We start from the raw sequence: 69,192 nt of genomic DNA, 5'->3' as shown, positions 1-69,192 counted from the left end.
TAATTAAAGAAGCGGTTGTCTACACTGCTTGTTTATGACCTTGCTACAAGCTACCCCCTTTTAGACAATTGAAAACATTAAGTCTGGCCTAATGTAGGATTCAAGTGCTCCAGACTTCCATCTCCCCGGATGAAGATGTATGCAAGCTATGCTGCACTGATTCCTTTTTAATCATTCGTCTTCTCTTTTCATCTTCACACTCTACTACGTTTGCATCGAACATTTTTGTCTTCACTGTAAAAATTACACCCTGTAATGCATCTTGTCATTTCATGTGTATGCTCTGTTACATTTTAATCCAACATTATAATGTTTGTTACTTTTTGTAACCACTTTACGAATTGTTGTCTTCACTGCCAATAATTACACCCTGTAACTTGAATAACCGGATCACTCTATCATTTTTAATCATGCGTCTTCTCATCTCATGTACATACTCTGTTAAGTCCCACATTACAATGTTTGTTACTTTTTGTAACGACCGAATTTTCGTCTTCACTGACAATAACTACACCATGTAACTTGAATAACCGGATCAACTGATAATTTTTAATCATGCGCCTTTGTTTTTCATATACGTAAGCTTTACGGTTTAGCCCGCCTCCATTGTTCGTTACATTTTGTACCGACATTTTTACGACACAACGTGTCATTGCCATGGAACATCAGTGCTGTGTTGACCGCCAGATACGAAAAACCAACCGATATTGGAAACGTACACCTGATCTATGCAAATCAACGCTTTCAGGTTCAAGCTAGTACTGACCTCCCTGCTAAGCTATGGTAGCTGCTACTGTTACCGATGATACTTAAACTATATAACGACTAAGAAAAGACTAAATTAACAAAACTAAGCCTTACCCCGGGTACCGCACCTAGTCCTATTCAATGTTCCCGCCGAACCATAGAACCGTGTAACTCTTTATACATAACAAGTATAAAGCAGATTTATTCTAATTCGCCCCAGGACCAAACCGAATAATTCAATATTTTGCAGACTGGCGGTAAAATACTAACCAGACTGCTCAGCACTGGAAGTGTAATGGAACATTTTGAATCTTGCCGAGGGTCCAAGCGTCTTCAATCCTCTTTCATCTTAGAAACAATGAAACTACCCGTGGGATCCTCCCAAGTGTGCAATTTATGAACATATGAAATATAACTGCAAGCATAGAGAATCACACTGGATTCACCAACTCAAGACAGTCAAGCCCTTTGCACTAAACATAAACACTGGTGTTAAATAACTTCCCGTTACCCCCACTTCACTTCTGCGTGAGAACTATAATGTTGTTTATATTCTGTAACTCAAGTATAAATTAATTTTTTTAAGTTGTCCTATATATTTGTTACTATAACTATCTCGTGTAAGTAACCCCCTTCTTTTTTCCACAGGTCCCTTATATCTATTTTTAATACCATCGTACCTTTGATCTTGCTTTTCTCTATTAATTGACCATTGTTAATTGCATCATGATGCAACTTGTTTTCTAACTCTACCCGTTCATGTTTCCCTGCATTGTTAACGAACAATGCATTTACCACTTTTATGGTCCAGTAATCCATCCTTTCATATGAAACCTCCTTTGTCCTCGCCACTTTACTCGTATTGGTTCATAGCCACCAAGTGTTTCTGAAATAGAAACTTTGATTGGCTGTTTTTCCCCGCTTCTTTCTTTCCCGCTTCTTTCTTCATTTAATCCATTACCCCTCTCTTTTTCTATGAATGGATATGTATTTGTTTGTACTTGTTTTATGCCTCTGAACTAGGTCCGGTTTGGATCGAAAGCTAAGGCCATCTATACCCTATTCATTAAACATATGAAATACCAGATACGTGTGTACCAATGGAAGAAGATGCAAAGGTCTTTAATTTTAATATTATGCAATAGGCTACCCCTTGATTTATGGAAGCTGGCCATTTAGTGCCTAATAATGATCAATCATTCCGAAAGGTCATAATGAAACTTGCTATTGCCCTTCTATTCTTTATGTACACTTTGTTCTAGAGCTTGATTAACACATGGTGCTGTGACGTGCAATGCCCATAATTCATCGTCAATTATGCCCATGATCTAACTGGTGTTAATTGCTGCCTCATTCTAAAAGTGCGCCATCCACACTTATTGGACGAGCTGCTGCTCTCAGTGCGTACGATCTGACAACATTTCAATAATTCTATGTGTTCTATGGAGATGAGCTCGCAAATACACTGCTACATAAGTCAAAAAATGTATAGAAGTAATTGGACGCCTGTGTTTATTATCTTTCCATATTATAAACCCCCCCCCCCTCGTTTACAGCCAGCGAGAATTATTGTGTCTTGCCCGCTATTTGTACTACTATAGGGTCACTCTGCTTTATAAGATCACAGCGAAATCCACAAACTCGCTATGAATAATCTTAAAACTTTTAAGGTTAGCGGTAGGCCCTCGCCCAATTCGCTACAAACCGATATCAATGGATTAAAGGGAGTTGATGGTTAATTCATATGCTGCATGTTATCCGCCATCGGTATGCTTCAAGAGCCCGCTGTGCAATCAATGGACCCCAACATGCTACTGCTCCCTACTGTACTTATTTTGCACCCTGCATTTGAAAGTTGGGTACCACCCAGTTCTATTGAAGATGATGTCCCTCCTAACCTACTACATGCCCCATCCCTGTTATGTATGGACTACCCTGAATATTGACTAGAGTTTGCCAAGTTTTACACTAAACTACTAGGCTTACTTATTCCTGATTGGCCTGACTGACACAAACTCTGACTAACTTTCATATTAAACGGCAAGCTGCCAGAAAAATTATGATTGTCCGTCCTTTCTTGTCCTTGTGTACCTGTACTCGTGCTTTGAGAACGTTGGCCCGTTATACCCAGAGTTACGTGTAAAGGCCGTGAAATATCCTGACTATTAATCTGTGGGATGTTCGCAATTATTGGCCCTTTATACATACTAGATGTTTGAAACCTTTCCGTATTCACGGTACTCGTGTTACCTACTAGCGTTACTGTTGGGGCTGTACTTGCCCCAGCATTAGGTCTGAAAATGTAGCGACTCACCCGATTGGCTCGGCTAGTAAGCCATCGGCTTCACCACTCTCTGTAGCCGCCCATCTTCGCCCTCCTCATCAGGTATCACTTGGATTTCTTCAATGCGGTTCCCACTTCCAGCGAGTTGCCAAGAAGGTACCGAATTTTGCGAAACTATACAATCTATCTTAACTCCTCGGTGGCAGAATATTCAATGACGGTTCCCAGAAATACAAGCACCCTTTCCCCAAATGCATTGCTTTGGTTGGTTGAAAAGAACAATGGAACCACGTCTGAATGCGCCCTGACAATCCCAATCGCTATAATTATGCATACTTCCTGGTGTTAAACGGTTTACTGCGTTACGCATTAAACCCTACTAAACAATTACAAATACAAGCAGACAGTATGTCAAATAGATAATATAAGTACATGTACAAAAGCAAAGCAAGAAAAACAGTAAGGGCACAGGAAATTATAAAAACAACCCTAATGTGATGGCCAGGATCAACAGGTATTTTATTGAATATTCAGAAGCTAGTATATCGTGCAAAATAAATCAAAAATCTCATTCGATTATATTAAACAAATTAATTACAATTAAAGTCACGCCGTCGCGACGTGTCGGTCCCCCTCTCCCTTTCCCATTCCCAGAGAAATGGCGCAATGATTACCAAGTGCCAGACAAAGGCTGAATTTACGGCTCGGTGATTTTCGTTCCCGATTTTAACCTTGGTCAACTGTTGACGTCCTGTGTATGAGACTACATGTCTTATATATATGGGTGCACATGTCTTATATATATGAAACTACGTCCAATATAGAGGGAGCTGTTAAATATATTTGTGTTTGTCTTTTGTATTTGAGTTTTTGATCCTTTATATTTATTTTTGCATCGATTATATATTTGCCGTTGATCTTAATATATTTTTTCGGTTGTCTTTTATATAAATTGTTTGCTCCTATATATATATGGTTTTGCTCTTATATATATGGTTTTGCTCTTATATATATGGTTTTGCTGGTTTGTTCCTATATATATGGTTTTGCTCCTATATATATGGTTTTGCTCCTATATATATGGTTTTGCTCTTATATATATGGTTTTGCTCTTATATAATGAATAGGGTAGATTGGCCTTAGCTTTCGATCCAATCCGGACCTTCTTCAGAGGCATAAAACAAGTACAAACAAATACATATCCATTTATAGAAAAAGAGAGGGGGAAAGGGATTAAGGGAAGGATCAAGAAAGAAGCGGGAAAATAACAGCCAATAAAAGTTTTGCTCTTATATATATGGGTTTGCTCTTATATAATGGTTTTGCTCTTATATATGTGGGTTTGCTCATTTAGTCATAAACGGCCCCTCATAGTATTGGTAAAGCTCAGGGAAATTTCCTTTCTATGGTGGCCCTGAAGGGACATTGAACATATATATTTACGTGAATATTGACGTCAATGTTCATGGATTTTGCCCAAAATCGCAAATATTCACGTCAATATTCACGTAAATATTCACGATATATGCCCCAAATCGCAAATATTCACGTCAATGTTCACGTAAATATTCGCGATTGTGCCCGAAATCGTGAATTTTCGCGTTAAAATTTACGTGAATGTTCGCGATTTTTGTCCCAAATCGGAAATATTCACGTAAATATTTACGTGAATATTTACGATTTTTGCCCAATTCGCAAATATTGACATGAATATTGACGTGAATATTTGCGATTCGTGCCCCAAATCGCAAATATTCACGTCAATATTTGCGATTGGTGCCCCCAAAGCACAAATATTCACGTCAATATTTGCGATTTGGGCCTCAAATTCGTGAACCCACTGAACCGTGAATTTTTTTCCCAGCAACTTGAGGTGTCCTTAAACCCAAGTTTAGTCTGGCACCTAGACACGCTGATATCTAACGCTGGCGCGGCACAGTACACGACGGGTTGCGGTTCGAGAAATTCGCATGCTCGAACATGCCCCGTTCGCGAGTTGCTATTGTAAGCTGGTAATTTGGTTTTTACCCCAGACACTTCCCCCAATCTCACAAGCACCCATCCTAAATAAATATATGCACCACCCAGACACCAGACTGGTTGTCTGGACCATGTCTGGGACTTGACAAATTTACGACCTTTATGACCACCTAGTCTGTCCCCACAACTTAAGTGCAAAATGCCCCTATGTTCCATCTTTAGATTATTCTTCTCTATTCTGTAATTATAGACAGACCCTCCTGGTTAGCCCAGTGCAAAATCTCGCACTGTGGCCCGATCCAGTGTTTTCTTCCTTTCCTTCTACTTCTCGACTGGTAGGCCTACTCATCTTTGTAAAGCAATACAGTGATAATAAACCACTCTGTATCTACAGCCCAAAGAGGAGAATCTACACTTGAGTTTTGTTTATTTGTTCTACTGGCCATCAAACCGTAATACAAGTGACACCCATTTTAAGTGTTACACTATCAAAAGTTTCAATATGACGGCGATTTGTGCAGCAGTTATAGGCAAACAAAGTCAACAACCGCTAGATTGCGGCCGTGATTTCTCATGAAATATATTGATGCAGAGTTATGATTTTTGGTTTTAACATTACTCTTGTTCAATTTTCAAACACTATTTATATTTTTAATCATTGTAAGTTCAGACAAAAAGGCAAATTAGAGAAAACTTCAAGCTGCTGATTGATGCACTGTTAATTTGCTGTACACATGTTATTATAAGATTGCTTAAGCAATTGCTTATGTCAGGCAAAATTAAAGGTTACCAATCGTTTTTATTATTCAAAATTCCTGTATAGACAGCATTCAGGCAATTACAATAATTTCCATTTAGTTGTGAGAATTTTTTATTGTGTAAATTTTGAGTCAATTAAACTTTAAATTTAAAGTTGCAATTTTAGAGTAAAGAAACACCATGCACATAAATTAATGTTAGGCAAACATTCTGACTGGCACCCAAACAAAGATAACTAATGTTACTATACCTCATAAATATTCATAACCGAGAGTCGAGTTCTCAGTTCTCATTGGTCCATTCATCACCACCTGCCAGGTGTATAATTTTGCTAATTACCAAGCACACACGTGATTATTCACGCAAATGTAAATGCGCATGACAAGTAATAGCTAATGCTCCCCGGGAGCTATTCTACTTGTCATGTGCACTACCATTACTACCCTTGGGCGACGTCATCCCTAGGGGGCTGTTCTACTTGTCGTGCGCTTTACGATCGTGGTACTGTTTTGCATACACGCAACGAAAAGCGCTCTCTTAGCAACATCCAACACATGAACAAACTTATCATGTGCATTTTGTTTCACAGTATCACCTTCTCTTGCTCAAAACTCATGTGTCCGGTAACTGAATATGTATGAAGTATAGTAAAACAAATATAACATGGTTTTTCGTGTGACTAGTCGATGAGCTCCCCTCGGTATTAGAAGTTGACAAACTTGTTCCCGAGGCGAAGCCGAGGGAACTAGTTTGTCAACTTCCAATACCTCGGGGAGCTAATATCGTCTAGTCACCCTCAAACCATGTTATATTAGAAGTTGACAAACTTGTATCCGAGGCGAAGCCGAGGGAACTAGTTTGTCAACTTCCAATACCTCGGGGAGCTAATATCGTCTAGTCACCCTCAAACCATGTTATATTAGAAGTTGACAAACTTGTTCCCGAGGCGAAGCCGAGGGAACTAGTTTGTCAACTTCCAATACCTCGGGGAGCTAATATCGTCTAGTCACCCTCAAACCATGTTATATTAGAAGTTGACAAACTTGTTCCCGAGGCGAAGCCGAGGGAACTAGTTTGTCAACTTCCAATACCTCGGGGAGCTAATATCGTCTAGTCACCCTCAAACCATGTTATATTAGAAGTTGACAAACTTGTTCCCGAGGCGAAGCCGAGGGAACTAGTATGTCAACTTCCAATACCTCGGGGAGCTAATATCGTCTAGTCACCCTCAAACCATGTTATATTAGAAGTTGACAAACTTGTTCCCGAGGCGAAGCCGAGGGAACTAGTTTGTCAACTTCCAATACCTCGGGGAGCTAATATCGTCTAGTCACCCTCAAACCATGTTATATTAGAAGTTGACAAACTTGTTCCCGAGGCGAAGCCGAGGGAACTAGTTTGTCAACTTCAAATACCTCGGGGAGCTAATATCGTCTAGTCACCCTCAAACCATGTGATATTAGAAGTTGACAAACTTGTTCCCGAGGCGAAGCCGAGGGAACTAGTTTGTCAACTTCCAATACCTCGGGGAGCTAATATCGTCTAGTCACCCTCAAACCATGTTATATTAGAAGTTGACAAACTTGTTCCCGAGGCGAAGCCGAGGGAAGTAGTTTGTCAACTTCCAATACCTCGGGGAGCTAATATCGTCTAGTCACCCTCAAACCATGGTATATTTGTATAATAGGGGGACCACCAACATAATATGACTAGCTCACTTGGTAGAGTGGGGTCCGCTCGAGAGTCTGAAGGTCCGTTAGTCCGAAGGTTCAATAGTCCGAAGGTTTGATAGTCCGAACGCACAAATTTCCCATAACAGGGGGTTCATTAGTCCGAAAATGAAATAGGGCTCGTTAATCCGAACATTTGATGCGAAAGTCCGAAGGTTCATTAGTCCGAAGGTTCATTGATCCGAGGTTTACTGGTCCGAAGGTTCGGTAGTCCGAATTTAGAATAAGGTTAATTGGTCTGAAGGTTCGATAGTTCGAAACAAAAACGAGGTTCAACAGTCCGAGGGTTCATTATTCCGAATCGACGATAAGGTTCGATAGTCCGAATTGACAATAACGTTTGATAGTCCGAATCGATAATAAGGTTCGACAGTCAGAATCGGTAATAAGGTTTGATAGTCCGAATTGACAAAACAAGTTGTTTAAATAGTCTGACTCCATCATATTGGAAGGTGGAGCAGATGACATAAAGACACTTGACGCCCCCCACAAAATTGGTCAGAAAAAGAGCATCCTCTAAAATAAACAATCGTGAACCCTACCACACCCAACTTTTCAAATTTGCAGCACTTGCCTTGTTTTTTGTATTTATTTGTTTAAACTAATACGCATACTATTTGTACATTTAAACTCCCATAACCCTTATTAATTTATTGTTTGTTATTCTCATTCTGACTAGTAAAACTTTAATTTGGACTTTTCATGTCAAATCAGACTATATCGAACCTTATTGTCGATTCGGGCTATCGAACCTTATTGTCGATTCGGACTATCGAACCTTATTGTCAATTCGGACTATCGAACCTTATTGTCAATTCGGACCACCGAACCTTCGGAATATTTAACCTTATCCTATTTTCGGACTAACAGGCCCTTCGGACTATCGAACCTTCGGACTGTCGGACCCTCGGACTATTGAACCTTTGGACTAACGCACCTTCGGACTAAGGAACCTTCGGACTAACTAACCTTCAGACCATCGAACCTTCGGACTATCGAGCGGTAACCGGTAGAGTACCGGTATGCTACCGGTTCGGGTTAGAGCTCGATAGTCCAAAGGTTCAATAGTCCAAAGGTTTGATAGTCCGAAGGTTCGAAAGTCCGGATTGACAATAAGGTCTGATAGTTCGAATTGACAATAAGGTTCGATCGTCAATTCTGACTATCGGACCTTATCGTCGATTCGGACCACCGAACCTTCGGATCAATGAACCTTCGGACTAATGAACCTTTGAACTATCGCATCAAATGTTCCGATTAACAAACCCTATTTCATTTTCGGACTAATGAACCCCTGTTTAGGGAAATTTGTGCGTTCCGACTTTTGAACCTTCGGACTAACGGACTTTCGGACTATCGGGTGGACACCCAGGTACGAGGGTTCACGTCCCACTCCAGTCATTTTTGCTTTGTTCAAGCCCAAATTATTAAAACTTTACCAAGTCATTGTTTTACTTGAATTTAAATTTTAATATAAACCACAAGGGAAACTGACTGGGTAAATTTGTTAATGATATTTGGGGTTGAACGAAGAATTGACTAGAGTGGGATTCGAACCAACGACCTCCGGATTAACGTGCCGGCGCTCTACCAACTGAGTTATCTAGCCCTTTATTGGCGGTGTCCCTATTTTGTCAATATCTTTGTTCGGGGGTGCCAGTCAGAAGCCATACAGCCGTTAACTGCCGTGTAGCCAGGGATCACACCCAAATTACGATACAACCTGGGAAGCGGCAGCTAGGGGATCACCTTATACCATTACCTTTAACAATAAATAAATGGATGAATTAATTAACTCACAGGAAATCCATTACTTACCTGAATAACGTTTCTCGTAGAAAACCGAATAGTACGGAATTGTGTAAAAATTAGGAAATAAAAAATTAATAATAAAACAACATTAACAAAAAGACGAAAAAACTTTATTAACCAGCACCAACCAACCATGGACTAGGTGGCTGCTCAGCATTAATTTGTACTTCAAAGTTCAAGGTAACCATGTAAAACTTTAATTATAATTTTTTATAAATAGAACTGCTTTTTAACACTTTTGTTTTTCCTTATCAGCCCGAAAGCTAGTGATTTATGACGAGGTTTATTGATCATGCCAGTTCAAGAACTTTTTCTGAATTGCAGTCAAAGTCACGGAAAAAGAAAATTATAGATAAATCCTATTTTCATATTTTGGTTGTGTAAAAATACAATGTGTGTTTTGCAAGTGGTGGCGAGGCCCAACCACGCATCCATGACAACGTATAGGTAGGTCAGGCAAAGCACTGCACAGCAAGGCCCAAATTCATCCAAGGTTGTTAAAGAAAGTTAAACCATGGTTAAACAGGACCCCCTAAATCCAAACCAAGTAACTGGGGCGCTGTTACTCTTTTTTTTCGATTTAGACATTTTTCTGTCGTCGACAGCAAATGTCAAAATCGAAAAGAGGAGTAACAGCGCCCAGTTACTTGGTCTGCCTCAATCCCACTGTACACATCATTTGGGGTTATTTTGGTGGAAAAAAAAATCTGAAATAAGAAACACGATACTTACCGGGGTTTCCTTCGCCATGATGTAAATAACTTCCCAAACTGTCTTCTCAATAAGAGCAAGCCGAGCGTGCATACTCACTCGAAGATCGTACGGAAACACTGCACCCTAAGGCCGTGTCCGAAACGGCGACTTTGGCTACCGTTCTTCAACACTGGTAGACGATCTGATCTAGACGTAGCTGTAGCCGAAGTCGTCGTTTCGGACACGGCGTAAGTGTATGTTCTACACGGGGTGCTGAATAACCGGGTCGGGGTGCCTGTTTGAATTGCGAACTTGCCTACCTAGGTTACTAACAAAACACAAATATTCACGGATGACTGGGTTTGCGATTTGGGCATAAGCCACAAATCCAGAAATATTTACGTGAATATTCACGTAAATATTTGCGATCGGGGGCAAAAATCGTGAATATTTACGTGAATATTGACGTGAATATTCACGTCAATATTTGCGTTTTGTGCCCCAAATCGCAAATATTCACGTAAATGTTTACGTGAATATTCACGATTTCGGGCACAATCGCGGATATTTACGTGAATATTGACGTGAATATTTGCGTTTGGTCACAAATCGCAAATATTCACGTGAATATTGACGTGAATATTTGCGATTTGGGGCAAAATCCATGAATATTGACGTCAATATTCACGTATGTTCTATGTCCCTTCAGGGCGACCATACCTTTCTTTCTCTCCTGCTTTGTAACACGTTCCAGTTGACTGCGTCTGCACGTGGTGTGTCTTTTGTTGTGGCGTAAGGTCGTGCACGTTTTGCACGTCGTTACAAATATAACGGTTAATATGGGCCCTTTTCGAATACACGGCTTCGGCTTTGGGTTCAGCTTCAGGCTCCATCCATTCTCTCTTCTGAAGCCCTGAGCACGTACGCAAAGCACGCGCAATATTATCGAAACATGATCACGGGTCAAAGCTAGCCCGACGCCGAGGTTTCGAAAAGGCCCGCAAAAATAATGCTCTTCCTTACTGACTCCGCTCTAACTCACCCCTAGACCAATGACATATCTGGGTGCACCACATGTACCTAAGGCTTAGAGTGCTAAGCATACACCCCCCAAATAAAAGTCTAAAATATGTTTACAGTCTAGAGAAAACTGACCATTGACTCATTGTCATGCAGCCGATTTCACGAAACGCTTTGATTAATCCTATATCTCGAGTTAAGATAAATCCAAGTTAGAAAGAGTTTGGTGAAATCGACGGTTAAACTGTTATCCCCTGCTCAGTTTGATATGGGGAATTCTAAAGGCCTGATGACGAGTTGTTCCATCCAAATAAAACACCCCATTTAAAAGTGTAAAGGGCTGTGACAGGTTGGGTATATACAAATTCACCATTCAATGAATATCCATATAAATCGATATGAGGTCAATACTTTGAGCTACACACAATGTATTGCCATTAGACAGTCTGGTGGTTACCCGGGGACTTTGGAAGTTTGCTTCGTGGTCGATTGTTCTCGGTAATGTGCGCATGCCCAGAACTACGTAAACAATGGAAATTTACCTGGTAAGTCTGCTGCCATCTAGCGCCTCAAAGTCTCCCATTATAGTTGTGTATCCTTATTATGTCTGCATGGATAGACAAATCCAGGCGCGCAACGGGTGAGGCGTGGGGTCCGGGCCCACTCAAGAGCTCGGGGAAGTTTTGCATCTGGATGCTCTGGCAATCTTAAGCCAGTAACAGGCGCAATCTTAAGCCATTAACAGGCATAATGAATGAAACAAAACATAAAGACTTTAAAATGTGAGCAGCAGTAGAACCTTTTTGAGGATGTTTATATGACACAAATTTTAGGGGGCAAAACTGTCAAAGAGTGAGTATGCGAGTGAGTTAAGCCTTTACGGCGTTGGTCCGGGCCAGTATGGAGATGACACGTACGTACGTGCCCTTATAAGACACACGAGTTAACAAAAATCCCCCAACTCCCTCCGGATTGATGCTAATAATGGGAAACATGGTTTGGTTTCCTTTAACACAATGCAAAAGTTGAGCCTCATGATAAAGATGGTCAAAAACATGAAGGAACATTTGATATTGTGTCCCCGACCCTTCAAAAAGTGGTCCCCGTCCCCTGACTACCGAGGCTCAGTACGTGGGACAAATGGTTTAGTCTTTTACACAGTGCAATATTTGAGTTTCATGATAAAGACGGTCAGACACATGGGTGACATTTGATATTGTGTCCCCCACCTTGAAGGGGAAGTGCAAATTAGTCAACGACGGAGCAGTTGGGTGTTAAGCTTTACGGCGTGGGGTCTGGGCCCGAAGGGCCCAGGAATTTTTATTTATTTTAGATGCTTTGTGGTGCAATCTTAAGCCAATTTTGAGGGGGACACTTGATATAGTGTCCCCCACCCTTTAGAAAGTTGTGTCACCCGTCTCCCCCAGGACTGATAGTTGAGCAGGTCAAATCATGTGGGGGGGGACATTTGATATTGTGTTCCCCACCCACCAAAAGTTCGAAAGTTGGGTGGAGGCAATGTCCCCCTGCCCCCCCCCCCCCCCCACTACCACCCAACCCCATCCCCCACCTGATTGACGCCCACGACGGGGATAATATCACCCAACAAATACACATCACACACCAGAGAATTTTTTTAGACCGAAAGTGTAACATGAGAATTGTAATTTTTAATAAAATAGCTGAGGTCTAGCGCCAAATTCAAGGCATCTGAAAGCAAACAACTTGGGGTGTTGTTTCTTTCATTATTCCCTCGCAACTTCGACGACCAATTGAGTACATTTTCACAGGTTTGTTTTATGTTGAGATACACCACGAGAGAAGACTGGTCTTTGACAATTTGTGTCCAGGGGTGGATTTCACAAAGAGTTAGGACTAGTCAGATCTCGAGTTAGGACCAATTACTCGTCCTAACTTAGGATTATCCATGCAATTTGTATGTCTTCTATTAGTGTTCATGCGTTTTGCACGTACGTACAACGTTCATTAAGCTCCTGGCCAATAAAAAGGTCTGCTTTGAAGACTCCATCCCAAGCCCCTCCCTCTACGACTGTCCACATCCTTATAAATCCCACAACGAGCCCCGGTTTTTCATTGTTCGTTTCTTTCACCCGCTTGGTTCGTAAGGAATGCCGTCGAGAATACAATGCTAACACTATACTCTTATACTAAAGGAGTATTCCAATCCCAAACCCACATCCCCAGTCGTTACGACTCTAATTCAGCCACCAGCAGTGGTGCAAAGTATTTAAACCCCGTTGGAGAACCCGTTGAATGGCTGCATTATACATGTATATATAAAGTATACTTGTTTAACACGTTTCTGGTTTATTTTCAAGACAATCCATTATCTTGATCATCTATAGAAGACACATCTCTAATTGTTCTGATATAGTGTTATTCTAAACAATGGGAAGGTTAAGCGAAAATAGTAGTTGTTCTTTTTGGGGGAGGGGTCGGTTAATTAGGAGTCCGATCCCAAAACATGATATTGTGATCCATATTGCTTGTAGGTCTTCCTCCATGCGGTGTCCAGAGTGTTGTTGGTGAAAACCAGTAACAGTTCCCTTACAGACAACATTATCATTGCAAACTAGTGTCTCCCAATCCTTTAGTTACATCTTTTATGTTACATTTTAATAGACAAGGTATCGTTTGAAAAGACACCTAAATCCTTTAGGTACATCATTTATATCTCATATATGTACAGACAAGGTATCGTTTGAAAGTTACCTAAATCCTTTAGGTACATCATTTATATCTCATGTATGTACAGACAAGGTATCGTTTGAAAAGACACCTAAATCCTTAGGTACATCTTTTATATCTCATATGTACAGAAAAGGTATCGTTTGAAAAGACACCTAAATCCTTTAGGTACATCATTTATATCTCATATATGTACAGACAAGGTATCGTTTGAAAAGACACCTAAATCCTTTAGGTACATCATTTATATCTCATATATGTACAGACAAGGTATCGTTTGAAAAGACACCTAAATCCTTAGGTACATCTTTTATATCTCATATGTACAGAAAAGGTATCGTTTGAAAAGACAACTAAATCCTTTAGGTACATCATTTATATCTCATATATGTACAGACAAGGTATCGTTTGAAAAGACACCTAAATCCTTTAGGTACATCTTTTGTATACATTTGACAGACAAGGTATCGTTTGAAAAGACACCTAAATCCTTTAGGTACATCTTTTATGTTACATTTTCACAGACAAGGTATCGTTTGAAAAGACACCTAAATCCTTTAGGTAAATCTTTTATATCTCATATGTACAGAAAAGGTATCGTTTGAAAAGACACCTAAATCCTTGAGGTACATCTTTTATGCAAAAAATAGTTAATGGCCTGACGTTTCGACCCTAGCAGAGTCTTTCTCGAAGGCTAAATGACAACACAACAAACATGAACAGGTAACTAAGTGAAACATAAGCAGTGAAGTGGAAATACATGAATGGGGTTAGAAAGCATACATAAAAAAGCAGGGGGTAAACAATGAATAGGGGGACAAAAAAAGGGGGGTTGAAGGGAAGGGACTGGCTTGACCACAAGCAAGAGGATGGAAACACAAAGGACAACATCAAGGGTAGTGAGGTTGGGTAAACAGTAATTTATTAGTGAATGAGGCTCAGGCTAAAAGGCTATGGGGAAAAAAGGAGATGGCAAAACAAAAGGTTTATTAGTCGTTTCCTTCTTGGATGTTCAGACCATGGGGTTGAATGGTCTGGAGGCGTCTAATCCAGAGTTTCTCCCTACTCAAACGCACAGTCTCTCTGTGGTTGCCTAGTGCCTCTATGCCCTGTAAGATCATGTCAGAAATTGAGTGATTAGGAAGATTGAAGTGATGACCTACAGGTGTATCTAGCTTTTGGGTCTTGACTGTAGATCTGTGGCCGTAGAAACGCCTCTTGAGTGAAGTTCTTGTTTCACCTATATATTGAACACCACAGACTCTGCAAGATATGAGATAAATGAGATTAGTGGTGGTGCAGGTGACATGACCCCTTGTCTTATGGGTGGTACCGCCGGTGTTACTGGTGAAGGAGTCCGATTCCCTGATGTGTTGTCTACAGACGATGCATTTGGAGATGTTGGAACACCTAAAAGTTCCCTGTGGTAGAGGGGGATTAACATCATCATTAATGGGAGGGACTTCTGCTCGGACAATGAGGTCCCTGAGACTTGGTGGGCGTCTGTAGGCAACTATGGGTTCTTCCTGTACAGCACGTTGAAGTCGATCTGATGTGTGAAGAATATGATGGTTAGAACTGGTTGTTTTACGAATGGGAGGAAGTGAGGGGTGGAAAGTGACAACACAAGGAACTTTCCCCGTAGGACTCTGTTGTTTCTTGGGTCCTTTGGAAAGTACTGACTCCCTAGAACGAGCCTTGACTTTCTGGATAGCTCGATGGACTGCTAGAGAGCTATGACCCCTGGAAACAAGGTGTTTCTTAAGTTCCTGTGAGTGGTGGATATTCAGAATCATTAGAACAGATTCGAAGGAGTCTGAGGGCCTGACTGTAGGCTATGCTGGTTTTGCAGTGTCGGGGGTGACAGCTAGTGGAATGTAGGTATTGGTGTTTATCTGTGGGTTTAACAGAGATCTGTGGTTAAGCCTTCATCCGTCTTGAGAACCTTGACATCCAGAAAGTGTGTATCCTTGGTTGAGTATTCGCTCGTGAATTTGATGGTCCTGTGGAAGGAATTTATGTGATTAATGAAAGCTTTGAGGCTTGCTTCATCGCTTGTCCAGATGAAAAAGATGTCATCGATATAGCGCCACCAGACCCAGGGACGGCAAGGGGCTGATGCCAACATGCGCTGTTCAAGATGGCTCATGAAAAGGCACGCCATTGATGGTGCCATACGTGTGCCCATTGCAGTGCCCTGTACCTGTAGGAAATTCTTACCCGTGAAAGAAAAGTTGTTTTTTGTTAGAACATGTTGCATGAGGGATACAATGTCTGAAATGGTCGGTGATGTGTGACCACTCTTAGCCAGAGCTGAAGAGCAGGCAGCAATCCCTTCATCTTGGGGAATGTTGGTGTATAGAGAGGTTACATCAAAAGTACCGATGATGGCTGTGTTAGGGACCTGCTTCTGAATACCTGCGATTTTGCGGAGGAAATCTGGAGTGTCATGAATGTATGATGGAATCTGCGGCATTAACGGCTTGAGAAAACTGTCAACAAAAAGAGAAGTGTCTCAGTGGGGGAACCATTGCCAGATATGATGGGTCTTCCTGGGTTGTCTGGTTTATGTACCTTTGGAAGGAGGTAAAACCTGGCTGTTCTACAGTCGACCGGGGAAAGAAACTTGTGAGCTTTCTTGGAGAGGTTGTCACGGTCATGCATTTCGTCCAGTGTTTGTTGAATCTCCTTTGAGAAGGTGCCTGTTGGATCAGTGTCAAGTGGTTTATAATTAGTTTGGTTGTTCAGTTGTCTCATGGCTTCATCGATGTATTGCTGGCGGCCCATGACAACAACAGCAGAGCCCTTGTCGGCTGGCTTGATGATGATGTCTTTCCGCCCTCGTAGAGTCTTAAGAGCCTCACGCTCTTCTCTAGGGAGGTTGTCATGAGTCCTGTGGGTAGAATGATCATTCGAGTTAATTTGTGAACTAACAACCTGCACGTAAGTTTCAAGGGAAGGAACACGGTTCTTAGGTGGTACCCATTTACTCTTACAGTAAAATGGCTCAGGATCCATGGGTGGTGAGTCGAGGAAGAATTCACGGAGTCGAATTCTACGGTAGTAGTCAGTAAGGTCCTGACTAAGCTCAGCCTGATTAACTGTGGGAGGAGTGGGGCAGAAGTTGAGTCCCTTGGAGAGAAGGTCATTTTCTGCATCTGAAAGGGTACATGATGAGAGGTTAATAACTGTGGATTGAGGGGCCGACGGTTCAGCTTCAGTGGGTACATTGCGTTTGAAACGTCTCCGTCTGTGATGCTGCTGTTTGGAGACAAGGCGACCAATCTTGCCATTTCTCCTAGAAATCAGAACAGATTCAAGTTTAGTTAAACCAGCATCGATCTCACTGGTGAATTGCTCAAAACGGGCACTTGAGCAGATGGACCTAAGTTCCGCTTCAAGATAGGATATATCTCGGTTAAAGCTGTTGAGACAAACATCACAGTGTTCTGTTAGAATACGAATGAGACTAAGTGAAGTACTATGGAGTGTGTTGTTCCACTGTCTGCGGAGTGGGGTACACAAAGACCCAGGAGCTGGGTCAAATTTCACCTGTAAACCTGTGGGAATGAAACGGGTTAGTGTGTAGAACCTGTAGTTGTCTCGATGATACGAATAACGTAGTGCTTTCTCTTTTAGTTTCCTAAGTTCCTGAAACAAGCGAACGCAACTTTGGTTAGACATGGTGAAAAAGAAAACAAACAGGAACAAATCTGTTGAGAAAAGCACTTAAAAAATGTTAATAAACTGAGGCTGGCGGTAACACCAAGGGATGATAATCTAAAGAGGAGTAGGGGTGGTTCTGAGAAGAACCTTTGGTTTCAATTGGAAAAGAATGTTAAGTTGACAAAGACATAAATAAACTGGGGGAAAGAAAACAACATTAATATACAAAAGGGAAGTGCACTAAAAAGGAAACAGATTTTAGTGAAAATGCAGGGTGTGTAGAGTAAACCTGCAGGGGGAGGAAAACTGTGGTTAATTATACACGGGGGAAGTACATCTTTTATATTACATTTGACAGACCAGGTATCGTTTGAAAAGACACCTAAATCCTTTAGGTACATCTTTTATATTAGTTGAACAATCAGCTACGTTACTTATTGTTAAACTCTATAGACGTCAATGGTCAAAGTGTGTTTGATCTTCCTGGATCTTTGGGCGGAGTCAGCAAAGCAGAGCTTTTTTATTGGCCAGGAGCTTAATGAACGTTGCACGTACGTGCAAAACACAATCACTACTAGGACGAGTCCTAAGTTAGGACTGGTCCTAACTCTTTGTGAAATCGACCCCTATGCCTAACTGTGCGAGAGTTTTTAATGCAATCGTGGAGGTCAGGATTCACACAGCCTCATCACACGCACAACACCACATCACCTTCATGACAAAGGACGCACTGACCTGGTTTAAAGTTTGGTTCAGTGACAATTGTTAAGCCTCATCACACGCACAGCACCACATCACCTTCATGACAAAGGACGCACTGACCTGGTTCAAAGTTTGGTTCAGTGACAATTGTTCCCAGACTATTTTCAGTTGAATGAACTTGTTGGCCGAATTGGTTGAGCATAACACTGGTCTCCGCACTGGTCTTTGTTACCCGTAGGAGCGCTGCATGATTTTACCACTTTACTTAAATATGGCTTAATTCGCTTAAAGGCAGTGGACACTATTGGTAATTACTCCAAATAATTATTAGTATAAAACATCACTCGGTAACGAGTAATGGGGAAAGGTTGGTAGTATAAAATATTGTAAGAAACGGCTCCCTCTGAAGTGACGTAGTGTTCGAGAAAGAAGTAATTTTCCACGAATTTGATTTCGAGACCTCAGATTTAGAGTTTGAGGTCACAAAGTCAAGCATCTCGTGTTTTTTCTTTCATTATTATCTCGCAACTTCGACGACCAATTGAGCTCAAATTTTCACAGGTTTGTTATTTTATGCATAATTTTCACAGGTTTGTTATTTTATGCATATGTTGAGACACATCAAATGAGAAGACTAGTCTTTGACAATTACCAATAGTGTCCACTGCCTTTAATACCCACAACACCGAACTCGTTCTCATACGTTCTGATAAATCCATTCGAAGGGGCTGCTAAACTGTATGTACACGGAGTGTGCGTTGTTGCAACCTTGTACGGTCTGTGTCTACGAAATGGACGGCCGCTCGGACAGGTTGGATCGGAATGGCGCTCCGGAACTTTGAGCCTGCTCAACTTCTTCGAGCAAACACGTCCTGCAATAGACGGAGTGGAAACGTACATTTAAAAACGAGGACGTACTGTACTGCGAAATGAACTGCCGTACTTGTATGGATCATACTGGACGTCTTAAACATGGCACATATGATCGTCATTTAGATGTTTGTGTGCACAGACCAGAACTCATTACCAGTATGTAAATGACCTTAGGGTGACATGAAGACGACATTTTTCGGCCAAAGTTCCAGCCATACTAAAACCCGTATCATAATTATGTTTTAGGACTGGCTCGGACGTTTTGAGACATGGCTTGATGCGGCCCAGCCTTTACAAAAAGAAAGAACACAATCCAGCTTCCCTATATTGGTGGTTTAGGAATATTATTCGTATTAAACGTATGTGTGCAGTGTTTCTGATGAGGTTCTTTGCCTTTTAGCATGGATAAGACTGAAGAACAAGACGGTGGTTGGCCTGGAAGGATAGCAGTCGTATCGGTCTGGACCAAGGGTTTCATTTGGGTTGCTATTTTGAAAGGACTTGGAATACTTCTGCCTACATTTCAAGAGGAGTTTCTGGTACAAACTTGGATTCTTGGATGGATGAGCTCCTTGCTTCTGGCTACGATTGGACTCATTGGTAATGAATTTGTGTTGTTTTATTTATCCTTCAGAGGCATGCGCTAAACGTATTTTATCCTTCAGAGGCATGCGCTAAAACGTCGCACGTTTGCTGTGTCGAACTCAAATTATTTGAATTGTTTTTTAGCGCAATCTTTTTATTTGAGTTCGCCACTGCATGCCGTGCAGCACAGCAAGCTCTGCCGTGCTACACGGTAGTTGCACGACGTGGTGACAAACGTTAGACGTTCGCCGTGTCGAATAGATTTAAATTCTCAATTGGGCGACGCTATTTTGGAAATCTTTTGAAACACGTTTTATGTGCAATATCTAATCAGTGAAGAGTATTCGGGATTGGATGGGATGCTAATTCTTATACGAACATTTTGTGAGAATTAAGTTGAATATCTTGTTCGAAACTCTTAAAAAACGACGATGAACGCCAGTCACCAGGCAGGGGTAACAATAAAGCCAGTACTTGAGGCGACAAAACAATTTTTATAAATGTGTCAATATTTCAGTGTCACAGCTCTAAATGCCACCTTGTGACTGCGCTGAACATCGCTCTTTTGCAGTGTCGAACTCAAAATGATTTTGGCACGACAAAATTGCATAGACATTGAACCCGTATAATGCTGAGCATCAACCGCTCATCTGTGTATACGGCTTTTCGCACCACGTGACGTACGTTCATGGCAAACTGATTAATTGCCATCTTGAATGAAAACATGAATGGCGACTGGGTACTATATCGATAAAAGTGGTCCACAGCGAAATCGCACGCACAATGAGGCACTCCCAGCGTCCTTCGGGATATATTTTATACAATTGCAATTGAACACATCGGGTTTCCGGAATAACTTGTGCATCATGGGTCAAGGTTAAACCCTATCATGATGGCCGTTCATAACTCAACGTCAGTTGTAAAACGTTTGCATCCGATCCCCACGTTGTATTATGATTTCATCATAGAAATGTGGATAACCTTTCAAGCCATGTCATTCTAAAGAACCACCAATCACATAGGCCACATCATTGAATGCTAACTCGCCCTTTTCTAATCACCCCCCCCCCCTAAAAAAAAAAAAACAGAAAAAAAAACCAGCAAAGTTGTATGGCATAAGACAATAAACACGAAAACACATGGAAAATACACATAATGCAAATTAAAAAAAAAAAATCATTTTGTTTGTATTTATTTTGTAAAACACTTTTAGCGGCAATTTAAATTTCCCCCACAGTCTACCGCAGGTCATCAAATTTCTTTTTTTCTTGTTTGTATTCCTGTGTGACCTCTGTGTGAATATATAATTAGTCCGAAGGGCTTCTGAAATTCAGTCTTTTTCGGCCTTATCTGAAAAGTATTGACATAAATAATGTAGCAGTACATTGAAATAAAGAGCATATTTGTCATTTTGTATGAAAACAAATCGGTGCAACTCAAATTTTAAAAAGAGAAATTTGTACGTAAAAAATTACCCTGGAGGAAGGAAGAGAAGGAGCTCGAACGAATGGACTTCAAAATTCGAACCCGTGGTACCGCGTCGTTTAACGACACCTCGTAATCACCCACTTACCTTACACAAACAATGGGCGACCTGGCGTTTGTGAATTTGCGCGTGCGCACTTGGTTCTTCGCCAAACTATGGCGTCGTATGTCGTATGGATATAAACAGAGGAAAAACTACTTTTTTGAGACGCGATAACATTTTTGGACGCTACTGTACACCTTAACGATTAACACAATTGAATACCAACCACCCTCGTGTGCCTATACCCAAATTTTGATCCACCGCTATTGACCAGAAAGTCACAAAAATGTAAAAAATATGCCACGATGTTTCAGCGAAACACCACAAACGGTAAAAGAAAACATGTATGTTCACAATTCTTATCTCAAATGATTCAACTTTACACGAAGGCAACGGTGCAGAGCGGCGGTACCGCACGTTCTGTACAAAGAGATCTAATCCTGCTTGTTAATCGGCCGTCCAGCTGGAGGTCTCCTATCTTTTTCCACTGGTCAGACAGGGGCATTGTCAGGGTATTCTTTTGTTACTCTGCGGTTTTGCGGGTTGTTCGAGCTCCTTCGATTCCTTTCTCCATGACTCAACTAGCTTCCGCCGGTATGTGACTCAAGCATAAAACGCACCTGTGCTTCTGCACATTTTAGGCTAGGGTTTACTCAACTAGCATCCACTGGTATATGACTCAAGCTTAAAATGCACCTGTGCTTCTGCACATTTTAGGCTAGGGTTCACTCAACTAGCATTCGCCAGTATGTGACTCAAGCATAAAATGCACCTGTGCTTCTGCACATTTTAGGCTAGGGTTCACTCAACTAGCATCCACTGGTATGTGACTCAAGCTTAAAACGCATCTGTGCTTCTGCACATTTTAGGCTAGGGTTCACTCAACTAGCATCCACTGGTATGTGACTCAAGCTTAAAACGCACCTGTGCTTCTGCACATTTTAGGCTAGGGTTCACTCAACTAGCTTCCGCCGGTATGTGACTCAAGCTTAAAACGCACCTGTGCTTCTGCACATTTTAGGCTAGGGTTTACTCAACTAGCTTCCGCTGGTATGTGACTCAAGCATGAAATTAACTTGTGCTTAGCACGTATACGATATTCTAGCATTACACCACCCAATGAAGAAACTGTTCAAGTTCAATGTTCAAAGATATAATTTGCAAGTCGACAGAAAATAAATGTGTCAGTTTTTGTGAGAGTCTTGACATGGGTAATATACCTTTAGACAACGTTGTTTAAAGGTTTTGGGTACTTTTTCAAAATGTCCACAGATTTACATTAAACTTACAGGGTTTAAAGATAATGCTAGTGGAAAGCTTCCCTTCAAATATTACTAACTAAGGTTGTGTAGTTTTTGAGAAATGAGTAAAGCAAGTCACCAAATAGTTATGGTCTCATGAGACCAAAATTATTTTAGCATGTAAAATCACCTTAACCAGTTTTGAAATTATACCAATACCATAATAGCATAACTCGTTAATACGTTTTTACATTCTAAAACTGAGACAAAAATGATTACTTTTACTCATTTCTCAAAAACTACAGCACCTCAGTAAGCAAAATTTCACGGGAAGCTTTCTATTATCATAATTTTCAAACTGTGTAAGTTTAATGTAAATCTGTGGACATTTTGTTTTTTGTTAGGAAAAAGTACATAGACTCTTTAAAAATAACATTTTTTCTGCTCTCAGTCTTAAAAAAAAATCCACCCATTGCAGAGAGACAAAGACAAATTTGTAAACAAATCAAAGCTGACATTATTTCCTTCTTTCCTTATTTCCTTATTTCCTTATTTCCACTTTTTTGAAACCCATAAGTCCATTAAGTAAAAATTGATCGTCCGACTACGCACCCTTGTTGTACACGCGTTTTAAGTTTAAAACTTAGTAATTCCAAGTGATTTGAAATAAATCACAAACTTGCTCTGGTGTCATATTTGCCAAAGCTGACAGCTCAGATTTGTTAACCACTGAGTGAACTATTATGTTCATCAACTTGTGGGAGTTGTTTACAGTGTCACGTTCATTGAACACGTACGGGAGGAAGTGCTATCTGCTCTACCAGCCAGGCGTTTAATGGATGTTACCCAAGCCTATGTAAGGAGATCAAGTAAAACCTGCTTTTCTGGTAACAGAAAAGTAGAAAATTCATTTTCACAAAACGTTCAATCTGCTTTTCAGGTAGCAGAAAAGTAGAAAAGTAAAAACATTCATAATTTTGTATAGCCCCAAAATTTCTTTTCTGCTATTCTGATACCAGGAAAGCAGTTGGGCACTTGTCCATACCTATGACTCTGTTTACATTATATCCAGGAAGCCGGATGATCCGGTTCAGACCCCGGCAATGTGAGGACTGTAAAGGGGGTTCCCCTGTTACAACACCAGAGTATGTGGCAACGGCCCCCTTGAAAAAAATAGTTGGTTTAGGAAGTGGCCTTTTGCCTTGTGTGTCTGGCGACTTGCTTAAAAAAAATCAAAAGAAATAAAAACACAGACAGCAAACAGATATTCATCATCGCTAGCTCTATGACATTTGGAGCTGAAGTAACAGCAAAAGTAATTTGTTAATAGTTACCAGCTGGTGTTTAAGAAAGCCTGCAAAAGGCTTATTTGGTTACTCTATGTTCAGAGTGTTATTCAAGGAAAAGCCAAGCGAGACCATAAACAATTTTTTTGTGCAGACATGTTAGAAATATCTGCTCGTCTTTTTTTCAGACTTGTTTTAATTTATATTTAAAAAAAAATGATAATAATTATAGCATGAAGAAGACGGGAATATAATGTGGGAATTGTTATGCAATCTCTGGACTGTCTGAAAGAAGTTTGGAATGTTTTGGATCCATTTATGTAGCAGTATATGCCGTGTGCATGCTATTACATAGTGGCATACAGTTGTTGACCGACACGATTAGTGGTAGCGTATCAAAATCGGTCACGCGTATTGCAGGGTTTTAAACACACATTCGTTACCCATAAAGTTTTTAATTCAACCGTTAAAAAATGAAGAAAAGAATCCCCACAGCAAAAATTTTACTAAATGATCGTTTCCTTGGGTCAGTTGCAATTGATTTCTTAGTACTACCCATTATAAGCACCTACAATCAATAATGTAGGTCGATCATTCTTTTAATTTACATTTTTATTTTATTTTCCAAAGGACCATTTGCTGGGTTAGCTGGCCGACATTTCGGCAGTGGTGTCGTCATTATGATAAGCGGTTCTCTGATTGGTGGTTCATTCATTGCAGGATCTCTTTGTACAAATGCTTTTCAACTAGCCGTTTGTCTCATGATAATGGCAGGTGAGCATTCAATAATCCTCAGTATCAGAACTCTTGACCTTTGTTTTTACCTGATGAGCCCTTTTCTTAAAGGAATATGTTGCCTTGGATCAGACGAGTTGGTCTATAAAAAAGCGTCTCTGTACCCGTTTTTTATAAAACGCATATGGTTGGAAAGATGTTTTAAAAGTAGAATACAATGATCCACACAAGCTTGCCTCGACATTGCATGGTTTTCCTTTTACTGTGCGAACAAACTCGGTCGGCCATTTATGGGAGTCAAAAATCTGACTCCCATAAATGGCCGACTGTGTTAGTCGACGAGGTAATTATGAAAGGAAAACCGTGCAATTTCAAAGCATGTTTGTGTGGATCATTGTACTCTACTTTTACAACATCTTTCTACCCATATGCATTTCATATAAAAACGGTTACAAACGCTTTTCAAAGACCAACTCGACCGATCCAAGGCAACGTGTTCCTTTAAATTTCGTTGATTAAAGTGCATTCATTTTTTTTTTTATGCCTACTCTACGGCGCTGGGTAGAAGCAACGACTGTTGGATGGGCGCTTTATGAAAGTAACGATTGATTAGCCAATTAATTGATTGATTGATTGATTGATTGATTGATTGATTGATTGATTGATTGATTGATTGATTGACTGATTGATTGCTTGGTAAACACATTCCTTACAAAGGGTCCAAGCATACATGTGAATATAGCCCCCACCCCCCCCCCCTAGAACCGAGAAAACTTCTTAAATCTATATATTATTCTTAAAATAACGCATACATCAATTATATATCCTACTATGTTGAATGTATGTATGTGCTGCGATTCAACCACCGTTATGTGGTGGTGCTGTTTTGTACAGTACGTGTAAGGTGTGTAATTAAAAATTGAAATCCCTTGTAACAGTTTAAATGTTCACTGTATCTCACTTCTATGGCCAATTCTCAACATGGACGGTTTTTAAAGTCAATTCATGCACGCCTTGACAGGTTGGTTGTGCCCTGTCCTTGCGAGAGGGGCTATATTCATCTTCTAAACTGCTCACAAAAAGTTAGAAAACGTTTTTTAATCAAGTGTATTTTTATTATCTATTACTTTCTTTGAACTATGTTATATATCAATGCAAAGTTAAAGTGTTCCTCTTTAAAATGATACCACATTTGCAATCATTACACGTTGCTGAGGTTGGCTACATGAATGGCAATGATGCAAAGTCACAAAGAAATCAAATGTGCAAAAAGTAACGTTATCTGTGCATAACAGTCAACACTTCCGCTTTTTATATGAATCACAACATAACACAAGAGGGTTGTCAATAATATAAATATACATAATGAAAACAAGTTTCCTAACTTCTTGTGAGCAGTAAACAAGTCAACTGTTTTGGTTTCAGTTTATGGATCACTGAATACCCTTACCAGACTTAGCTATTTTTCTTTGTTTCAAGTGGGATTGTTTGAATTTTGAATAACTTCTTTTTTTCAAAGTTGTGTAATAATTATAAGGGTTAGTACCCCTGCCCAGTGTTTTTCCTGATTAGGTCAATTACCACAAGGGATTTTATTTTATCTTTCGAGCTTAAAGACACTGGACACCTTTGATAATTATTGTCAAAGACTAGTCTTCTCACTTGGTCATCTCAACATAATTATGCACAAAATAACAAACCTATGGAAATTTGAGATCAATTGGTCATCGAAGTTGCGAGATAATAATGGAAGAAAAAACACCTTTGTTACAGCACACGAAGTTGTGTGCTTTCAGATGCTTGATTTCGAGACCTCAAAATCAAGTGTGGCGAAACCAAATTCAAATAATTTAGCGGAAAATTACTTCTTTCTCGAAAACTAAGTTACTTCAGAGGGAGCCGTTTCTCACAATGTTTAATACTTATCAACAGCTCACCATTTATCAGTAACAAGTAAGTTTTTATGCTAACAATTGTTTTGAGTAATTACCAATAGTGTCCAGGCCTTTAATCTATACACAAAAATGTACAGTGCGCTATAGAGATTGTGTAAATCCCAAGATTTTCCAGCGCGTCCAATCGCTTTTAAGTTTTTCAGACGTCGAACTGTTCAAATACTTAAAAGAAGTGGACACTATTGGTAATTACTCAAAACAATTATTAGCATAGAACCTTACTTGGTAACGAGTAATAGGGAGAGGTTGATAGTATGAAACATTGTGACAAACGGCTCCCTCTGAAGTAATGTAGTTTACGAGAAAGAAGTAATTTTACACAAATTAGTTTTCGAGACCTCAGATTTAGACTTTGAGGTCTCGAAATCAATCATCTGAAAGCACACAAGTTCGCGGAACAAGGGTGTTTTTTCCTCCATTATTATATCGCAACTTCGACGCCCGATTGAGCTCAAAGTTCACGGTTTGTTATGTTATGCATGTGTTGAGACACACAAAGTGAGAACACTTGTCTTTGACAATTACCAATGTCCAGTGTCTTTAACTCAATCATTTTGTCGGTTCTTCTCTGGAGGGAGCGCCTAATCTGAACGGGGTGTCACAGAGTCTCCCTACATGTTGCTAATAGTAGGTGCGTTCATGTAGCTTCCCTGGGTCGACCCCTGTGTGTGGCGGGTCTTTTTCCCAGGACGAACGTGGGTATTTATCTGCACACGTTCGTCCTCGTAAAAGAAAGTGCCACACACCGGGGTCGACCCGGGGAAGCTAATCGAACGCACCCAATAACTAAAGGACGCCATGTTATTTGTTCTCTTTATTACAGGTACCGGGTTTGGATTGGCTGGTGTGCTGGTACGTGATGCTCTTGGGCGTTGCTTCTCTAAAAACTACGCAACAGCCGTCGGTTTAGCAAGAACAGGGAACTCAATTGGAATGCTGACATTACCGCCCCTCATCCAGCTGCTCCTTGTAACGTACGGTTGGAGGGGTCAATGATGCTTATTGGAGCAATCTCATTGCATCTTGCCGTGTGCGGCGCCCTCATGTTTACTGTCGGCAAAAATATTTGTCAACTGAACGGCTACAAGAGACTTCATCCTCAAAATCATGCCGACCAATTAGAATCCAAGACAAGTTTTCTGTCACAATGCGCCACAATGGTGAAAACCACAGCGAAAAATCTTGATATGAATATTTTGAGTAACTGGCGTTACTGGGCAGTCGGTGTAATTATTATTATTAATAATTAAGTTCGCATTTGACATGTGGGTCATTTATTTTGTCTCACAAATCCAATCAAAGGGTTTCACAATAGAAGATGCAACATTTTTTGTAACTGTGGCAGGTGTTGGCGACTTAATAATTAAGATCCTTCAGGGTGTATGTGTTGATCGTGGTATCATATCTCACTGGCTTCTTATGACATCGGCTATCATCGTGGGATCCGTAACCTACTGCGCAACTCCTTGGTTGAATTCTTATTGGACGTTGATGTCAGCTGCGTTCTTGACATTGGTCAGTGATGGGTTACTGGCGTGTTTGACTGATGTAGTGACTAAGCAAGTACTTGGTGTGGAGTTACTGGCAGGGGCTTATGGATGGCTTGGACTGAAGACAACCATGCTCAGAATCTCAATGGGTTTTATTCCTGGTAATTTTGTGTTTTCTTTAATAGATGTTAAATTTGCATCGGGGATAAAGAATATTCATTTTTGTTTTACTCGTATTAGGATCCCTCCCAGATAAATAGTATGTAGGAGCATGACCGGAGTCATATACTTCCTACAAAATGAAGAGAAATGTCCACGGACAATAAAAAATGTGTTCTCTTTATATACAAGAGCTAAAATACGAAAGAGCGAGCCACTTAACTTACCAATGTAAACAGTAATTAAATTTGCCGATAGGGGATACAGAATATTCATGTTGTTTATACCCATACACCGATGTGTGTTAGCGCTGTACACTCAGTACTCTCCCGAGTTATGTGGGGAAAACATCACAGTCACATTACTGGGGTGGGATTTGAACCCACGACCTTTGCGATTCTAGAACAATGTCATACCAAACTAGACTGCCGATTATGTTTTCTCTTAGCAAATTAATATTGTACTTGTAACGCTCATCGGTCAACTCCCCGATGCATGTGGTTAGTTCTGTTTGCAACGTGGGTAAATAATATGATTTGATTTTCACTCAGTAGGCCTACTGAGTACACAGTGCTTACCGTATCGGTGTAAATTAAAGGGAATGCCAAAATATAAAAAGGGAATGAATTGTAATTACTGCATAGCATTATAATTAGTTTTTTTATTTATATTTGCAGGTTTGATTTACGACATCAGCGGAAGTTACGACGCATCCTTCATTTTCTTAGGATTACTTCGAGCCTTCCCGCTGTTACCACTGACCCTTGTAAGATATTTCCACAATAAAAATGAAACAAATCAATGATAATAATTAGTGTCATCTTATACGGTGCGCTAATTCGTAACTCGTTAGGGAGGTTTAGCTGCACGTTCCGCGTGAATGTGATCAACGTCAGAAAATAATGTCGTTAAAACTCACGTTTTTAGCATACGCGAAATTACCATCGTTTACGCGCAAACGTCATACGTGAGCATGCAATAAGCCCAAAGCGGCGACGTCACCCAGAAACAACACAAATTGTTGACGTTCACGTTTACGTATTTGATCGCGTTACGTACAGCTTAACCTCGCTAGTGTCGCTCAAGGCGCTTATACATACCGTATGTCGGCAAGGTATGTGGGACTACGTTTGAATTATAAGATCTACTCCAGTAAAAATAGCACCATTCTGGTTTACAAGGTGCTGTGACAAGGAACACCGGGAGGGACCCTTTTTTATTTGGTTAAAGTGCGCTGGGTTCTTTTACTTGCGTTACACAATACACGGGACCAATGGTTTTACAAGTGTCTTGTTTAAGGACGCAAGTGTCACGACTGGGATTCGAACACACACTCAGCTGATTGTGTCCGACCGGACACATTTGCATATGCAGTTCTGTCCGCCCCGTGCTAAACCGTCCTTGCAGTAAATTAAACGCCCTTGGTCGACGAAACACGTTCGCCATTTTTTTTTACAAGCTAAGTGCATGTCATGAATGACATGGGAAATAATCAGCAGTTGGGTATTTGCTGCAATCATAAAATAGGTGAATATGCTGCATATACTTAAGTTCAGTGCATGCACGCTCCCTTTCGCGCGCACATAAATTACATATCCAGTCATATACATGTCCACCGGACGGTTTTCGCTAGCCCAGGACACGATTGCATATGGAAAAGTGTCCGGAGCGGACAGTATTGCATGGCGGACACAATTGCATCTGACACCGGTTCTCACAATGTTTTATAATATCAACAGCTTCCCATTACTCGTTACCAAGTACGGTTATATGCTAATAATTATTTTGAGTAATAACCGATCGTGTACACTGCCTTTAATCCGTATTATACAACTGTTTTGGTGTGCAAGTGTGATATCAGATTTGTGATGGGGTTATCCGTAAGACAGAAAAACAGCACGACATCTTAAATTTACATGTATCTATTTCCATTAAAAATGCTGCATACAAAAAAATAGGGAGTCAAAATTTTCACAATGGAGTTGACTTCGAAAATGTTGGAAATGGTAGACGCACATTGAGCAAAGGCGCAATCTGTTTTTGTATTTGCATTAATTGAGGAACAGTGTACAACAAACATGTTGTCTTAATCGTGGGCGTGGTCAGTACACCCAAAGGGATTGGAGGCTAGACTACTCGAGTAAACAGTTAAATTTAACCTTATCCCCCGATCAGTTTTCATTGTGGTGAGCGCCAGGACAGGCACGCCCCGCGGTTTGGTCTCCGCAAATTCTCAGTTTTTTCATCTTTTGTGACTTTCTGTGGATTGCAAATACTACCAGCAGTCGTGTTTCGTACTCCTGATCAAACTGACGACCAGACTGATCAATTTGAGTTAAGAGAGAACTCACGATCATCGTATATCTTCTTGTAATTTTCGGACTTCACCATGAAGCCATGAAGTGACCACCATGTCATACACAGCGTGGTGCTACAGATTGCTTGCACTTACAGACATTGTACACTGTTCCCCGTGGTCAACCATGTGTAACCCAGTGCAGCATAAACTGCGCTACAGCAGCAGCAAACTGAAATCGATCGGAGTTCAAATGTCTCCTCAACAACTGACACTACCAATGGATGTGTTTAAATCCCTCAAACAAAACAGGATCGGCAATTGGAATCATGTTCATAGGGGATGCCGTGCTGGTAAGCAGAAAGTAAGATCTTCTACTACTACTGTATGCATCAAAGACCATATTAAAGATCATGACATTGACATTATGGCACTCACTGAAACCTGGTTCGTATCCGACAGTGACCAAAAAACCGCCAATGTGACCCCAAAAGGTTTTACCCTTATCCACGCCCACAGAAAAGGCAGAAGAGGAGGTGGAATTGGCCTTCTGTGTAAATCCGGGCTTGCTGCGTCAGTTTCCAGGCAACCACGTAGCAACCAGACGCAATCATACACTTCCTTCGAAGACATTGTTGTGGACATTAACCACAACAATCATCACTTACGGGTTATCGTCCTTTACCGACCGCCACCTTCACAAAGACACCGAATCCCATTCAGCATGTTCATTGAAGAGTTTACAGAGCTACTTGATCAGCAGGTGCTCTTCACTGGTACTCTAATAATCACCGGGGATTTCAACATTCACCTGGACAACAACACAGCTGAAACAAATCACTTCCAAAAACTCCTCCAACAATACGACATGCAACAAATGGTAGACTTTGCAACTCACACATCTGGCCATGTATCATCGATTTTGTGATCGCTCGCCGATCAGACAGCCTTATACAATCAGTGGTATCGTCTGAGTTTGTGTCCGACCACTGCGCCGTCCATTGTTCACTAAATCTACAGAAACCTAAATACATCAAAAGACTGATCTCCTACCGCAAAACTAGGTCGATAGACTTGGACAAATTTAGGAACGACGTCATTGCCTCGCCCATCACCACTCATCCCGCCATCGCACTCGATGCCCTAATTGATCAGTATAACTCTGTCCTTACTCAACTGGTGGATTCTCACGCTCCCATGAAAACTTGTCATGTTATTGATCGGCCAGCCGTCCCATGGTACACCATACAGATCACCCTCGCCAAGCAACGTCGCCGCCAATTGGAGAGAAAGTGGCGCAAGTCTAAGCTCAAGATTGACCATGATATTTTCAAATCCCAGCGGAATGTGGTAAAACACAAATTTGCTGAAGCAAAGTCCAACTACTACCATGATCAGATCAGAGACTGCCAAGGTGACCAACGAGCGCTCTTTCAAATAACCAATGGACTCATGCACAGAAAACCAGCCCAAAAACTCCCATCACATGTGTCCCGCAAAGAGCTTGCTGATAGGTTCTCCGTCTACTTCACCAGCAAAATCCAACGAATCAGAGATGATCTACGACCAAATGGCCCCGATCCTTCCATACCTGGTTCAGACACCGCGGATAATCTTCAGTTCTCGGTTACTTCATTTACCCCGTCATCAGAGCTTGAGATTGCCAAAATCATTCGGACCTCCCCTCCAAAATCCTGCCTGCTGGACCCCCTCCCCACATCCATGGTCAAGGCTAGCCTGGACGAACTTGTAGGACCCATCACACTGATCCCAAACATAGCACCGGATTTTGTTTTCCTGAGCGCTTCAAGACAGCCCTGGTTACACCAGTCATAAAAAAACAGACACTTAACCCTGATGATATGAGAAACTATCGCCCAATTTCGAACCTGTCTTTCGTGTCAAAGGTCAATGAGAAAGTCGTTGCGATCGACCATAAGATACTTCTCTGTAGATTAAGAAACTGTTTTGGTATTCAATGCACTGCTCTTAGATGGATTAAGTCTTACCTTAGTGATCGCCTCCAAGTTGATAGCATACTAGGGGAGTCTTCAATTCCAGCTAAGGTTCCGTATGGAGTACCACAGGGCTCTGTCCTCGGTCCAATTCTGTTCACACTATATACTTCACCCCTGGGTCACATAGCGCGCCAACATGGCTTACAATATCACTTCTATGCAGACGACACCTCATTCAGCCCCACTACCACAGGTGATAGCTCCAAGATGCTTGAGTCACTCGCCAACTGCCTGACCGATATCCAGAACTGGATGTCGGCCAATTTCCTCAAGTTGAATCCTGACAAAACCAAATTTCTTGTCATATCGTCTCCCCAGCTTAAAAACAAGATACACATCCAAGACTTGCAGGTTGACGATGCTATTGTCCCACCCAGCTCTGATGCCCGCAATCTTGGAGTGTCATTTGATCAATTCATGACTCTTGAGAAACATGTCTCTGACACCTGCCAGGTGTCCTATATGCACATTAGAAGGATTGCAGCAATCCGGCGCCTGCTTACAACGAATGCAGCAGAGCAGCTGATACATGCCTTCATTACCACCAGACTCGACTTCTGCAACAGTCTCCTTGCTGGACTGCCTCAAAATACACTGCTTCGATTACAATCAGTCCAAAATGCCGCTGCAAGATTACTTGTCATATCTCACCCATCCTACACAATCTTCACTGGCTTCCAATTAGTTTCAGAATTCAGTACAAAATCAACCTCCTGACATTCAAAACACTTCATGGTTCAGCCCCTCCCTACCTTGCGAGCGTGTTTCAGCACCGGCATGCCAGGCCAGGTCTGAGGTAATCAGGCAGCATGCTTCTTGTTTCCCGGACTCGCCTTGCCTCTTATGGTGATAGGGCATTCTCTAATCTTGCCCCCGCCCCTGGAACTCTCTGCCTCAAAGTCTAAGAGATACACATGACATTTCTAACTTCCAAAACTCCCTTAAAACACATCTTTTCAGACTGGCATTTGAACACATCTGAGATTTTCTTTTATTGACCTGGACCGGCGCCTTTGAATGTTTTTACAGAGTCAGTGCGCCTTACAAATGCTGTGTTTATTATTTTATATTATTATTATCCAATATCTACTATAAAAACTAAGCTAATTGGTAAACTATTCTATATCGTAAGGTTTGCGGTTACACCATGTGATGACCTGTAAGCAACGGCTCCCTCTGAAGTAATATTGTTTTCGAGAAAGAAGTAATTTTCCACGAATTTGATTTCGAGACCTCAGAATAAGATTTTGAGGTCTTGAAGCATTCTCTCGCAACTTCGACGAACAATTGAGTTCAAATGTTCACAGGTTTGTTATTTTGTACAAATTGTGAGATACACCAAGTGAGAAGGCTGGTCTTTAATAATTACCAAAAGTGTCCAGTATCTTTAAACTGTGCTACTAAACTAAACTCTGCTGTTGCGAGTAGCTGAGCCAGTTGATGATGCAACACCGAGACTATAACTCCTTGGCCTGGTAGACATCTCACCACGGAAAGCCTCCATCCATAACATTCGTACCCGTGGGTTACACGTGAAAGATAAAAATATCAGCAGGCCTTGGCAGGAATTCAGAACGATGAAGATATACCATAAGACGTTTACGTTACTTATGGCTGCAGCGAAACCAAAGATCCACGTGAAACCCAGTAATGTAGAGATCTATCATAGAAAGAGAGGAGTATTCAAAATTGTCATTATGGACTAGCGGTTTAAAACAATGTGTTGGTTTACCTACATGTGTTTTTGGTGTCCCTTGTCTTTTTCGTTGTGAGTCTTACAAGCAGTGTTAGTCTGTCAATAGGTTATGGAACAAAAGCCATGGCTTCACCCAATCCTAAGTTTTGCACTTCTGACTTATTAATAATGTTAGCTGCTGTTTAAAACGTCCACTGTTAATATAGGTTTTCTCGGTCAATTTAAGAAAATGAGCAGCCAATTTAACCACCAAGCTATTCTATTTCGCGCGAAATCGAATGCTACTCAAAAGGGTCTTTCGATTTCGTTTTGGGATTAGTCAAATGTAATGTTGCTTCATTCGATTTAACAAAATAATCATTCAATTTAACAATTCATCAAAGCAGCATTCAAATTCGCAGACGCTTCTTGAGGCGTGTGTGTCACGAAAAAGAATGACGATAAGCTATATTGAGCATAGTGCTAAAGGAATTTGACTCGACTCAAAACGAAATTGAACGGCCGAATTCTGAATTTGAAACGCAGTAACAACTGGAGAGGCAAAACAGACATTGGCTGCTCTTTTGCCGAATTTGACCGAGAAAACATGTATTATCAAACACAATGTATTATATTATGTGAGGGCATTACCGAAATAAATATTTATTGAATTGAATGTGGTAAAATGAATTGAATGTGTTAGGCGCGCCTGTCAACAAAATCTAACAACTTCCAATCATCCCAATTATTTTTGTCGTAGTCGAGAAAGTAACCATATAAGCATCTGTCCACCCATTGGTTAAATGGGTACCTGTGAGGGCAGAGATGGTTTATGTGGATGAGTAGCTTGGAGCGCGGTTACACGCAGCAGGTTTACGAAATTAAATAATGGCCCAGTGACCAGGGGTAATAATGTTGGAAGCGCTGTGATGAAGCGCTATATAAAAGTTGATTATAAAAGAACCCGTTTTTGAATCATGGTTGGTACTCACTTTAATATACACAAGAAGTTCTTGTCCCAGTCGCTTGGCTTTACTGATATCCCTTTTGATACATTTGGTATCCCTCTTCGTGCTTCTAATTCCACATACTGTCAAAACAAATAGGATGAAGTTGAAGATCAAGACAATGCCCAATGGTGCACCAAATACGATGAAGCTAGACGGGCCATTACCGATCCAACAGACTTCGCTGTCACCATACCACACTGGTAGGTCACTACAATCACACAGGTCTATCACGAGACACGGTACCACTATCAGGAGCCCACCGCCCCACGAGAACCAACAGTAGGTCCGAACAGTTGGTCTGCCACCGGTGATCTTACGGTTACTGCATGCGAAGGTTCTGTTTAGATCGTATGCGAGGATAGCAGTCCAGAAGATTGTGACCAACCAAAAGTAGTGTCCCATAAAAGCTATAATAGTACAGCCACCCGGATTGGATGTTGCTGATCCGGCGAGAAGAAGCAGAAGTTGACCCATGAAGAGAGAAGCTATCATATTCATAATGCAGCAGGTAGCGTGTGTTCGCAGACCCTCGAATACGAAATAAGTTAGAAAAGTCAGCGCAGCTGCAACCAGAGAGATGATGGTACCAACAAGACTCACTACTGACTGTGACTCGGAGTAATCAAAGAATTCCACTTGGTAACTCGTGTTGCGAGACCCATTATTCTCAAGAAAGGAGCATAGCTCTATTTCATCTTCCTGGTCGGCATATTCCCATTTTGAAAACACTTGACCAGTTGGGATATACACGATGGTCGCGTTCGAGTCTTTTCTGAACAGAAACAGAGTCCTGTTGAGACGAATCAACGGACATCGAAACAAAATATCTTCGCAAACTTCAACCCCAGTTAACCGTTTTGAATTCGGTCCGGTCATATTATCATAAGTAACCCAAAGCCTAGTTTCACTTAGTGGATATGAAGACTTTCCTGAGATCAAAGTAACCCAGGAAACATTTTCCCGCTTTGAGGTGGTGTAATCTCCGGTTGTCAGAGGCCGCCAGTTGCAACCGTGTTCACTTGGTGGATATACAATCATCGACCATGATCCAGCGTAAGGACACGTGGAGTTTATGTATGCATGGTACTCTAATGGGTGCTGCAAATGCTCCCAAATTGTATGGTAAATTGAGGAACTTAAAAGAAGACTGTAGCTGTAAGTGCATAGTCGGTTACTCTCTTGTTGTAGATTGTCTTCATGTTCTAGGTCAGACTTCTCTGTATTTACACCAAGCACACTCCTGATGCATATAACAGCGGTTTCCGGATCCAGATGGCAATTGTCTTGTGTTTCATTTGCTATCATTTGCGAAATAGTTACGACACCTACATTGGCATTTGTCGACCTTGTCTGCTTCTTCAAACACCTATTATGATCCAAGACGAACCCTCTTTGACAAAACAATCGTCGACACTTTGACATGAAAGGATCAAAGACATTTCCTGTCTTGCATGTGACTTCCTCATCGACAACAACGAGCTCTCGACGAACTATTTTTACGTGGTTGCTGCTTTTAAAGTCTAATAGAATCGAGATCGGAGGCACCGTCAGATGTGTTCGTTGCAGTAACCCTCGGTTAAAGTTCTTTAAATGGGTGGAAACTGTACCTTTTAAGTGTTCGCAGTGCTCAGTGTCTGATAAAATGCTGGAGTTCGTGGAAAGTTGACACATCATACATTGTGGATTCCTGTACAGTGTCGAGTCATTAAGGTGGATTGCAGTGTAGGACTTACATTCACCAGTCAAAGTATGCCCGGCTGGACAACTGCTGATGACGTCAAGAAAGCATTGTCGTATTGGTGGTATACTCGCTATGTTGTGGTTTAGATGGCCTACATTAATATCCGTACTGCAGTTGGAATTCTTCATAATATAATCGAGATTTCTCGTTAGGTTTTGTGGGAGTTCCTCCTTACATTGGACGTCAACAGGCCACGCAACAATGTCAGACATGGTAACGTTGTTGCAGATTGCGCAGTAGATGTTCCTGTAGGTCAACCCATTGGTCAAACTTGTCACGTGGGCGATGGAGAAAAAAGATGATTGGCTGAAATCCGCACATGCCTTGCCGATATATGTATTAGCGTATTCATCGCTGCATGCGGTAACCAGAAAGTAACCCCAGTGTTGACCTTTGACCTCTGCGCAGCTGAAGTGCTTCAACTGTTAAAAATAAAGTGAAAAGTGATCTTAGTGAAGAGGTAAATGCAAACGCGCAAGAGGTACAATTAAGAAGAACATTCTGTTCAATCTGCAACAAAAAGTTAAAGTGAATAAGAGGGACAGGGACCTCAAATTCTACTACAAAAGTTTTCTTTTGAGAAGTTGTTAGACTAAAGGTTTGAGCGAGCTCACGCGCTGTAGTATTTGCGTTGTGGGCGGCGTGAAGTAGGGAGACTATGCGAAATTGTCCGACTCTAACTGACATCTACCCCTTCTAATCAATAATTTGAGGGAGAAAATAAAGGAACTCGCAGCTTGTTCGGGATATTTTTATGCAGCAAAATCATTACAATGAGAGCAATGTAAAACCGCACTTTCCGTGCACAAGCACATGGCATCGTGTGAACATTCTCGTTGAATTTCCTAGTTGGTGGACTGTGTTTTACCCCGTACTTGCTTTGTTCAGCCCCGGGTAAGTTCTCATGATACAAACTCCAGAATTTTCATCAGTGATTTCGAGGGAAAAAAGCCTCGATTGAACAAACAAATACAACAATAATCATGTCTTTTTAACGCAGGGTGATAAGCAGTGGGCCGTGTTCGTTGATGTGCAATACCCATGGTCACGTGACGTTCGTAGCGCAATCGGTCTATTGTATTCAATAAAATTTGACAGATTTCATTTTTTTTTTTTTTTTTTTTTTATAAATCTTCGGACATAATTCTTTATTGGCAGGGGTCGTCCAGGGTAGGGCAACAGTTATAAAAACTGTCATCAAAGCGATGTGCCCTCCCAGACCCCTCCAACAAAAAACATACATGTTTGTAAAAACACAGGAAAATAACAAAGCATAAATAAAACGTACACGCTCTAATGATGATGAAATATCATTTGATGAGAAATAAATAAAACTAACTTCCCGTTTTGGGTTGATCACTAATATTGAGCGTTTTATTTGTCGAGGTCTCGCAAAATGTGTAATCGGTTCTTCACCATTTCCCCGTGACCCAGATGGCCGATCGATCTCAAACTTGTACAGATTTGTCAGTGTATGCATATGGTGGGTTACCTAAAGTGCTCACACTGCCAGCAACTGTTGTGTTAGCAAATAAATAAATAAAAACAATTATGTAATTATTCAATTCAATTTAATTCAAATTAATGTTCCTTTAAATATCACTACGCACACATTGTACTTTTAAATGGCTTCTCCGTTGCAGATATTCAGTGGCCACTGGCCCTATTTCATAGAGCTGCTTAGCGGCCAATTTTGTGCCTGCTGTGCCTTTTCTATTTAATATCGCTGCTAACCGTAATCACACGAAAAGGCATTCTAACCTACCAGGGCCCAAGTTCATAAAGCTGCTTAGCAGACAAAAATTGCTTCACATGAAATTAATTCCTTGATAAACACAGAGTTACCAACCAAATGTCCATTTGTTGCATATTGCTTGTTAATGGTATTCAGCTGTTGTTTGCTTATCCTGAAAGTTACGTGAAAATTTGGTTGGTAATTCTGTTTTTATCACGGAAGACATTTCATGCTAAGCAAATTGTTGTGCTTAGCAGCTCTATGAAATGGGGCCCTGTGCGTACTGCACGAAAATAAATGACGTCACAATGCAAATCCATAGTAAACGCGCAATGTGAGCACCTTCTTTTTCTGCTAACCTGTGGAAATACGTACGCTTGCACCTTAGCCGAATTTTTTTGCTACAGTAAGCACGGAAATGTGCTTACCGTTAAGCAGCGCTATGAAATTGTGCCGAGTTCTGAGAATCACTAAAATTAATAGATGTTTGCAACATTTAACAATTACCTTTAAATTCCATGTTGAACTATTGGTTGATGTGCCTTTTTCATTCATCACATTGCATACTTCAGTATAGTCGTTACAACAGTCGTCGAAGAAGGCACAATCTCTGTCGCACTGGCACAGTACTGGTTCAGTGTCATTACCAACCTTAAAATGACACCCACGGTAGCGACACGAATGAAGACTAGTACACAGTCCTGGTAATGTCGGGCCATCTGTTTACAATGAATGAAAACAAAAGCTTGAAGGAAAATGGTATATTGATGGGGTTAAAATTAGCAATTGTTTAGTCGTGACAATAATAACCAAACCTTGATTTGCTTTTTGTTTTATAATAATATGGGATTTTAAAACCGTTTGAGTGCAATGATCTCCTTTTTATATATAACTTAAAATGACACCCACGGTAGCGACACGAAAGAAGACTAGTACACAGTCCTAGTAATGTCGGGCCATCTGTTTACAATGAATGAAAACAAAAGCTTGAAGGAAAATGGCATATTGATGGGGTTAAAATTAGCAATTGTTTAGTCGTGACAATAATAACCAAATCTTGATTTGCTTTTTGTTTTATAATAATATGGGATTTTAAAAGCGTTTGAGTGCAATGATCTCCTTTTTATATATAATTTAGTTTTTATAAGTTAGATGCCACTGTTCGTACTTGTGTATAAACCTTGGCAGCCTCTGTCCGACTTGTAATCAATGTATATGTCTAAATATTGTTTTTACAATAATATAGAAACAGGGTAGGCTTTGTTCCATGATCGATTGCACGCTATCGCGGTTTTACCTGAACTTCAACCGTATGAAAATTGTATGCTAACTAAAGGTTTATGTACTTGTTGACAATGTCGCCATATTAACATTAAACCTACATAAAATGACAGTAGAAAGCTGTCCGTAAAATATTACTTGCTGGGGCTGTAGTTTTTGAGAAATGGGTAATGTGTACAATTTTTAAATAACAATGTCACGAGAAAAAAACAACCAAAAACAAATCTACTATCAATTTTGTTCCAAACCGTGCAGGAATAAAAACACATCAACAAAAGTAAGCCCCCCTCAAAAATTCGTCATAACTTCGTAAGGTAAAACATTTTACCAATACCACTAATAAAGAAATAATTCTATGACAGGTTTCCTAAGTGTTGTTGAAAAACGAAAGGTTTCCATGTTTAATCTGCATCGGCGATAACAAATATTTCACATTTTATTGAAGTGGAATACTGAGGGCGCAATTTGGTTCTCTACATTCACAATGCTTTTAAATGCAAGCCTTCGCCCCTTTGGAACAGCAACAACATAATTATTTGTAATGCCATTCGCGAACCATATGGGTTGCTATGTGCAAATTTCATATCGCGACTGTGTGCGCCTACGTATGCGATGTCGTAAAATGTCGGCAAATAATGTGTGCAGATGCATACGATGTCGTGAAAATAAAGACCGTTAGCAGACGTACGATGTCGTGAAATTATTCGCAAATAATTGTGTTTATACGAATATTATGTCGGGTAATTATTCTCACTTATATTATGAGTGCATACATACGTATGAAACCTTTAAAGGGACGTACGTTACAATCTCAAACATAGATTGCCTTCTGTTGAAGCTTTTGATTGAAGATTTGTTTAGTACCTGTGGCCCTTTTTGAAACCACGACTTCGGCTTCAGATTCGGCTCAAGGCCGGTTTATAGTCGGTCGCGCGATGGTCGCGCGATGGAAATCTTGCGCGCAATCCTAAGACTGAGGCCTAAAAACCGTGTCTTTTTATGATCGCGCGTCAAGATTTTTGCGACCAAGCGCGACCGACTATAACTCGGGCTTCATGCTAGCTTGGCCCCGCGGTTGTTTTAATTGTTGTGCGTGCTTTGCATACGCGCTCAGGGCTTCAGACGAGAGAGAACGCAGCCTGAAGTTCAAAGCCGAATCCGTGGATTCGTATACGATGTCGTGAAGTTGTTCAAAGACATTAATTTATCGATATAGGTATGCGATGTGGTGAAATTATTTGTAAACATGGGTGGGTACGCATGTGGTGTTGTGAAATTTTGAGTGTACGCGTAGGCCTATACCCTTTTATGTTGTGATATTACTGTACTATACTATCTACAAAGGTTTTTATCAAGCGCTCTTACAAAAAAAAGTATCACTGCAATGCTTTACACAAAAAGAAAAATAGAAAAACAAAAAATACATACAACAAGAGTAAGAGACATATAAGCGGGTTTTGACGTATATTGTAGGGTAATCGGTTCTATGCCCTGCAGCGGAGAAACCCCCGGTCACCAGACGAAGTAGTTTGGTATGAGGGATGATCAGAAGTCTGTTATCTTGGGCAGATCGTATACTCCTTTTGTAGACGGAACATCTGAATATATTAATCCCAAATAATGTGCGCATGAGGGATAATAAGAATGAGCAAATTTCAACATAATTACGACCTCGGTCGACTAGAGAGAGAGAGAGAGAGAGAGAGAGAGAGAGAGAGAGAGAGAGAGAGAGAGAGAGAGAGAGAGAGAGAGAGAGAGAGAGAGAGAGGGGGGGGTGTGCGCAATTATATAATGCAATGTCTTCAAATTGTGAGATCGCATAATATCACAATGCCGGGCGGTCAGTGCAAGATGAGGGCCCCACTCAAAAAGGGTTGTCGACCCAATTCAACTGTCACCAATTAGTCAAGGGGCACATTGCCACCTTACTCTTACAAGGCTGAAACAGGGTTACTCTCTTCACAGTCTGTATAAGGTGTAGACATTGATAGACTCTCTTCACAGTCTGTATAAGGTGTAGACATTGATAGATAGATATCTTTTTCTTAAACATTATTTTTACGAGAACGTCTTTGCGTAATGGCATTTCTAAAGTGAACGACATTAGTCCATTAATTTAGACTTTTGGTTCCATATGAAGCGCGCACTCCCCTACAAGATGGATGTATTGAACATTATTGCCAATGTATTAGTCTTCAGCTTCGCGTGAGATGAGTTTGTATATCCTGAGGGAATCAACCATGTCTAGAGTGGTTTGGCGATTGCAAAGATTTAGACACCACTACAGTCTTAATAAATGACTCCTTTATCCTCAAGGACCGGCATGACTGAGCATCCAATTTTGTAAGCAGTTCTTAACTCGCAATACTGCGAGGTAATCAATCTTCAGTTAATTACTTCCACACAAACCGACAGGTTAAAAGCAATTTAAAAGTCAACTTGAAAACAGATTTATTGCCAACATTACAGATGAGTCTGTCTGTCTGTCAGAAGTAACTGTTTATATCAAATTCATGAGGATGTTGTGATTTTTTTATATTTTTTTTTATGCATGTTTTTTTTTTTCTTCAGAGGCCGTTGCCACCCACTCCTGGGGCTGAAACAGGATTACCCCCCTTTACAGGCCATATGAATGTAGCCTCGGGTAACATCAATCTGAAGCATGGCTGGTAGAGCAGAAAGTTCTGTATACCTCCCCAATGTTATGTAGCAAGTACGACTCGAACCCACACTCTGCTGATCAGACACCAGGCCTTGAACCCGGTGCTCTTTACCGGTGCTCATTGACACGCAGCAAATGTATTGTGATGTAGTCATCAAACTAAAAGTCTGAAGAATGACGCCTCATTTTTAAACTAACGTATGAACGTGTGGGCCTACATCATCTTTATGTAGCCCTTAGCTTTTCACACTACAGAGCCATTTCCCGGGAAACAAACTCCCGGGAAAATCCTGGTAGTCTTTAACCCCACCGCCACCCCAGAAACCGTTCTCACTATCCCAATTTGGTAACTCCCGGGAGTACTATTTCCCATAAATAATTATGCGCGGTAGTCTCACTGAGTAAGTTATTTCCCGGGCTTTACTCCCTTAACCCTACCCCTTGGCTGAGCAGGGTTAACTATTTTCTGGGAATAAGTTATTTACCTTGAAAATACCTGTGAAAAGATTGACCAAAATGTCCATGGAAATTCCCGGGAAATAACTATAATAGTGTAAAAATTGCTAATGTGTGCTGCACAGTGTTATTTGATTCACAACATGCGTCTATATTTGGCCAACACGGCTGATATCACGTAAACATCGATGATTAACGACAATGTGTCGTGACGACCATAATCAAGAACCATTATCCATTAGGAACATGCCTTAGCATGAATCGAGTCTGACTTAAAGGCACTGGACACCTTTGGTCTTATCAAAGACCAGTCTTCTCACTTCCCAACTTTATGCATAAAAATAACAAACCTGGGATATGCAATTGTAGCATAATAACAACAAACTTTGCTGCATTACTTTGTGTGCTTTCAGATGCATAATAAATGGCTTCAGCTGAAGTCTTGCATTATTTGAGTCAGAAACCACCTCTTTATAAAAAAAATACGTAACTTCAGATGGAACCGTTTCACACAATGCTTCATACTGTCAACAGTTCTTCATTGCTCGGTCTGCAAGTAAATTTTTATGCTAACGATTATTTTGAGTGATGCCAATAGTGTCCAGGCAGTGCCTTTATTAAAGGCAGTGGACACTATTAGTAATTACTCAAAATAATTATCGCCATAAAACCTCACTTGGTAACGAGTAATGGGGAGCTGTTGATGATATAAAACACTGTGAGAAACGGCTCCCTCTGAAGTGACGTAGTTTTCGAGAAAGAAGTAATTTTCCACGAATTTGATTTCGAGACCTCAGATTTAGAATTTGAGGTCTCGAAATCAAGCATCTGAAAGCACACAACTTCGTGTGACAAGGGTGTTTTTTTCTTTCATAGTTATCTCGCAACTCCGACGACCAATCGAGCTCAAATTTTCACAGGTTTGGTATACAAATTTTGAGACACACCAATTGAGAAAATGGTCTTTGACAATTACCAATAGTGTCCATGTCTTTAAAGCTAGGTTTTTCCAAATAATTATAAAACAAGTCTTCATTGATCTCCTATCTTAAATTGTGTCTTTATGTGTCCCTGTAAAAGCACAACCCATAAGGTATTGGCTTAGGCACTTTGGCTGGACGTGGGCATTGGTTCAGTGCCTCAGTGGAAAGCTTCAGTGGAATGTATCTCTCTATAAGACACCGGCAGAAAGGGCTGCATTTACATTAAACCAAAATAGCACACAAGAGATATCATTTCTTGATTAGGGAATCAGATACTGCAGGGCGCTCCCATTGTTGACATGCAGCTTCTCAAAATAACTGTGTTCATACTGAGTTACAACATGATCGGCTATACACCCTAGGTTTTCTAATGTACCAAAAATATACCCGGATAAGGTGTTCCAATACAGCCTGCCTCCATGCTAATGCAGTAATTGAAACAACGGGTCGGACGGATACTATACATCAAAGCCTTCAGCAAAACAAACGTATAAATTGGTTTTGTATATAAACCCAAATGACTTTATTGAAGGTTATGAATACAGCTTGGAGTTGTAATACAATTACAGCGAAAGGCCAAAGGGAAGACTACGCATAATAATAGAAGGAGGAGTCAAGTCCAATACTCTAGGAACGTGTTGTTGATAAGTCCTAGCTTGAAGGAACGGAATTAAAAAGTATGTCAGAATCAGATTTTAGCTTAAAAAGCAAACTGAAAAGCATACTAAAAAGCAAACTGGTTTGAATTTGATACTAATAATAACGACTTGTGGAGCGCCCTCTATCTTTGACAAATTCTACTCCAACGCTGAAAAAAATGTTAGTAGCGAAATACATTATCTACAACGTATGACAAGGTAAACTGCAAAACCAACGGGGTTGTTAAAGGTGACAACATGGATGTTGTCACATATAGATACCGAAAACAAGAATCAAAATTAACACAATAAGCTGCTAAAATAACATCATTGTTATTGTGTTCGCATAAATAAAGTAAGTGTAATTTAAACACACTATGTTGTAAGTATTGATACTCTCTTCGGTATCTTTATGGTGTCGCTTTTAACACCTCGGTTTTTCAGTGTACGACGTATGTGGTACTCCTGTCATATTTCTGTGGTTTTGCCAAATACCACATAATTCAGGAAACATTATCGGTATGACAAAAGTACCACACAAATTCCTGTGGTTCATAACCACAGGAAACGCGTGTCATGTGGTATTACTGTGGTACTAAAGTATACCACATGGAGTATCACAAGAGTTTGAAACAGAATCTCCATATGACAGGATTACCACCCAAATTCCTGTGGTTCATAACCACATGAAACGCATGTCATGTGGTATTACTGTGGTACTACAATCTACCACATGGAGTATCACAAGAGTTTGAAACAGAATCTCCATATGACAGGATTACCACCCAAATTCCTGTGGTTCATAACCACAGGAAACGCATGTCATGTGGTATTACTGCGGTACTACAATCTACCACATGGAGTATCACAAGAATTTGAAACAGAATCTCCATATGACAGGATTACCACACAAATTACCACATGAAATGCATGCTTTGTGGTATTTTTAATATACCACATGAGTATCACAATAGTTTGAAACAGGTCTCGATATCACAGGAAAACCAAAACAATTCCTGTGGTAAGTTACCACAGGAAACACATGTCATGTGGTACACTGTGGTACTAAGTACAGGTACCACAGGATTTTACCACAAGGATGGCATATTACGACCAGTTGAGGGCGCTAGATCAGCACCCAGACTTCATGCATGCAAACTGAACAGCTATGGTTAGAGCCCTTGCTGTGATGAGTCAGCACAGTCACATAGATCACTGCATTCAATTCAGTTTGAAGTTGCTCTAAGGTTTGAATAACGGTTTTTCTGAATTCTGTAATAAATTTTGTACTTTTGTGATCTACTGCACAATAAAGTAACTGTTTTGCTGGTCGTTTTAAACACTTGCATTTGACATGAATCTACTCCACCCGTGATTCGCTGGTTGGCTGGATTTTTTTAGCGATAGAGGATGTGCATTTACGTGGCTTGGTCATTGGTGTATAGTGTGTATTAAAGTATACCAAACTATTATTATTTCAATCAATAACTGAATATTGTCAATCTTCTATATGTTATCTAGTATCAAAAAGTATAGCACAATGTGATATCAACTCCACGTGAGGCAATTTCAAATAATTAGTAATTGTTATGAGCTCTGAAAACATTGTGTTTCTTCTTTCACTGCTTTTAAATTTAGGTTAATACTAATAATACCAATAATTTTTAATGCACATTCTATGCTAGATGTATTTATTGTATTCTTTTAATTACTAAGTCAAACATGGGTTGTTAAAAGTGTTTTCTGGAGACAGATTTGATAAAAGCCGCCTTAATAAAAAATACTAAACATAAATTAATACACATTCAGTTATGCATTTAAAAGCCATCTGCATGACTATAGTAATATAGTAGATTATTGATTAAGGTATTTATGGATTTGATGAAGCTGGTGGGCGTAATTCAAACCGTGATTCAACGTACACCTTGTGCAAATTCTGAATTTTTTACTATTTGGTGAATTTTTATTCTCAAAACATTGGAGTTAACGTGCATGTTGAACCAAGGAAGAACACTGGACCAATCATCATTATATAAGTAGCTTTTTGTTATCAATAATCAAAGTCACCTGGAAGTGGTATTTTTTCAAAATAAAGCTTGTGTCACTAATATATGTGTTTGAATGAGTGGAATGTGAATAAACATTTAACTAAGGTTTTAAAAAATCAGTTCTTATGTTATTTACAAATTTAAGAGTAGACCCCGACCCGAGAGGGCGCTGTTCATGACGTCAATCGAGGCAGACTTTGCCTGTAATGCGTAGAGTAAACACAATTGCAAAGTACATGTACGGACCAAGTCGTGAGTTTGTACGTTTCAAAAAAAGATGTTTTTGTTTTTTTCCGGCAATGCCGACCAGGTGTATTGCTGCTGAATGCAGAAAAACCCTTTTTAAAACGTACCAACTCACAACTTGGACGTACATGTACTTTGCACGTGAGTTTACTATACGCATTGCATGCAAAGTCTGCCTCGATTGACGTCACAAAAGGGGTAGGCAGAGTCAGCCCCTCAAACAACTTTATATATTTTTTAAACATATAAATCGTGACAAACAATTACTAAAAAAATTGTTTTATTGTTCGTAAGAATATACTCTTATGTTTGAAAGAAAAAAACAAATTATTTCCAGGTGACTTTAAACAGGTCTATATTGCAGTCTTTGGCTTATTCAACGTTTTGTTATGTTTTGTATACAGTTTTAGTCAACCTATTTACAAAATTTGTCTCAATTAGCTTCATTTTTCAACAAGCCATTTTTACTTTGCGTTTCAAATGATATGCTAGTTTTCAACTGAATCAGAAGGAAGTGTTTATCTGGCATTGACCATAAAATATTTTGATAATTATCAATCCTATTCCACTTTTTTGAACCGTTTTAATTAAGGCCCTGACTGAATATTATTAACAAGTTTTAATAAAAACTTGAAAACTTTGATCATGCTTAGACACAAAATAATGTTAGATACATTTGTACGCACGTGTTTACACGTACCGTACACATAACTGTCTCTAGTACGGCTGTATGAAATGTATGGCAGTTAACTAATTAATGTTATTTTTAATTTACATTGCAGAACAGTGCAAGTGAGCTACACAGTTAGTTTGACAGGCAAGAAAACCAAAAAGAAAGGAAATCAGCAAAACACCAGCAGATCATGGTACCAGTGAACACAAGTCTTCGCCCTGCACTGCGGCTGACATTGGTGACAGTTGACAGACCAAAGATCTTCATAAACATACGAAAAAAGATGATTATTATGTTTGAGCATTCGAAATGGCTTGTGACATATATTGGATCAGTACCCCAATAGTGGATCAGGCAAAAACTTGAAGTTTTAGTAAAAGATAGTTGAACTACAGTTTGAACATTGTTTTACCGCACACAAAATGATGCTTCCATTAATTATTTGTTGTGTAATAAGTTACATGTACCACATTTAGATACTACAATTATTACAGGAGTATCTAATGTGAAAAACACAGAAAACTGGATTGCTGTTGCACTAATCATTTGGCACTATTTATAGGAGTGCCACAGGAAAAGAACTACACCTAATGTTGTTTTATTACAGGACTTGAACAAAGAAATAGTTCGTCAGGAACTGAAATGTTAACCAGGAAAACAACAAGATCAGTATTACCACAGTAATATTACCACACGAGTTGTACCACATAAACAATAACCACAGGAAAGTTACCACGGTAAAATTACCACAAGAATAGTACCACAGAAATTGCACCACACGAATAGTACCACAGGAGTTGTACCACAAAAATTGTACCACAGGAATTGTACCACAAGAATAGTACCACAGGAATTGTACCACAAAAACAGTACCACAGGAATGGTACCACAAGAATAGTTCCACGGGAGTTGTACCACAAAAATAGTACCACAGGAATAGTACCACAAGAATAGTACCATTTTACCAAAGAATAGTACCCCATGAATTTAGGTTCCTGTGGTTTTTTCGGACATTTTACCACACGATCATGTGGTAAAATTTCGGGAAAAACCACAGGAATCTTACCACAGGAATTTTACCACAGGAATGTACCACATAAATTCCTGTGGCAAATGTCCGAAAAAACAACGGAAATATTCTGTGGTAAAGTTAATGTGGTAGTTTCTGTGGTAAGTTCCTGTGATACATTTTCGTAAGGGGGGGGGTACACTGTAAAAACGGGGTTTTTAAAGTTGACACAATGTCGTCACGTAACATTCGATTCTTTGTTCGATATATCTACTTGACAACTACAGTGTAAATGTAAGTACCCAAGTTTGTGCAGTGTCGTTGTTGAGAGCAGCCCCCCCCCCCCCCCCCCCCACACACACACACACACCCACACACACACACGCATATTTATGGTGCAGACCGAGGACTTCTCCTTGTTCTCCCATTGTTTGGACATCCCATTTTCGACGTCCCCATTGGTTTTGTACACAAAATCTACCGAGGAGAGACAGTCCCCGGTGTGACTTTTTCCCTGATCCCTTTTGTTAGTCCTCAGTTATCAATAGTTGCCTTGCCCACGCACACACAAGTGTGTACACACCTGCAATCGTCAACAACCCTTTGCTGAACTATCCTTTGTTGAACTACTTGATAGCAACCATGGACCAAAATGCTTTCATTTGTGATAGCAACCGTGTACCTGTTGTCCCTTTGGTTAAAGGTCCCCGGTTTGAATGTGGATACCTACCCACCCTAACCCGATCATGATATTAACCAACAGATTGTGTGCAAACATTCGTTGGCACTGTCTTTCAATTAACCTGATTTTATAACGTTTTTAATTAGTTTCAATCAAAATACATTTTGACCTTGTTTTATTTTTAAACAAACAAAAAACATATTTGGACTCTGTGAGAAAATTAGTTTTCAAGAAAGATGTACCTTTAACTGAAATAATTGAATTGAATGAGAGACCTCGGCTGAGGTTTGGAATTCAGGGCATCTGAAAGCACACAATTTGTGCGACAATTTGGTGTTTTTCTTCCATTATTCTCTCGCAACTTCGACGACCAATTGAATCCAAATTTTCACTGGTTTGTTTTTTTATGCATTTTGGAGAAGCTTGGTCTTTTACAAATACCAAAGATGTCCAGTGCCTTCCAGATTTACTTGGAACCACTTAAAGTGGTTGGGAGAAGCATAACTGTGACAAATATAAAACATAACTCTTTTCTCATGTGGCTCACAGTTTGTAAGCAACACGTAAACAGAACATCATCATTCACTGCCTCAAACGATTTGGCACGGTAATTTTTTGATGGATTTAACATATCATACATATTGTTTGCATGTTTGACCTGGAAGCCACACGTCCATGAGTATTTTTTTAAAAAGGGCAACAATTATAACTACTCGTTGACTAACTTACACTTTGTCCATCCCTTTAAAATGCCCGACGCCAAACTGTCTTAAGTGCAATCAAGTTCGCTGTCTGCCTTTCTAGTTGTTTCCAGTGTATTAATTAGTTTAGCTAAGAGTTCTTGTCAACTTCAGGTAAAGTGTTTTCGTGATAAACGTCGCCAGGGATTGACATGCTGACTTCATTGACTTGTTTTCGATTGTTTGTTTTATCCTCAGAGAGAAGATAACATTCGAACCTCCGAAGAGACTCTTATTGACTTTAATTATCTTTCAGATTTAAAGGATGGGTACAATATTGGCCGAACACGCCATGATGAGTAATGTGTGTTTAAAGGAAAATTTCATAAGAAATTGAAATTGGTTGCTAAAGGCATTTGACACTATTAGTCATTTCTACAAAATAATTATTAGCAACTCACTTGGTAACAAGCAACGGAGAGCTGTTGTATAAAGCACTGTGAGAAACGATTACGAAATATTGTAGGTTTTGAAAAAGATGTGATTTATCACTGAAATGTTGAATCTGAGGAAGACTTCAGGCCAAAAGCGTTTTCTTTTAGGCATCTAAAAGCACACAAGTTTCTTGTTTCTTCTTTCATTTTTACTTGCAACAGCGATTGCCCACTGAGCCAAAATTTTCACAGATTTGTTATTTGATGCATTCGGGATACGCTAAGTGGGAATATTACCAAGATGAGAATAGTGTCAAGTGAGAATAGTGCCAAAATAAAAATTGTGTCAAGTGAGAATAGTGCCAAAATAAGAATAGTACCAAATGAGAATAGTGTCAAGTGAAAATAGTGCCAAATGATTAGAAACGTGCCAAGTGAGAATAGTGCCATGAATAGTGCCAAGTTAAAATTGTGCTAAGTGAGAATAGTGCCGTGTCCATGCCTTTAGAGTTAGAGTTAGAGTTAAGCGCACTCTGAAATCGTCACATTCTTAAAAGACCTTTGCAGCAATATCTTATTTCACATTGTTAGAAATATCGAGCTGTCTTGTTCACCTGTACTAATAATAGCACTTAAGAAGTGCCTTTCGAAATGTGGCATGACGAATGATGAAAAAAATATTATATGAAATAGCTCCCTATTGTGTGTGTTGAAGTTTATAATGTACTGAACTGCGGCAATATTCTTAGAGCACGATATTGATATAGATCAAATGACAGCAGTTGATGAAGTGAACACTGCTGTGTCTTAAAGGCACTGTGCACGTTTAGTAATTGTCAAAGACCAATGTTCTCACTTGGTGTATCCCATCATAAGCATAAAATAACAAGCCTGTGAAAACTTTGGCTCAATCGGTCATCGAAGTTGCGAGAAAATGATGAAAGAAAAAACACCCTTGCTGGACGAATATTTTTGCTTTCAGATAGGAATAAAAGACTTCTAGCTAGAAGTCTGTTAATATTTTACTTTAGTGAAAATTAACCTCTTTCCCAAAAACTACGTGACTTCAGAGAAAGTCGTTTCCCACAATGTTTATACTATCAACAGCTCTCCAATGCTCGTTACCAAGTCGGTTTTTAAGTTAATATATGTTTTGATTAATTACCAAACGTGTACCTTCCCTTTAAAGGATTTGGGTTCTTTTTGTAACACAATCTGTGGACATTAAAGTTGCCACAGATTTACATTAAACTTACGCCGTTTGAAGATACGGTAGAAGAAAGCATACATTAAAAAAACGGTTTCTTAGGTGCTGTAGTTTTTGAGAAATTAGTAAAGTAATGTCATAAAAATACGTTTTTACATGCTAAGACAGATTTTCGTCTTATGATCACTGAGACGAAAATTATGTTCATAACATTGTTTTACTCATCTCAAAAACTACAGCACCTCAGCAAGTATTTAAGGGAAACTTTCTACCAACATTATCTTCAAACTGTGTAAGTTTAATGTAAATCCGTGGACATTCTACAAAAAGTACGAAGACCCTTTATAGCGGGGTATACTTTAGGTAATCTCTTTTGAAAACAATGGCAAATAAAAAACACTTTCGAGAGTGTGAAGCGTCCTGAGAATCATTTTCACTTTGAAGTCAAGTGGTTTTGAAAAACAATTAATTTGTATGGCCCAAAATTTGAATCTGAGAAGCGTTACTGGCAGACACGTTTTCCAGATTGTGTATTCCAGTACGGACTGCTCTTCCTGTGTTGACGAACTATAAAGCTCTGTATTTTCGACATATTTCAAAACCTCGGCAATCTTTTGAAAAATGTTTTGTTAAAAAACGAGTATTTTTGTTACCATCGAGGAATTTTAGAAAACAAATCAAATTACTCCAAGTCGGCCTTTCATCGGATGCGTGATGGGGAGAACGTGTTCCGTTGCGCTCTTCCCTTCGTTCTTGATTTCCTTTTGAATTTTTAAATCAAATTTGCTCGGACCATAATGTTCATCGGAGTCACACACTCTCGACAGTCTCAGTGTTATACCTTTTAGCTGCTGATGAAAATTTATGCTTTCATCTAAAAGCCTTAAAGGGCCATGTTGCCTTGGATAGGGCGAGTTGGTCTATGAAGGGTTTTTGAAACCGTTTGTTATGAAATGCATATGATAAGAAAGATGTCTTAAAAGTAAGCATATATTGATTCACACAATATGCCTCGACATTGCTTGAATTTCCTTTGATTTTGCGATCTAGCACGGTCGCACATTTTGTAAGTCAACAATATGACTCACAAAATGGCGTGCCGTGTTAGTTCACGATGTGTAAGGGAAACAGTCCTATTTCGAACCATGTTTGTGTGGATCATTCGTTTAAAATAACTTCCTAACCATATATGCATTTTATAACAAACGGTTACAAACGCTTTTCAAAGACCAACTTGACCGATCCAAGGCAACGTCTCCCTTTAACGGGTGAGCAGCAGAAGTGTTAGTTCTGTCAGATGAAATGTAAAAGTATGTATCAGAACTCGTGTTTTTTTTTTGTTTTTTTGAGCAAAACTACTTTAGATTTGGCTTTCTATGGTGGCCTTAAAGGGGGTATCGCACATCTATAGAGAGACACATAATTTGCGTAAATATTAAAGAGACACATTGTCTTGTTATTATAGGCAATTTGGGCTCAAATACAATTTTTGTTATAGGCAGTGGACACTATTAGTTATTACTTAAAATGATTATTAGCATAAAACCTTACTTGGTAACGAGTAATGGGGAGAGGTTGATAGTATAAAACATTGTGAGAAACGGCTCCCTCTGAAGTGACGTAGTTTTCGAGAAAGAAGTAATTTCTTCATGAATTTGATTTCGAGACCTCAAGTTTAGAATTTGAGGTCTCGAAATCAAGCATCTGAAAGCACACAGCTTCGTGTGACAAGGGTGATTTTTCTTTTATCTCGCAACTTCGGCGACCGATTGAGCTCAAATGTTCACAGGTTTGTTATTTTATGTATTTGTTGAGATACACCAAGTTAGAAGATTCGTCTTTGACAATTACCAATAGTGTCCAGACCAGCAGGGATGTAATTTGTTTCACAAGAAACCGAGATGGTGAATTTGCAATAAGGTGAACACGTGACAGGAATGAACAGTTTATAGGGAAAGGGACTAATGCATCAGAAGGTCTCAGACAGCGACATTTCGGCTACACATCAATGAGGACGGGATTTAGATGAAAACGCCAGAAATACTGGATTTAGATGAAAACGCCAGAAATAGCAATTAAAACTAGGTCATACTTCACTCCCTACCTATTCCCTGAAAAAATCATAAAATCATAAAATGATGAGCAATCGCACAACATCAGTAAACAGTATTGTCCAAAGGCCCACACTCCGCGTATCACAGCTTATGTATATATAATAACAAACCTGTGAAAATTTAGGCCAATCGGTCATCGAAGTCGGGACAAAATAACGGGAAAACCCACCCTTGTTTCCGTACGTTTCGCCGTGTCATGACATGTGTTTCAAATAAATCCGTATTTATTCTCGATATAGACAATTGATAATTGTTTTAATGTTTTCTCAAAAAGTAAAGCATTTCGTTGAATAATATTTCAATGGAAGTCTTTCACCATTACCTTCGGTTAACCCTATAAGTTATTTGTAAATCTGTGAACTTTAAAGTTTTGTTATGTTCAGAAAGTGTCCAACGGCTTCAAAAGTGATACTAGCAGTCCCAGGCGATTTCCTACACCTTCCGCCCAGGTAGTAGTTAAACAGCAGGACAGTTCCTTTTTTCAGAACTGTGAAGTCTCCGAACAATCTACTCCGCGGTAGTAGAATATTGCAAGACAATTAATTCTCTAAAGAACAAAATCTTCCTGGCAAGAAGACACACACATCACCATGCGATGCCTCGACTCCCAAATGCTATAATGTTAATTGTTTTCCAATTTCCAACGTTTATGTGTAGCATTATACATTATTATAACTCAATATCTATGCATCGTTTTGACCGCTTTCTTATCATCGTAAAACAGCTCATGGCCTGTGAATAAATTAATACAAACATTGAACTAAAAAACTGACTAATATAAAATAACGCCCAGCTGTTGTCTTGTACGACAGACAACGATTGCTCAATTTATCTTAGTAAACTTCGTGAAATGTAGATAGTTTTGCTGGATGTAAATTTCCCTGTAAACAGCTTCCTAAGGAATACATGTATTCTTGACTTTCTATCTGCAAAAGTTGTCTGCATAGCTACACTTTAATCTTGAGCCATTGAACCAGGCTAGAAGGCTTGTGCAGATCGAGGCCAGATTGAAGCCACTAAATTCATCACTAAGTCCGTCGGGATTTGGTAACTTTGGTCGCTTTATTTGTTTACGCACATGTCCATGAATACTTCAGTCAATACAGTGAACCCTTATAGGCAAAAGTTAATGTCAAAGACCAGTCTTCTCACCTGGTGTATCCCTACATATATGCGAAAAATAACAAACCTGCGAATTTTGACTCAATTGATCGTCGACGTTGCGAGAGAATGATGTAGGAAAAAAACACTATATTGTCGCACAAGTTATGTGCGCAGATGCCTTCAATTCAAGACCTCAGCAGACGTCTCGAATTCAATTCAAACGTTTAGTGAGAAAATACCTCTTTCTCAAAACAACGTGTTTTCAGAGGCAACCGTTTCTCACAATGGTTTATACTACGAACAGCTCTCCATTGTCTGTTACCAATAATTGTTTATGCTAACAATTATTTTGAGTAGTCACCAATGCGGCCTTATTTTAGGAGTCATAAGGTATAATTCCCGGTACTTCAACAGTTCAATCTGAGCCTTTTTTTCAACTGACAAATATTAAGTTGTATAAACCATTTCGTTTACGTTACAGACAGAGGACACTATTGGTAATTGTCAAAGACCAATTTCCTCACTTGCTGTCTCAACATATGCATAAAATAACAAACCTGTGAAAATTTGAGCTTGATTGGTCGTCGGAGTTGCGAGATAACTATGAAAGAAAAACACACCCTTGTCACATGAAGTTGTGTGCTCTCAGATGCTTGATTTCGAGACCTCAAGTTCTAAACTTGAGGTCTCGAAATCAAATTCGTGGGACAAGTACTTCTTTCTGGAAAACTACGTCACTTCAGAGGGAGCCGTTTCTCACAATGTTTTATATTATATAACTGACATACAGATCCTTGTCATTTGATTGGTGGAACTTACTTCACGTGACATTCACTACATTCACTATCCGCACCGGTTATCAAAAAGACCTATTCGCCCATGGGGAACAACATTTCCCATTCAACAGCTAGGATCATCCTTGTTCCCAATGTTTCTGAGCAGTACAGCGCCGCCGCCCCGCTGCTAAAACAAAGGAGCACCTGTGCAAAAGGTTGTGATCCGATTTGTGCATCGTTGCGGCTCCGCGGCGCTTTATGATTTTTGGTTGTCAGTAGTTTGCGTGATTTTTCATAGTGTTATACTTTTAAAATACATCAAATGACAAGGATCTATATGTCAGTTATAAAAAAACAAATATTGAGTGGCTTTAATTCGTGGAATGGAAGGAATATTATTGCTCGGTAAAATTTGTACTGTTCCATTTCGCTCGGCTTCGCCTCGTGAAATGAAACAGTCCAAATTTTACCTCGCGATAATATTCCTCCCATTCCACTCTGAGCCACTCAATATTTGTATACTATCAACCTCTCCCCATTACTCGTTACCAAGTGAGGTTTTATGCTGATCATTATTTTGAGTAATTACCAATAGTGTCCACTGCCTTTAAGCGGAAAGTGTTAAGAGTATTTGCCAAACCTAAGTCTGACCCTGATGAAGCATATGCACAACACCATTTCTTCAAAATAGTCTTTCATTTATACTTAGTAATGGCATTCAATTTTGTCATCAGAATGACCGTATTAGTAAGCGTGGAAGAATTATTGTGTATTTTAAGACATGCGAAATCATACATCGTTTTTTACTACAGTTAATTGAACTGCAAAAAAACGGGGGTTGAAACCTTTAGAAGTGTGGTCTCGCTACAATTGCTCATCCATCAGATATGACAGCATAATTTTTTCAAATAACCTTCTGCAATTGTGTGGACGGGTCTTGTTCCATTTTCGATATGAAGCTTTCAATGGACAATCCAGAGTATTATTTGATTACAATTGTCTATACGGCCGAGTAAAAAAAACATGTTTGGCGTCCGGGTTTCTCAAAAAAAGAAAGGAGGAGGGGCTTTTTTTTTTTTTTTTTTTAAGATGGCCGCCATTCTTTTTAAAATGTCAAATATCCATTGTTTTTTTTTCTACTGCTCAAACACACAATGCATAAATGACACATTTTGGTCGAGACATTCAGACATGACGTTCAGATTGTTTTAGCTGAGATCGTTTAAAATAACCTTTTTATAAAAAATTTAAAAAAAATGTACATACACAAAATAAAATCAAAATAAAATAAAAAAGGAGGCGGCCTCTAAAGATGAAGCGGGCGGGGACGCTTAACATGTTTCTTGTTTAACTTGGCCTTGTATCCAAGGTTTTATATTTTCATCACCCACAAACCTCAACATGAGAAATCGCTGGGACCTAATTGTTTTAAAAAGGAAAACGACAGTCGAGGTTAAAATATATAGACTTAACGCTGTTTCAACCATGCCATATTTGTCTCTTAAAATGAACAAAAAATATGAATACCCCCAAATGGACAAGAAATTTAATTAAAGGCAGTGGACACTATTGGTATAGTTACTCAAAATAGTTATTGGCATAAAACCTTACTTGGTGACGATTAACGGGGAGCTGTTGATAATATAAAACATTGTGAGAAACAGCTCCCTCTAAAGTAACGTTAGTTTTCGCGAAAGAAGTAATTTTACACGAATTTGATTTCGAGACCTCAGATTTAGAACTTGAGGTCTCGAAATCAAGCATCTGAAAGCACACAACTTCGTGTGACAAGGATGTTTTTTTCTTTCAATATTATCTCGCAAGTTCGACGACCAATTGAGCTCAAATTTTCAACGGTGTGTTATTTTATGCATATGTTGAGATACACCAAGTGAGAAGACTGGTCTTTGGCAATTACCAATAATGTCCAGTGTCTTTTTTCTCTCCTTTTTTTATGCACTTTAATGGAGACTGAGAAAGCAGAAAAAGAATCACGAAATGTCTCGATGGGGGGTTTTAAAGACTGGTGTGCTTTGCAAGGATGATAGGAAAACAGATGTATCGATCCATATGTATGCAGACAATGTGTACTCGCAGATGTGTAAAAACGCAATGTAATGAAACAAAATGGCGTTGCCTATAGATGGAGGTGGGGGAAGGGGTTGGGACAGAGGTGGGGCAGGTCGGGGGTCCCCCTTTTGCAGACATTAATAAATCATTGCATTGTGTCAAATGCCACTAACTTTGTCTTTTGCCTCAAAATTGCCCCGACCCCAATATTGTAAATGTTTTTTTTAGGTCTGTAATCTTCACTGCTCCCTATAGCCGACTGAGAGCTCGCTATAGTCAAACAAACCCAAATCTCACCTCCTTTAATCATTCGCAAAGTTTTCCACTATTGTCTCGTGACCAGATGGCCGATCAAATTTAAACTTCCACAGGTTTGTCATTTTTGTATACGGCGGATTACATAAAGTGCTTAAACTGACAGCAACAATTTTGTTAAACAATTTCTGTAAAAACAATTTCTATATCGTTCCTTTAAGATTGCTGTTTCTTATTCCGTTTTAGCTAGATCCACAATTTTAAAGCAAATATTAAAAATATATTTTTTAGAAAAAAACAAAAAAAAAAACAGTGATTCTTACCACTGCTTATCTCTGGCGTAGTTGTCACTGGTTGACGCCGTGGTCTCAAATCTCCATTAGTGGCTCCAGGATCGGCCAATACTACTAAAAACATCAGCGTCTTCAGGCTTACCAGGCAGGGAAACATCGTCACAGCTTCAGAAATCAAATCGCAAGGTATTGCCAACTGACCGAATCTTCCTTACACGTTGCGAGACTTTTATATGTCACTCTGTGGCTCTGTGTCTCGAGTTACTCTGAACGTAGTTTGTACATCCATCCCTGTATCTAGGTATCACTTAATGATGTCACCTTAACCACGTGATTACAATGTGAGTTGTGCTGCACGTTTTATACGTTTGGTAACCAAAATAAATGGCAATACAAACAAGAAGCATACATCAGCGTTCGATAACATAAAGCCCATTGGACACTTTCGGAACAGAAAAAAATAAATAAAAATGCACAGATTTACAAATAACTTACAGGGTTTACAGAAGGTAGTGGCGAAAGACTTCCCTTGAAATATTATTCCATAAAATGCTTTACTGTTTGAGAAAACATTAAAACAATTATCAATTCTCGATATCGAAAACAACGGATTTATTTAAAACACACAGGCCTATGCCATGACACGGCGAAACGTGCGAAAACAAGGCTGGGTTTTCCCGTTATTTTCTTCCGACTCCGATGACCGATTAGGCCTAAATTTTCACAGGTTTGTTATTGTATATGTATTTTGTGATACACGAAGTGTGGGCCTTTGGCATTACTGTTGTCCGAAAGTGTCCAATGGCTTCAATGGTAATTTTACTTCAAAGTATTGTTGTCACGGAAAATCATATCTTTTGCTACCCTCCAAATCTAAATGTTCATTCCAATTACAAATTATTCTTTCTGTTTGGATTATGGATTTTTGGTGATATCTCCAAAACGTTATCACCTTTTGAAAACAATGTTCACATGTTGGTTTTTGCTATGTTTTCAGTTGGTTTTCGTAACGAAACTTTTGTCTATTGCTTTCAAATGTGTAATGTTTCTATTCTATACATATTTGCTGTATTATATATATTTTTTATTGTAAATCTGCATTCTAAATGCGACGAGCAGATTTGAACAAACTAGTAATAGTAAATGATTAATAGAGTTAAAACAACAGAACGGTTCCAAAAGCCAAAGACACCATGTTCCCTTAAAGGGTCTGGGTACTTTTTGCTGGACAACAAAACACAATGTCTACAGATTTACACTTAATTTACACAGTTTGAAGATAATGATAGTATAGAAAGTTTCCCAGAAAATGTTATATAGTGTTCTATAAAATGTTCTATAGTTTTTAAGAAATGAAAACGATATCATGAAAATAATCTTCGTCTCAGTGATCATGAGACGAACATTATTTTAGCATGTAAAAACGTATTTTCATGACATTGTTTTACTCATTTTTCTCAAAAACGACAGCACCTCAGCAACTAATATTTTAAGGTACGCTTTCTCCAAACGGTTTAAGTTGAATGTAATCTGTGGACATAGTGTTTTGTGTTACAAAAATTACCCAAATCCTTTAACAATCTTGGCATTTCGTCGTCTCTTTGAGAAACCACATCCATTCAGAGACGTTCGTTGCAACACTTCCTTGAAAAGATGGCCCTAACCTCAATAAATGAGAATTAGGTGACGATGTGATTGTAAGATATCTTATGTTTAGTCACTGATTGAGGGATGAATCGCCCTTGGTGCTATGGGGCTCTCTCTCTCTCTAGAGTGTAGTTTTATTGACCGTTGAAATCTCCGTGCATTATCACGCATCGATGTTCCTATTGAACTAGCATTGCTTTTAAAAGCACCGGCCACGTTTGGTTTTTGATCAAAATAATTATTAGCATAAACCACTTGGTAACGTGTAGTGGAGAGCTGTTGATAAAAACATTGTGAGAAACAGCAATTTCCCGCTAAAATATTCGGATTTACACGACTCTCCTGAAAACATTGTTCTGTGATGCTCACTTTTTGTCAACTTGACCCGGAAATAGGTGGTCAACGGGACTTGGAATCCGTTGTTAGAGTGTGTGGAGATGTGTAGACTGCTGGTACGACTACCCCTCATTTGCATGTAGCTTGTCTACTCCATAATGACAAGGTTAATTTGATTAAATTGCCTTCTTGTATTGTTAGCTTCAAATGGTCTTTTAAATAGGGGAAATTGATTAAGCAGTGCAGAGCAGAGCAGCCATGTGCCAGGATCTCACTCAAGTTGACTTTCATTTTGAACTAGCATCTTGATGTTACGTTCAGAAAAAAATGAACGATGTAATAAACAACAACTAGTGTAAGTGCGCTGTACCGCGTCGGCGCCAGTATAGTCATATTTCTCCATCAGGAACTTACTTAAAGGCACTGCACGCTATAGGTCATTGCTCATGATAACTGTTGGCATAAAACCTGTCTTGGCGACGAGTAGTCTGGTCCCCTGACCAAAGATTCATTGACGTCTCTTGTTAAAAATCGTAGGTCAGGTATCACCCATGGTTAAAAATAGAGCATGACGCAATTTGTCAGGGTCGGGGGTCATCTCCAGGGAAACCATGTCTGCACTAGTTGCGATAACGTAACCCTCCTCCCGACGGCCGCCAGGAGGCCGAAGGGTTACGAGATTCATTTGATCGGCAAGTGACAATCTGGTTCAACACGTATAATTTCGACAGCTAGTCACCAGATTTGCCCCATATTTACCACTTTAAAAATAATGACACTTAATCCTCAATGTTCAACTCTAATGAACACTCAAGTCAAAACACCATTCACTCAGCTCAGTCATACTGAGAAAATATTTTTGTTGAAAAAGGACAAAAACTTGCCAGATCCCGGAGCAATTTCCCAGGTTTATCTATTTTGAACTAGTCACATCGCTTTGCAAACGCTTTATTTAGGTAAAACGCCTGCATTGGCTTTAAATAACAATAGCTGGCATAAAAACTCCTGGATCTACGGCCGACAGGACTGATGATTCCATACCGACCACATCAACGATACTGTACGAATGTTGACGGCAACACGTTCGGAACATTTCGGATAACTTCGAAAAGGAGGAATTCCTCCTTTTTGGTCACGTGATTTTGGGTGATACCGGACCCTAAATTCGACAGAGCCTAGTCGGAGACTTTTGGGTCTGGGAACCAGACTAGGCGACGAGAAATGAGGAGAGGTTGATGGTATAGAAAAACGGCTCCCTCTGAAGTGCCATAGTTTTCGAGAAAGAAGTAATTTTCCACGAATTTGATTTCGAGACCTCAGATTTAGAACTTGAGGTCTCGAAATCAACCATCTAAACGCACACAACTTCGTGTGACTGGGTTTTTTTCTTCTTCATTTCATCATTATCTCGCAACTTCGATGACCGATTGAGCTCAAATTTTCACAGGTTTGTCTTTGACAATAACCAATAGTGTCCAATGTCTTTATTAAAGGTACTATACACGCTATTGGTAATTACTCATAATTTTATTTTTAGCATAAAACCTTACTTGGTAACGAGCAATTGAGATCTGCTGATTAGGAGAAACAGCTCCTCTGAAGTATTATTGAGTTTTTTTGAAAGAATGAATGTGTCACTAAAATATTTGAGTTGAATTCGAGACCTCAGCTAGTCACTAAAATATTTGAGTTGAATTCGAGACCTCAGCTGAGGTCTCGAATTTAAGCTTCTGAAAGCACACAATTTGTGCTTTAATTATGTTTTTTTCGTCCATTATTATCTCGCAACTTCGACGACCATTGAGTTCAAATCTGCACAGGTTTGTTATTTTATGTATATATGTTGAGATACACCAAATGGGAAGACTGGTCGTTGACAAAACCAAAGGTGTCCAGTGCCTTTAAACGAGGAAGCTTCATCGCTACCATAATTTTACATCAGACCCAGCTAAAAGCTAAAAGAAAGCCCACTCGACTTAAGTTGAAACACGCTCCATGTTGTTAAACAAACATATTTCAATAAACGTGAACATTGAATCTTCTGTGAGTGTTTCTGTTTAACACTACTGTGTAGGCCTACCACTATGTCTGAGTGATTGGTGGTTTGCGAAATGTGATTTTAAAGGAAACGTTGCCTTGGATCGGACGATTTGGTCTATAAAAAGCGTTTGTAACCGTTTTTTATAAAATGCATATGGTTGGAAAGATGTTTTAAAAGTAGAATACAATGATCCACACAAATTTGCCTCGAAATTGCGTGGTTTTCCTTTTACTGTGCGAACTAACACGGTCGGCCATTTATTTTTTGGCCGACCGTGTTTGTCGACGAGGTAAAGGAAAACCACGCAAATTGGAGTGATGCTTGTGTGGATCATTATATTCTACTTTTCAAATATTTTTCTAATCATATGCATTTTATAACAAACAGTTACAAACGCTTTTCAAAGACCAACTTGACCGATCCAAGGAAACGTGTTCCTTTAACATGCAGTTGCGTTTTGAATTATGCCCGTTTACATGCATTTACATGTGATTACATGCGACTACATGCGATTACATGCGATTGCATGCAGTTACATGCGATTACATGCGATTGCATGCAATTACATGCAATTACATGTGATTACATGCGATTACATGCGATTACATGCGATTACATGCAGTTAGGGGCCTACATGCGATTACATGCGAATACATGTGATTGCATGCGATTGCATGCAATTACATGAGATTACATGCGATTTCATGTGACTACATGCCTACATGCGATTACTTGTGATAACATGCGATTACATGTGATTACATGCGATTACATGAGATTTCATGTGACTACATGCCTACATGTGATTACATGTGATTACATGCGAGTGCACGTGATTACATGTGATTACATGCGATTTCTGTGTACACCATTAGGCTATTTATTATAATATAATGGTGTATACACAAATCGGCATTAACTTTGCACTGGGCTATCGCACAGTCGGCGACTGTCATGGTAAAAAAGAAAATAATAATTGTGCTTGCTCAGTAATGGTACGGTCAAAATCATGATTGGAACATTATGATCCCTTAACTTAACTTAACTTAAATGCATTTATAAAGCGTTTTAACACTGTTTCAAAGCGCTGTACAGTCAAGAAAAACATTAAAATGCATGGAATATAGCCAGATTACACTTTCTACTACCAGGAGAGTTAGCTTGGGGGTGAGCATCTTCGACCTATACAGTAACCATTGATTTCAAAGCCCCATAGAAATTAAACACGTTAATAATGACATAACATTGACGTTGACATTCAGTACACCCCCACGTTCTTAGATCTGAGCCGCAAGTTGAATTTTGGTAATTATTTGTTTGTAGAGATTGGGTACTCAATTGTTTTGATCTGTGGCGTCAGTTAACTTTAGAATGTATGTACACCATATTAGAGAAAAAATAATTGAGAGCAAGTTCGAGTGGGCATATTTAGTCGACCCGCGGTTGACTCGACTATGACCAGCAACGTATTATGCGCAGTGACGCACTCACTCGAACGACTCATTTTGGAAGTCTAGTCAACCTTCCACCTTTTCGTTTATGTCACTGGTTCCACTCTGCGCTTTTAGCATGTTATAACGGAATGTGCTGTTGGGACCAGTGAAGAAACAATGGGCTCTAGGCTGGTTCCAAATGGTCGACCACAGTAGTCAACCAATGATCGACCAGCCTGGATTCTAAAGTGCAATTGATCAACCTTAAGTTGACCATTGTGCACACTCGAACTTGCTCTTAATCAGTTTTACACGTAGTTTAAAGGGACACACCGGCCGAATTGGGCTATTTGGGCTACAAAATAGACTAAGAAATGTATTCAACGGGTTTCCAGGAATGAAGAAGAACAGTCCTTACAAAAAATCATCAAATTTGGCCGTTTTTGAGCATTTTAAAACAAGATATGCTTACGTACGAAAAGATCAGATTACGTTCTAAACTACACAGCTTCTCAGCTATGCTTACGATCCATACGCAGCTACGGTTACGTTCCAAGATACCCAACTATGCTTACGTTCCAAGATATACTTACGTTCCAAAAGATATGGTAACGTTCCACACTACGCAGCTACTCCATATCCATACAATCCATATACATCATTTAGGTTTGTTACGCTAAAATAAAAAAATTACGCTTTCAATCCCGAGTCAAGCTAGGCTAACGTTTCAAGATTTGCAGCTACGCTTCACAAGGACGCTTTTGAATCCCTCACAATTCCATCCCCCACCCCCCCCCCCCCCCCCAACCTGTTTTGATTGCACAGACTGGGATGTTTTGTTTTCTTCCAACTCAATTGAAGAATCTACTGATGTAATCACCGAATACATCAAGTTTTGTGAGGACTGTATTGTACCAGAAAAAGTTATCAAGACTTTTCCAAACAACAAACCATGGATGACAAAAGACATAAAAGAACTCATCAACAGGAAACATATGGCGCACATAAATAACAATCTTCAAGACAAACGCAAACTACAAAAAGAAATCAACCATCTCGTCAAACAATGCAAGAAAAATTATGCCCGGAAAATCGAACATAAATTCGGAAAAGGCGACCACAAGAGTGCTTGGGAGGGATTGAAAGTCACACAGGATTTGGCGTCCGCAATAAATCGGAGATACCACAAGGTGATCTGAATTTATTTGTTAACGACCTCAACCAATTTTATGGCCGGTTTGATCGCAATAACAGTACAAATGGAGATGAAAACCTCGCCAAGCTGTGCATGGAGTTGGGCTCACAGGGAAATGCATCCGAGCGAATCGTCCTTACTACCGGTCAAGTTGAAAAGTCCCTCAAATCGATTAGGACGAACAAATCTGCAGGACCAGATGGGATCCGCAGTAAGATTTTAAAAGCGTGTCACAAAGAGCTTGCAGGAGTCTTTCAACGATTATTCCAATGGTCTTTAGACACTTATACAATCCCCAGTCTGTGGAAATCCTCAACAGTCATTCCAATTCCCAAGATAACGAAGCCAGCTGTTCTCAATGACTATAGACCGGTTGTCCTCACACCTATTGTGATGAAATGCTTTGAACGGGGTCATCAAAGGTATTCTGCTCAACGAAACAAGAAATGCAGCGGATCCTTTTCAGTTTGCCTATCGTGCGCATCGTGATGTGGATGATGCAATTATGACTGTATTGCATAACATTTACAGGCACATTGACAATTGTAAAAGCCATGTACGAACATTATTTATTGACTTTTCCTCTGCCTTTAACACAATAAGGCCACAGTCTCTTTTGTATAAATTACAGCATTTGAAAGTTAACCCACACCTTGCCCTCTGGATTAATGATTTTTTACTGCAGCGACCACAAAAGGTCAGATTTTCAGGTGTTGGCTCTGATGTCGCACACTTAAGCACTGGAGTTCCACAGGGGTGTGTGTTATCACCTCTTGTGTTTTCATTGTTCACAAGTGACTTTAATGTCCAAAGTAGTTCTTGTATTGTGATTAAATATGCAGATGACACAGCCTTGACTGGATTAATTTCTGGCAATGATGAATCGGAGTATAGGACAGGAGTTAATCAGTTTGTTGATTGGTGTGAAAGAAATAACTTAGTTCTTAACGTAAATAAAACAAAAGAAATGTTTTTTTAACTTTCAAAAAGACATTCAACCTGTACAACCTGTTAAAATTAATGACATGTCTGTTGAAGTGGTAAAGGAATACAAGTATCTGGGAACTGTAATTGATGATCAGCTGAACTGGAACTCTAACACCACGAAAATCTATAAGAAGGCTAATCAACGGTTGTACTTTGTCAGGAAGCTGAAGTATTTTAATGTTAACACCCGGATTCTTAATCTATTTTATCAGAGTACTATTTTATCCTTGTTGACTTTTTGTGCAATCACTTGGTTTAATTCACTTTCAGTTTTTAATAGGCAAAAACTAGATCGCATTACCAAACAAGCCAGTAGGATTATTGGTTCGGAGAATGACGGTCTTCAGGAATATAGACTTATGAGTAAGTTCCACTGTATTTTGTCTGACAACACACATCCCCTTTACCCACTGATTGTTCACAACAAATCTGGTAGGATCCGTCAACTAAGCCTCAAGACTAACAGGTTCAAGAACTCATTTTTACCTATTGCTATCCATAATTTTAACTGTGATTTTATTAGATAACTGCAATGCATCCAGCCCTATGTACTGCCTTATTGTTTATTATTGTTTTATTTGATTTTCTGGCATCTCCTGTGCATTTGGCCTCTTTTAATTTGGGGAGGGGGTCCACTACCCAACCATGCTTTAGCGTTTGACTGTTAGTTTGTTTGTTTGTTTATATAAACTTTAATGATTTTTACTTATATTAAGGTTATTGTTTTATGTAGTATTGTGGTAATTCTTGTGCAATTTTACATTTTTAATATTTTATATGTTCTGTACAATAGGATTGTAAATTTCATGTATTTTTATATACTTGACGAATAAACCATTCAATTCAATTCAATTCAATTCAATTTAGGCAAGTTGTGGGCAACAAAAGTGGTGTTAAATTTGACATCACGGGTGTTGCCGTAAAGATACCAAATACAATCAACATTTATATCATACATGTAGGGTGTTTAAAAAACACTAATCTACACTGCAAAAACTGGGGTGTTAAATTAACACCATGGGTGTAGTCACATAAACATACCAAGAAAAGAATCAAAATTTACACCATTTTATACGGTGTTAAAACAATGCAAATTTCGTTAAAAACAGTTACAGGGGTGTTATTTAAGATCCCTAATAATAACTTTGATTCTTTGTTCGGCATCTATAATAATATGTGACATCAACTACATGTATGATGTCAATTTTAACACCCCAGTTGTTTACAGTGAGGGGTGTCTTTGAAAAAAAAATGTGTTATTTTAACAATTCTACAACACTTGGGTTTCAATTTTAACACCATAATTATAGTTCATGCACTGAATGGTTGGAGTCCTTTTCAATATACATTTATTTCCACAAAACATTTCCACAATATTATAGTAATACATACCGGTATATATAAATGATAGAAAAAGAAGAAGAATAAACTGGCGGAAAACGCGTGGAGGCAAGGTCCTTAACTGAGAGATATGGGCCCAGTTTTATAGAGCTGCTTAAAGACGGATTGTGTGCCATGGGATTTCCATTCCATGATGCTGCTTAACCCAAGCAAATGAAAAGGCATGGTGACCATCCAGTTCTTACTGAACGCACATTATTAACTTATTAAATAACGTCACAATGCAAATCCAGGGTGAACGCGCAATCATGGCCGCCTGTTTTTATGCCAACATGTGAAGTTATGGTCAATAGTGGTTTTTTTTTATAGTTCAAATGATGTGTCCATGCTTTGTTTAAATATTGAGCGGTTTGAGGAAATTCGAGTAAACAACAATTTTTTTTTTAAGTATGATTGATAACCATAAAATATATGATATGGATACAACATAATTATATAACCTTTGGTCACTTTGAGCCCGTTGTAAAAATGAAGGAGATTTTAAAAGTAAGGAGAAACCCAGAATAAATTTTGCATTTTTGATTAAAGGCAGTGGACACTATTGGTAGTTACTCAAAATAATTATTAGCATAAAACCTTTTTTGGTGACGAGTAATGGGGAGAGGTTGGTGGTATTAAACATTGTGAGAAACAGCTCCCTCTGAAGTGCCATAGTTTTCGAGAAAGAAGTCATTTTCCATAAACTTGATTACGAGACCTCAAATTTAGAATTTGAGGTCTCGAAATCCACCATCTAAACGCACACAACTTCGTGTGACAAGGGTGTTTTCTTGTTTCATTAATATCTCGCAATTTTGATGACCGAGTGAGCTCAAATTTTCACAGGTTAGTTATTTTATACATATGTTAATATACACCAACTGTGAAGGCTAGTCTTTGACAATTACTAATAGTGTCCACTGCCTTTAATGTAGGCCTAATTACTTTTTTGTTTTGTTTTCTTTTCTTGTTTTTTTATCTTAGACATTATCAAAAAGCCGTATAGTTAAAGGCGATTCACAATTTTTTGTTGGGTAATTTTTGGTACTTTTGGTTTATGCTGTGCTGTGGAAATCAAAGCAGATTAATATCATCGTTAACGCCAAACATTATCAGAAAAAGAAGAAGATATTTTTAGCACCCCAGTCACTGTGCATACCCTTCTACAATGGGTGGTTTTACATGTATAGCTTCCTCCAAAAAGCGTACGTGATGATACACCTCTGTTATACAGAATATTCCATCAGGGGCGTGACACGCATTTCAGTTTGTATGTTGAATTCCCGTGATTCTGAAACATGTCACGTAGGCTGAGTTCTTAAAGTTCAAAGCACTAATCTGTTGCCACTTAAAAGCCCCCAGGATTTAAACAAAAATATGTGTATAGATCTCAATGAGACGATGGATCAAAGCGACCAGGTGTTTTTTATGTAATTATTTACAAGAGTTGCTTCAACCCTTTTAGAGTGTTATCTATGCTATTGGTGCAGGCCTATGATAATTACAACCGCGATAGAATTGTGTATGACATGCACACACAAAAAGACATTCAATCCAAAAGAAGATATCTCTGTTATTCGGCGTACACAATTATTCACATTAATTAATGTTCATTTGTATGCCGAATAAAATACCTTTTTTAAAGAGATATTAATAGAGATTCCTCTATTAAAAATAGAAATATCTATTAACAAAAGAGATATTTCAATTAACAAAGGAGATATCTCTTTTAGCAATAGAGATTTAAAGATATATCTATTAATAAAGTTTAGGTAGTTTAGGGTGGAAGGTTGTGACCAGGGCAACTCTATTGGTAGGGACTTGATTTTATTAATAGAGATATGTTTATTGAATCTCTATTCTATATTGTAATGTCTTTATGTAATCTCTATTATTAATAGAGATATCTCTATTGATATATCTATATTATAAAAGCACTTAAAGGCAGTGGACACTATTGGTAATTACTCAAAATAATTATTGCCATAAAACCTTTCTTGTTGACAAGTAATGGGGAGAGGTTGATGGTATAAAACATTGTGAGAAACGGCTCCCTCTGAAGTGCTTTCGAAAAAGAAGTAATTTTCAACGAATTTGATTTCGAGACCTCAGGTTTAGAACTTGAGGTCTCAA

General features: G+C 39.4%; 2 protein-coding genes and 2 pseudogenes across 2 annotated transcripts; 2 read left to right on the top strand and 2 right to left on the bottom strand.

The window, feature by feature from the left end:
- Positions 1-15,529: 15,529 nt before the first annotated feature.
- On the bottom strand, positions 15,530-16,555 carry LOC139954007 (uncharacterized; annotated as a pseudogene).
- A 2,821-nt stretch (positions 16,556-19,376) lies between these two features.
- Positions 19,377-29,139, top strand: LOC139953947 (monocarboxylate transporter 12-like; annotated as a pseudogene).
- Positions 29,140-30,437: 1,298 nt separating this feature from the next.
- On the top strand, positions 30,438-32,985 carry LOC139954063 (uncharacterized). Its single transcript, XM_071953724.1, has 3 exons — positions 30,438-31,130; positions 31,271-31,999; positions 32,158-32,985. Exons 1-3 carry the CDS (start codon positions 30,438-30,440, stop codon positions 32,983-32,985), a joined length of 2,250 nt encoding a protein of 749 aa, XP_071809825.1.
- Positions 32,986-33,673: 688 nt separating this feature from the next.
- On the bottom strand, positions 33,674-58,197 carry LOC139953951 (uncharacterized). The gene is made up of 4 exons (XM_071953562.1): positions 58,071-58,197; positions 38,937-39,148; positions 34,936-37,116; positions 33,674-33,928 (listed from the first exon to the last, which is right to left on the bottom strand). The coding sequence occupies exons 1-4, from the start codon at positions 58,195-58,197 to the stop codon at positions 33,674-33,676; spliced, it is 2,775 nt and encodes a 924-aa protein (XP_071809663.1).
- Between the last annotated feature and the right edge of the window lie 10,995 nt (positions 58,198-69,192).

This window comes from Asterias amurensis, chromosome 22, assembly GCF_032118995.1.
Source record: "Asterias amurensis chromosome 22, ASM3211899v1".
Taxonomy (NCBI): Eukaryota; Metazoa; Echinodermata; class Asteroidea; order Forcipulatida; family Asteriidae; genus Asterias; species Asterias amurensis.
Note: the sequence above shows the minus strand (reverse complement) of the source record. Positions and strands in the feature narration are given on the sequence as shown.

Excerpts from the sequence above, each read along its gene's own strand:
- LOC139954063 (XM_071953724.1), top strand. The coding sequence starts at position 30,438 with ATGTGTAACCCAGTGCAGCATAAACTGCGCTACAGCAGCAGCAAACTG. Across the intron at positions 31,131-31,270 it reads AATACGACATGCAACAAATG|AAACCTAAATACATCAAAAG; the intron begins GTAGACTTTGCA and ends CTAAATCTACAG. Across the intron at positions 32,000-32,157 it reads AGGCTAGCCTGGACGAACTT|GTCAATGAGAAAGTCGTTGC; the intron begins GTAGGACCCATC and ends TTCGTGTCAAAG.
- LOC139953951 (XM_071953562.1), bottom strand. The coding sequence starts at position 58,197 with ATGTTTCCCTGCCTGGTAAGCCTGAAGACGCTGATGTTTTTAGTAGTA. Across the intron at positions 39,149-58,070 it reads TACGCCAGAGATAAGCAGTG|ATGGCCCGACATTACCAGGA; the intron begins GTAAGAATCACT and ends CATTGTAAACAG. Across the intron at positions 33,929-34,935 it reads AACTTCTTGTGTATATTAAA|ATCTCTACATTACTGGGTTT; the intron begins GTGAGTACCAAC and ends TTTCTATGATAG.